The sequence below is a fragment of the Gorilla gorilla genome, chromosome 17, assembly GCF_029281585.2.
Source record: "Gorilla gorilla gorilla isolate KB3781 chromosome 17, NHGRI_mGorGor1-v2.1_pri, whole genome shotgun sequence".
In the NCBI taxonomy this organism is placed as follows: Eukaryota; Metazoa; Chordata; class Mammalia; order Primates; family Hominidae; genus Gorilla; species Gorilla gorilla.
The window spans coordinates 69,980,934-70,053,022 of NC_073241.2; positions in this window are offsets into that span (position 1 = coordinate 69,980,934).

The following is a 72,089-nucleotide window of genomic DNA, read 5'->3' on the forward strand; positions in this document are numbered from 1 at the left end:
AGAGTTGGGGAGATTTTGACTAAGAACATCTCATACAGCTGGTCACAATCAGTGTAACGTGGTTGTTTGTGCATCTTGTGTCCCAACCCCCTGACATAAAGGCCAGTCACCTCTCAACACAGATCTGAGGATCTATATCTCAATCTGACAATCGGTATCTCACCCTTGCCCCACCTGGCAAGTGGAAAATCAAAGAGAATGTTGGTTGTATATTAAGACCAAGCTCTTAGAATGAAGTCAGGTTGCAAGGGTATCTCTTCCAGTTTTATTGGTTATCAACAGCGAAGTTTGCCTTCAGAAGGACACAAGTCTGGAGGAAACCCCAAACTTCCAAGTCTCGGAAAGTGGCTAGAATGATAGACTCAGATCTCACAACACACCCGCTTATGACGAAACAGTATCTAAATGCACAGAAAACAAAGGTGAATCACCAAGCACATGAACTCCAAAGGGAACTTTCAACAAATGCAAATACTCAGGAATTAAAAAATGAATAAAACAGCAGAGGTACTCAGACAAAAAAAATAGACCCAGTGAAGAAGACTTACTGTTTTGAGCAGTTGGAGGAGCAGCTAAGGTCCAAGGGACCTAGTGGGTATAGCTCCTGCTCAGGAGCCAAGGTCAGCAGCCAGCCACAAGGAGATATGGCAGGAGCCAAGTGCGGCAAGGACAGAACCATCAAAGACAAAACTGAGTCAGAGACAAAATTAACAATGGCTATTTGTTCATAAACCTACTGCCATGGAATGGTCTTTAATTAATTTTGCTTCACAGAGGTGCAAAAGTATTAGAAAGCAAACGGAGGAAATACTGTGATGATCTAAAATGGGCCAATGTTCTATTACAGTGGGATTTTTCGAAGTGGAGGGGATTTTCTGATTGGTCTTTGGTTGCATTTGGTTGTCCTTGGTTGTCTGTAAAAGGGCAAGGAAGCAACTTGGGAACATTTCAAAAGAGGAAAGATTGTTCAATGTTATAGCAGAAGGTTTTTTGTGGCCAACTATTTCCTGAAACAAGTAGGAGTTGATGGGTACTTTTTTGTACTGTCCTAATGGTTTCTTTGGGGGGTAGTGATGCCATGTCAGACAGTTTCTTAATATCCTATTACCGTAAGATTAAATACAGTTACAGGGAAGACGTAAATATCCAGAGTCTGAGCTCTTTCACTGAGGATAATTAGAACACAGTATCTCTCCTCCTTTAGGCTCTATACGTCTTTCCATCTAGATGAACTTGGCACATCCTCTCTAATTAAAGTCTACCTTTGGATTCCTCTTTATATGAAAAGAGGATGATGATCTGGTTTTCGTGACATCTGATTAGATATTCTTTATATCTTAAGAGTTTGTACAGATTTCTCAAAAAGAGCAGTATTACCGAGTTCTGAGAAATCCTATAGCCACAGCTGCCTTGCCTGGATGCCTTCCAGCCTGCTTTCAATTAAAACCAACCAGATCATAAATAAGAGAATAAGCTTCTCTAATGTGCTCACTAAATACTCCATCTTAAAGCGATGTACTCTGGAGGCTATATTTCTTGGACAGCATATGCCTTTCCTGAATGATGGAGCCCCCAAGTATAATGTCACAGTATGATTTATTCATAATACTATTTTACATTTATTATAATTTCATAAATTTGGGGGACTTTTTTCTAAATAAACAGAGGCTTGCTTAAGTCATTTCCTCTGACAATGTTTAACATGATATCACCTGTCATGCCAAAGGACAATGTATGGGGAGAAAAATAATGGAATTTGAATTATTTTTTCTGTTACTTTTTTCTCTATCAATCTGATATAATAATTGGCTTTCCCCCCTTATTTAACCTGATAAAGTAGATGACTACAATTAAGATTTTTTTTAAAAAAACTCAACTACATCATGGTTTTTACACCTTCACTGTTGAATTCTGCTTATCTAGTCTCTCTGTATAAGAACTAAATTTTCACAACCAAGATTGGAGCAGAAACCGACTATGTAACAGGACTCTGTTGGGACTGAACAACTCAAAGTCATTATTTTTTTTTCCTCATAGAGAACCATGTATTTCTACCTGCCAGTATTTCATTCTTTTAGCTTAAAGTTTTGTTCCCTTTTCAAGTACAAATGCTACTTGCAGAAGTAATAGTTTTAGGGAAAGCATAACATAATAGTTAAGAGACACTCTGAAGCCACATCGTCTGGGGACATAGTTCATCTTCTCTTCCTGCTGGTAGAAAGTTAATAAGTTAATCAAAGTCCCCTAAGTTTCCTCATCTGCAAAGATTCTTTCCATCTCTACATGATAGAATGTGGTGATAATTTATATATATATACTTTATGTAAACTACTGAGAACCATGGCTGACATGTAATACGTGTTTTTGGCCGACATTTATGCTCCTTACTGGTGTTTCTAGAACTCCGCCTGTCAGGATATACAATGGGATGGCACTTACCACTCCTTGAATGTAGGCCGTGCTGCATAACTTCCTTTGACTAATGCAATGTGAGCTCAAGCGAAGTGTGTCTTTTAAAGAAGACGTGTCTTACAGCCAGCAAAAGAATCTCTCTTTTCATAGCAATAATTGTCATGTATCACATGCTTGCTGCATGCTGTAAGACCAAAGTGTCCTGGAATGTGGACCCATGATCTGGTTAGTTATCCCAGAGATTTACACAGTGCCACAGCAAACTCAGTTATAAATACATACATGTATATATATTTAATTATACCACAAAGATTTTAGAATTGTGTGTCACCCCAGTATTACCTAGCCTATTATAGCAATGTTTTAACAAACAGAAGCTATTATTTTTATTTACAGAGTGAGTTTTTTAAAAGAGGGCAAATAGAGAAAGATGTGACTAAAAAGTGATAAAATGAGAAATAAAAATCTGGGGACTTCAAACACGAATTTCCTTTATATCAAGATGGTTTCAAATGTTTGTTCTACTTGTTTTCTGCTCAAATTATGTTATCCAGTTAGTAATTCATCATTCTATCAGTAGAAAGTTTTGGTTATGTTACATGCACTGAGAATGATCTTCTGCTTTGCTAGGTTTTATTTTCCCTCTCCTTATGTTCACTAAAATCTCCTTCTTCTTTCAGGCTACTTCACTGCTTTCTCCCTGTCCTTTCTTCACCAAATTTATATCTTTAGGGAGAATCTACATTTAATTTTATTTCTACGTGAAGAAAATAATGTCCTATTCACAAGCCAGTAATGGTTTACTAGTAATGACAGGGCAAATTCCAAAGTCTTCAATCTGTTGTTTAAAATCTCCAATCTCTACTTTGACTTCCAAATCCTATTTCCAGTTACACCTACCCCACCTCTTCTCACTTAAATTCACGATGCTTGTTACAACAATTTTACTAATGATAGATGAGTTATAGTCCATTTTGCACTATCTCTTATTTTAATGTCATGCTGCCACATATTTAACTTTACTATCTTTCTAAGTAAACTGTCCCAATACAGTATCACTTTTCCTGTCTTATGCTTAACACAATGCCATGTATTTAAGTGTTTTTATAATTTTAAAAATACATGTCACACATTAAGTAATTGAACAAATAAATGAATAGGTTAATTAATAAACAGAAGAAATAAAGGATTTAATATTTTATAAAGTCCGCTAACCACAATCAAAATATACATATCAGTCATAGTATCATCATGTACTCTGCCTGATTTGAAGTACATATCATTCATTGAAATTTGCATCACATTCATTTTTTTAATTAGGAGAAATTTGGGCAATATTTAAATGAAGGAAACTCCTGAAATGGACTTAAGGTAAAGAATTTAATAAGAAAAATCACTGACTCTCAGAAATAGAAGGGAAGAAACAAGGGAAGATATGGTTTTTTGAGTTTCAACACCTAAAGTCAAATCAATTCAGACTGAAGTATGTTCACCGACCCTCCAGTCATATACTTGCATGTATAGCAGCATGGCAAATAGAACCTAAGGCATTTATTTCAGGCTGGTGTTCTCTGAGTGATACAATATCTTCTTCTGTAACTGTTTTTCAAGTTCATGTTGTCAATTATATTTGCCAGTCAATAATTTATTTGATTTAACTCTGTCCTGAGCAGCTAATATGGAGGAATTTTATTTCCATTTTACAGATCAGGAAATAGATACAATAGATCGAAGTCTTTGCCTGAACATCCACATGTAACATCCACCGAACATCTTAATTGTTGCACATGGTATCCTAGAACAGACGTATTATTTGTTCTACTTTGTCATTTTTACCTGACTCTTCATGACGAATTTTATCCATCTCAAGGATAAACGGGATAAATTTAGTGGGGGCAAGAACAAAACTCAGAATGGAGGCTTCCCACAATGACTATTACTCTAACATTTCAGAAATTAACTAGAGAAAGGACAAATTCGAGGTATTATATTGTGTGTTTGTATTACATGCTTGTAATTAATGTAGACCTATTAGTTTGAGTTTTGTCTGTAGAAATAAATTCCCAGCTGTTGGCTACCTAGAAGGAACCACCATGGCAGTCTTTCCATCTCACAATGAACCCATGTTAACTCAGTAGCCAAGCAAGACAGAATGAGGAAGGAAATTTCTGCTGCAGCAAATGTGAGAGAATACAATCTGAAGACAATGTGAATAATCTCTCTTTCTTTGAATCAATCATGCAACTGTTCCTATTAGCACATGTAATTAAGATCGGGATATGTATGCAAATGAGTGACTATTTCAACACTGAAATTCAGATATTCTCAAGTTACACTGTTTTGGAATAAAATAATATAACAACATAAAGTCACCAGCACATGTATAATAAAGAATAGTTAAATACCAGTTAGACAGAAAGACTTAATTGGGACTTCTAGAAACCTCTTAATACAACGCATTTACTCACAGGTTCTGAAAGCACATTGAGGAACTGGAGGTAATCTGTTCATATTGGTTTTATAGACTAACAGAAAAAAAATGACTCTCAACATGTTCTAAAAATAGGAACTTTAGACCATAGGCATTCAAAAAATATTTATGACTTTCTTTTCGAATTTTCTATTCCTCTATTTGTCCTTTTACCTTCAGTTTATAGGACTTCAAGTTCTTGTTTTTCATTGATTAAAATTAGGTTAGCATCATTTCAATCAAGAACACTGTAGGTAAGAACAATAAAAATTCTCGTTATAACACATGGACATGATTAATTATAATTTAGCCAAGAAAACTATGTTTTAAATAAATATTATTCTACACCTTTAAAATTCAGAGATTTATTTATAATTTTTGATTTAATTGGAAAGTTCCACAGGGCTTCAAAAGTTTAAAAATGAAAGAGAAAAAAAAAGAAATAGCAAAAGCTCAAGGATTATTTTGCATAACATCATACAACAAGTAGGTGTTTGCAAGATCAATTTACAATAGGGACCACAGTACCCACCTAGCTTGGATGACTTCCAACCTATTTCCAATTAAAACTTTCCTAATCATAAATAAGAGATAAAAGCTTCCTAACCATCACAATAAATAATAGATCTTAAAATAATGTACTTGAGGCTATGTTTAGAGACAGTAAATGAATTCTCTTTAGGTTAGAAAAATGTTAGAAAGGGATTCGAGGTCAGGTTCTCCAGTAAGCCATTAAAATATTGTCTTTTTCAGCATTGACTCTGACAGTTTACAATATAAACTGCTGAATCACTAAGAAATTTATAATGTGAGTTGTGCCTTGCCAGACACTGCAATGAGGCATCTATTTTTCAGCCCCTTTGAAAGATTCAATTAACATACTTGACTGGCAATAAACAGGCATGGAATGAGCAGCATGAAATAGCTTGGTCAAGTTGGACAGAAGACCTGGGCATATTGACCGCTCTAGATCAGGGGGTCTTCATATTTATTGTTCCTGATTCAAAATAGACATTCTTATTATATTATTTTCATGGAAGAATTCCAAGGAATGCTTTTGATGACAAAGACCTACAGAAGAAACATAAAGAGAAAACCTGCCTGATCCTCTGTATACTGGAAACAGTTTTTGGAAGTTGAAGAAAAAATAAGTGTATAAAGAAGAAGGAGCAGAAGGAAAAGGAAATCTTGCAACTTCCACATCCCTCCTGTTATAGGTGGAATTGTGTCCTGCAATAAAAACATGCTGAAAGTCCTATGCCCTATGTTTGTAAATGTGACATTATTTGTAAATAGGGTCTTTGCAGATGTAATCTAATTAGGAGGAGGCTTTTAAGGTAGACTCTAATACAATATTATTAGTGTCCTTGTAAGAAGAGGAAAATTTGGATGCAGACATACACACAAAGGGAAGATGGCCATGAGAAGATGGAGACAGGAATTGGAATTACAGTGCCACAAACCAAAGAATGCCTGAAGTTACCAGAGGCTCAAAGAGACAAGGAAGGATATTCCTTTAGAACCTTTTAAAAAAGTATGTCTCTGTAAATACCTTAGTTTTGGACTTCTACCTGCCAGTGTCATGATACAATCAAAGTATGCTGTTTTGAGCCACCTAGTTGTTAGCCCTAGGAAACTAATGCAGCTCATTTGAATCATCCATAGAATTTGGAAAGACTGGCATCACAGCCCACCCTGCTTGACTGAAGGAGTTTAAAGCAGCTTGATTCCACAAGACTTGGCTCAAATGGTGACACTGCTTTAGAAGTATGGAATAACAAGTCACCATCAAACAATGCTCCAGCACTGATGTCTCTACAGAGATGCTGCTCTTTCATCTTTTTTTTTTTTTAAATAGGACTTAACAATTGAAGACCAAGTGCCCAAACCCCCTGTATCAGCCAAAGTGCAATCTTAAAAACATAAACCTTAATGTAGTGCTATCTTGAAAACATAAACTTTATTAAATCAAAGGAATTTAAACAAAAGAAACATGTTGCACAAGAAATAGAAGAGCTAATGAAAATCAGATAGTAATGAGGCAATCCACAGATTGGGAACAGCACTAAACTGCTACTAACTTCAGGCCTGAAGGGACACTTTAAGCAGTGGTAGTACCAGAACTGGGGCTATTCAATTGTGACTATAGGACCACACAGGTCCTGACTGGTAGGAGCTGGAGCCACAAAGGAGGTGCAAATGGAGAGAGTTGTCCTGGCTGCTCCCTGTCTGTCAACTGTCTATCTCTGTCCAGTGCCTCATATTGGCCAAAATCTACTCAGGGAATAGTTTAGTTTGAAAAATGCAGTCCGCAGTGGCAGACATCATGATGAAAATGAAACAGGGAAAAGGCAACGAATGAATCTTAAAGCAAACAGATAATGAATGGCACATTCTTCTCTCTTCCATAATGGTCTTACTAGCCCTTTAATCTTCACATTTATTTACTCAACAAACATTCACTGAATGCATACTTTATACTAAGCATTGACAGTTTTCAGTGACACACATATATAGTATATCTGTAGATACATACAATATACACTATATTTATATCTGTGTATGTATATACAGTATATATACTATGTATGTGTGAGATATAGTATATATATATACATATATAGTATCTTTCCTCATGAATTCAAATGTCTAGGAAACAAGGTAGACATTACATAAATAAACTCAAAGATAAACACCTAATTCTAAGGTGAACATGATTAACTCTTTATAACAGAAAGGAGGCAGTACTATGGGAGTGGATAACTGGGAGAACCCAGGGAGCACTGGGGAGTTAGCGATGTTCTCACTAAGGAAGTGATTCTGAAGGAAAAATATGGGCATAGGCCATCCTCCCAACAATTTAGAAAAGAGATTTCCAGGCATAGGAAAGATTCCAACTTGAGAAAGTGGGATCGTTAATTTCATATATCAACACGATTGGACCATTGGGTGTCCATTGGTGAAACAGCATTCTGGGTGTTTCTGTGAGGATGTTTTTGGATGAGATTAACGTTTAAATCAATAGGCTGAATAAAGCAGATTGCCATTCTTAATGTGGGTGAGCCTCACCCAATAGGTTTAAAGCCTGAATAGAACAAAAGGTTGACATTGCTGTGAATAAGGGGAAATTCCTTCTGTATAAGTGCTTTGAATCTGGAAGATCAGTTTTTTCCTGCCTCCACGTTCATGTTGAAACATTGGCTGTTCCCAGGTCTGAAGCATGCCAGCCTTTGGATTAAAACTCACACCATCAGTTTTCCTGATCCTCAGGCCTTCAGACTTGTTCTAGATCTACACCATTGGCCCTCCTGTTCTCCAACTTGCCAAATGTAGATCTTGGGACTTGTCAGATTCCACAATTTTATGAGCCAAATTCTTGTAATAAATTTATCTATCTATCTATCTATCTATCTATCTATCTATCTATCTATCTATTATTTCTATTGGTTCAGTTTATCCAAAGAATGCTGAGTAATACAGAAGGTAATGGGGATGTTTGAGAATTTGAAGAAAGGCCAATTGGCTTAAGCATTGTGACCATGGGAGACAGAGGCACAAGATGATACTGAAGAAGTATGTAGGACTCAAGCATGCAGGATCATTGGGCCATGTTTTTCAGTTTGGATTTTATTCTAATGTAATGAGGAAATAATTTAATAATTGAAGCAGAGAATGAGAGACCTGAATCAAATCCAATTTTAAAGAAAATTATTTCTGGATGCATTGATGAGAAGAAATTATAGGAGAAGGAAGTAAGAGTTAAACGAAACATACCAGGTAGGAAATACTGCAATTGTCCAGGAAGGAGATGATGTTGTGTAACTAGAGCGTACGATGTGGAGAGATGTGAACAGAGTTGCAACGTATTTTTAGGTAAAATTAACAGGACTTGATGAATTCAAATGAGCTTCATAGACTCATCAATGTACAGTCAAAATGTTCATATTTCTGAAAAGATTCTAGGATTGCAAGTTCACCACAAACTCTGAAGTGAGTGCCTCTGGGAAAGATGAATACTGTTTTCATTGCACATGGTACCAGCTCCCCAGCTGATCCAGTTTATTTAATCAAATCATTAGTCTCATAAGATGCTGTTTCTGGACTAACCAACCATTTGACTGACTGCATTTAGTTTGCAAATGGTAGAGTTTTAATAAATATTTGATTGAACCAAATTAATTTCTAAAATGAATGCTTCTGTATACATCCATGCCCAAAGGTCCTTATATTGAAAACTATCATTAATCTAAGGATTAATCTCACAACAGGATTATTCAAACAGCCCAGGTTTTATATGATGGTGAAATCAAACTTGGATCTAAATGCATATTATTTCAGGTCCCTTCTGACTGTATTTAACTAGTGAGGAATTAGCTATTTTTGAGTATATCAAAACCAAATATCACAGATGCAGAAAAGTGTCGAATGTGCTAACTGGACTCAGGGCCCCTACCCTCCTCCAGCCAGTCTTCTCATTCCTTCCCTTGCTGCCATTCCCTTTTCCTGCTGGCATCCTTTTTCTTTCTCAGAATTAACTCCAAACTCAGTGATTAAAATCAGTATATACCATCTCTTCCCCGCTACACGTTTATAATTTATACACTATGTATGTGCAAAATTCATTGAGAGAATGAATGAATAAGAATGGTTCAAAATAGAACTAACAACTCCATATAATAGTAAGTTACTGACTACTAATGTCTTCAAGTAGATGCTGAATGACTGTCTATTAGAGATTGGTGGAGGGTATTAATTACTAACAAAGAGACTGGAGAAGATAATATTAACTTTTTACTTCAAAGGCTAATGTTTTATGATCGAGGAAAATTAAGCAATGTACATTTAAACACAATAAATCCAGTAGTTAAACTAACACTTTTATTTTAGCTATACCCCTTGTTAAGGAATAAAAAATAAAGTCCAAGAGGGAGAAGCATTTTTAGTGTAGTAGCCCAAAAGCTGCCTCAATTTATCTCTTTTTATAGAAATAAACTTAATTATTTACAATTAAATTAAATTTAAAAATAATTAAACTCAGCCTTAATAGGATTGTGTTGGTTCATTCCATGACTTGTATGAGACCTTTTCAGATAACTAATCTAATTCAATTTTGAAAGCAGCCCTGATAGACACATATTACAATCTCCATTTTACCTCTGAGAAAACATGCTAAAAATGGTTAAGGAGCATCTTCAATAACACACAACATGTACATTGCAAAGCTAACATATGATCTCAGATGTCACATCATGCTACAGCTGTCTCAAATACTATATTATTGTAAGAATAGTTTTTGACATGTTATATTATTTAAAGTAATATAATTTGGGTGTAGTGAAATACTGTGTTCCTAAGTTATATAAGGAATGTGCATTCCCATGTTATCGGACCTGACAGGATACAAACAATATCCACTGCCACAATTTAATGGGAAAAAAAGAGATTAGTATATTCTATACAAGAATTAACAGATAATTTCCTGCCTGGGCACCATGGCAAAATCCCATCTCTGCAAAAAATACAAAAATTAGCCGGGCATGGTGGTGACTGCCGGTAGTCCCAGCTGCTCCGGAGGCTGAGGTGGGAGAATCGCTTGAATCCCAGAGGCAAATGTTGCAGTGAGTTGAGATTGCGTCACTGCACTCCTGCCTGGGCAACAGAAGTGAAACCCTGTCCCCGCCAAAAAAAGTAAAATAAAATAAAGAAATAACAGATAAAACTTCAGAATTCCTGTGTGTTACCCTTAGAGATTTCCTTAAAACCATCTTTCTACTGATTGCCATTTTCATTTGGATATCTTTTTAAAATCTACCTTGCTAGGAATTTTTTGATTTCATGTGTTGTTTCTTTTTCACTATTTTCTCTTTTCCCCCCTAGGGCCAATTGAACATTTTTGATATTCTATTTTATTTATTGTATTGACTTATTATTTATGCCTACTTTTATTTTTTAATATTTACCCTAGGGCTTAAATATTTTTAATTAATTTAAGATTACCTTCAAATAATGTTATACTGTCTCCCATGCAGAATAAGGACTTTGCAATAGTGAATTTCAAGCTATTCTTTATATCCATGTGCTGTTGTTTTCATGTATTTTGCTTTTACATATGCTATAAATACTAATAGTTACTATTTTTGCTTAGACAATTATATATTAGAATATTCATATAACATAAATTTTATTTTATGTAAATAAAATTTAAATAAAAATTTATATAAATAAATTTTATTTTACCTTTTCTTGTACCACTTCCAGGCCTCTTTATTTATTGTATAGTTTCTTTTCTTTCTATTGTGTTCTTTCTTCCTGAAGAACTTCTTTAACCTTTCTTACAGAGTGACACTGCTGCCAACAAATTCCCTGAGTTTTTCTTTGTCTGAGCAAGTCTTTACTTCTCCCTTACTTTTGAAGAATATTTTTGCTGGTTAGACAATTCTGTGTTGACAGGGTTTTGTTTTGTCTTGTTTCCTTTCTTTTCCTTTCAGCATTTTAAGTATGTCCCTTTATTGTCTTCCTGTTTGCATAATTTCTCAAGAAAAGTCAGCTATAATTATTTCAATTGTTACTTTGTTGGTAAAGTGTCCTTTTCCTCTGTCTTCTTTCAGGATTTTCTTTTCCTGAAAAGGTATATAAGGAAGAAAGGGAAAATATTACTCTGTTTTTAGTCCTCTGAGCTTCTTGCATCTATGGGTTGGGGTTTGCCACTAATTTTGGAAAGTTCTTGGCTATTAGTTCATCTTCTCTGTTTTCTACCTCTTCTTATAGAATTCCAATTTCATGTATATTAAAGCATCTGGAATTGCTTGGATGCACAAGTCTTGGATGCTTTCTTCTGTTTGTTTTTAATTTTTTGAAAAACTATTTCCCCTTCCTCTCTGTTTTGGGTAATTTATATTGATATATCTTCAAGTTCACTGATTCTTCCATCAGCTGTGTTGAATCTACTGATAAAGTCATTGAAGATGATATGTTAATATGCTTTTCATTTTTAGCACTTTCATTTGGTTCTTTCTTATGGTGCCCACCTTTCTGCTACAGTTGCCCACCTGATTTTGAATGTTGTCTTTATTTTCCATTAGAACTTTTCGTATTTTAATAACATTTATTTAAAGTTTACTTTCTGATTATTCTAACACCTGGTGAGGGTTTTTTTTTTTGTCTCTTACAAGTGTGTTTATTTTCTGCCTCATTGTATTGTTTATGATTTTTTTTACTGAAAATAGGAAAACTTATGTAACATAGTAAATACTTACTTTTTTTTGTAATGGATACAGATGAGCACAACTTCCTATTGCTACACAGTCAGTGTGTGTGCTTATTTTAATGTAGTCAGGAATTAGGTTGTCCATGAGCTTTGCTGACCCTATTGCTACACTCAGGGCCCCACAGATTTTATACTCGTCTAATGATTCCTTATGTTAAAGGTATGTGCTGTATTCCTAGAGGTGATTTTCTCAATGTCTGCCATCACCTCGGGCTTGGCTTTGGGTCTGTCCCTTTGTGCTGTGTTCCTAAAGCACTCTGCCTCTTGTATCTCTCCCAGCTGCATTCCACAGCTTTTTTACTCTATGCTTGTTAGTCTACTAGTGAAGAGTGGGAGAAGGAAAGGATGTTCTCTGATGTTCTGATTTAGCTTCACTCTTAGGTAAATACTATATTTCTGGGTCTCAGGATAAACCTCTCTTGAATTCATCTTCTTCTCTTCTGTAGTACTGGGTCAATGCAGAAAGTTTTTTTCTCTTTTCCTCTTCTACAGCTTTGTGTGTTTCTACAAGTAGTCAAAGGCTTTTGTCCTGTAGGGGAGACAGGGACAAGGGTCCTAGCAGTTTTTCCTTAGTAGCCGCTGTTCCCCTTCCCTAGTCAGCACCATGTACCACAGGGGAGTTGCCTCAGTATTCTTCCAGATTTTCCCTGACAATTCCTGGTGAGATTTGCAGGAGAAAACATCTGAAAGAAAACAGAAACATCCCTTTCCTAAGGCACCTGTCCTCAGTAAGCAAGTGCTCAAGATCTGCTTCTTCCTGGAAGCGCCCACTTCCCTAAGAATTGGGGATAGTTACACTATCACCTTAGTTAAGTGATGAGTTCAAGAAAAGCTGTTACTTTATGGTTTGCTCAGCTTGTTTCTTGTTGTAAGGGTGGGAGTGAGGATCTTTTTCACTCTCCACATCTCTGAGGTAAAACCAGAGCATTGGGTACCTTTTACATTTCAATTTAGAGGATAAGTGAAAGTGTTTACAGAAACTCTTTTTAAATAAAGAGTTATTGGTATGAAAAAGACACACTTTTAAACTTTGTCCTGCTACCTTTCTTTTGTTCATATCTGAGCAAGCCAGAAATCACACAGCTGAATACTAAATTCTTCCAAAAACCCTTGTTTTTCCCTGTTCCCTGGTTGCTTATCTCCTTCCTCTCTATGAGATCATGCGATGCCTGTCAGTCATGGTGATGGGGAAGGGAAGAGCCAAGAGGGACTGTTTATCTGAAGAGAGCAGAGCTCCCTGTGTTTCAGCATCTTCTGTCTCCCAGATAGTGTTTGTTTTCTGTCATCGCCTGGTGACCTTGCAGTTTTCTCTGATTTTCATTCATGTGCCACACACACAATTTCAATGCAAAGGCCAAAAAGGGTCTAGAGGTCAAAAGTACTTTCAGTAACAAAAGGTTTATTTTTGCTAAGAGTTTTCTGTCTGTCATAGATAGGGACCCAAGTGATATGGTAGATTTGGCCACATAGTATAGAAACAACATTGAGGGTTATATATTATATATTTTTTCCTTTGAATATGAAGTTGAAATGACTGATCCAGTGGCAGTTGTGGGTGGGTTTGGGGACATTTATCCAGTGATGAGGACAGAACAACCCTGAGTCATCTGTACCTTAACTTATCTTCAGTGTTATCCCTGTCATTTGTAAGCTCTACGGTCAGAGGTGATATGGTTTGTGTTAGTGAAAGAGAGAAAAACTAAAATACCTCCGCAATAGGCCTCGAACTGTGACTGTTACTTCATTAGGCTCATAAAAAAGTTTATTTTTAAAATAGATACTGAAATAAATTTTTAATGCAAAATGCCAAACTGGCCACAGTGAGAGTCAACATTTCCAGATCCCATTTTTACTTTTGGTTTTAAATGGCTGTATGGTCCCAGAAATATAATTAATCACTTATTAACTATGCCTCAAAACTGATAAAATGAAATGTTTATTCTCTCTTCTATGCCTCATACATCTTAGCTCCATCATGCTGGAAATCTGGATGAAGAGCAGAATGTGAAAAACTCACATATTTCACACACACAACTTTGGTAATTTATAGATTCATATTCCTATGTCGTGAATCTTTACATTATGTAATTTCGGTATTATGGAGACAAAGTTAGAAGCTGGCTATCAGTTTAAATTTCTAGTCAGTTTATTTTCTCTCTCTCTTTTTTTTTTTTTTTTTTTTTTTTTGTCGGAGTTTCACTGTTGTTACCCAGGCTGGAGTACAATGGTGTGATCTCAGCTCACTGCAACCTCTGCCCCCCGGGTTCACGTGATTCTCCTGCCTTGGCCTCCCAGGTAGCTGGGATTACAGGCATGCACCACTGCACCCAGCTAATTTTGTATTTTATTTTATTTTTTTTTTCGTAGGGATGGGGTTTCACCATGTTGGTCAGTCTGGTCTTGAACTCCTGACCTCAGGTCATCTGCCTGTCTTGGCCTCCCAAAGTGTTAGGATTACAGGTGTGACCCACCACACCCAGTCAATCAAAATTCTAGACTGATTCCTACAAAAGGAAATGAAAATTCTTTAAAGATCTCAATCCCAGTCAAAGTAAAAGAGAGGAAAGTAATATAAAGCAACAAGAGGTAATGTCCTTATTGTCAAAAAATTATACAGTTCGGGCAAACTTCATGGAAAGTGATAGTTGGAAACTTAAAATGCTACATTGTGATATTTTACACCTGTATCCAATTTTCATAAAAATTCAGAAACAGAAGCAAATTAAACTTGTAAGTATGATCCTCCTTAATTGAATACAATCATTCCAACAGCATTATCACCAGAGTTGCTACCTTCTGGCCTCAAACCTGTTTATGCCACTTAATATTTTATTATCTTTGATGAAGCAAAACAAACAATTCACAAGAAAAAAAATGAATAATAGGTGGAAGTCATTTGTGTTGACAGTATTGAGGCATGATATTTATAGACAAACCCACCCAAAATGGTGGGTTTCCTTAAATAAGGAAACCCTTAACATTCCTTAAATGTTGGTGGTTTTCCTTAAATAAGGTGGAATCTAGTAATGAATGGGACGTAAACTAGAGAAGGCACCATAAACTACAGCGGGATCTCCCTCAAACCAACTCCACGGCCAGGCTGACACAGTATTAAGTTCCTGCGATGAAGAATCTTTTAGGATTTGTTGCTGAATATAAGACTGATTATAAATAGATGAACTATTTTCTTGGCATTTTTAAGAAATTTGATTCAGGAAGTAAGTACCCCATGACGCTTGTATATTCCACAGGACTTAATTACTTAAGAGTTCATGGCATCATTTATTATACCAAGATTAAATTAAAATGTTGGCCAGGCGCAGTGGCTCACGCCTTTAATCCCAGTACTTTGGGAGGCGGAGGCGGGTGGATCACGAGGTCAGGAGAACGAGACCATCCTGGCTAACATGGTGACACCCTGTCTCTACTAAAAATACAAAAAACTTAGCTGGGCGTGGTGGCGGACACCTGTAGTCCCAGCTACTTGGGAAGCTGAGGCAAGAGAATAGTGTGAACCAGGGAGGCGGAGCTTGCAGTGAGCCGAGATTGCACCGCTGCACTCCAGCCTGGGCAACAGAGCAAGACTGCATCTCAAAAAAAAATTAAATTAAATTAAAATGTCCATCATCCTTAGTTTTTATTGAACAACTACTAACTGCGTTGATAATTATTCTTAATATATCAGAGATTATGTCAAGTGATTTGGCATTTGAACATATGACATAATCTTTGCCTTTAAGGCATTTGCAATCCAATACTTACAAGATGTATTTAGATATATGGGATTGTTCAAGCACTTTTTTTTATTATAATTTAAGTTCTGGGGTATATGAGCAGAATGTGCAGGTTTGTTACATAGGTATACATGTCCCATGGTGGTTTGCTGCACCCACCAACCCGTCATCTCCATTAGGTATTACTCCTAATGCTATCCCTCCCCTAGCCCCCAACCCCCCGACAGGCCCCGGCGTGTGATGCCCCTCCCGCCCCCCGCCCTACCTTGTCCACGTGTTCTCATTGTTCAACTCCCACTTATGAGTGAGAACATGCGGTGTTTGGTTTTCTGTTCTTGTGTTGGTCAAACACATTTTTATGAGAATAAAGACCCATTTGTTTTTCCATGGAAATTAGAAAGGTTTCTATGATTTGTCAGTATTTGAGATGAACTGTAAAGGTTTGGAAGCCTTGCTAAATAGTACATGAGGTATATATATTTGACCTATAAAAACATCATAACTTAAAATGTGAAGGTCAAAAATTGCATGAGTGAAAAATAGTGAGTTAAGCTTATGTGAAAGGTTATATAGAATATAAATGTATATTGGCATATCTATCTAAGCTTTTCCTAGATTTAAGTGAGAAATTTTATTGTCAAGTAAAATATCATGTTGTTTTCTCAGGAAAATAAAAAAGACTTAAGGAACAAGAAAATAATAGTCAGTGAGGGAGAAAACATATTCTAGAATTGGATTGTGGATAAATTTTTACTTTAATTCCAGGATTTTCTTTGTAACAAAATTTTATAGCTAATGGGCAGGATCATTAAAGAAGAATTTTTGTGTTAATTGCCACTGTTTTCTAGTATGAACTCTCTGCTCTTGTCAGTCAATTTAAAAAGAAAAGCACCTACAGCCTCAATATCTAATGCAATAATAGCTTTCTCCATGGTTTTGATGATGGTTTTTGCTGTTTACAATGGACAAATCCTGCTCTTTTGAGATCTGCTTCTATATTCAATTCAGGCAGAAAGCTGGTTTCTTCTCCAGACCCTCCTTCCAGAATGTAGCTCCCACCACCAGCATGTGCAATGACCAAAGATTAGTGGTTTGTGCAGAGTGAGGAAGGAGCTTTAATATGTGAACTAAGGTAGTAACTTTATTTTGGCAGAAGAGGTGTCACTTGAAGTATGGTGCAGAGCCAGCAGTGCATAGAAATAAAAGACTTTAGTAGAAGATGGGCTGTTATTAGGCTCTCTCCGAGCCCAGCATCCTAAAGCAACTACAAGGACTCTGAAAATCCCAAATTCAAACTTGGCCCTCTGGGTTGTTATGAGGGCTTATACCTTTTAAATACCTACACATATTGTATGTGGCTCTCCATTTGTATGCTTGTTCTTGACCCTGCAACTGTTGTTAGTTGTTTTTGTGAATAATGAATTATGTATAACATTTATTGTTACACTGCTTTATATGATGATTTACCTGATTTTATTATAATATCTTGTTTCCTCAAGTAGAGTTTATGCTCCTTGAAGGTGGATACTATATTGTGAAGAACCCAGCAAAATATTATACGTATCATTTTTAATCTATAACTACTTTGACTGAATTGAGAAAAGAACATTATTCCACCAGCCAATATCCTAAATTGTACAATTGTAGACTATGTTGATGTTTTATTATGGTGGGGACTTTTCTCTATTGTATGAATAGATGAAAACATTCCCTATAAAGATTGCTTTCAAAAAATTCCTTATTTGCTTAAAAACAAACACAGTTTCTCTGTTATTTTAGGGCATTGGAAGAGTAGAGAGGAATCTTAATAGAATAAATCAAGGCTTCCAAATGTCAGGAGAATAGCACTTAGAATAACATTCTTTTCAGCTTGATGGAATGAACATTTAGATTAGTAAAGACATGATTTTTATTAAAATTCAGCGTCATTATTTATAACACATCCTCAGTTTCTATTAGGATCATTTTATATATAATAAGAGGAACTAGGTACCTCTTTGGGGTCACTTCAGGGACATTTTGAAGGACATTTTCTTTCAGCAAATGTCATGGTGTCTAAAATTTTACCATTTCATTCTACCGTTAATCATCATCACCTTTTCTGTGTAGTCCTTCTAAAAAATACAAACAAACTAGAGAAAAGTATAGCATGATGTTACTCTTGCCTTGGTGTTGGTGTGCTTATCTTGTGCTCCCAATACCTTGAGGAAATAAGAGAGCAGTGTATTAAGTCCCTGCCATACACAAGCATTGGCATCACAAGATGCAATCAAATGTGGTAGTAAGTCTCAGATGCCATGGTGTGTCTAATTCTAACCTTTGAGACATATGTTAACAGGTAACATATGTGCTTAACCATTAGAAAGTGATTTTTTACAGCTATGACAAATAGGCCCCCAAAAGACTACCAGGCATGGTTTATGATATTGTAGAGATTGGAAATGAGCATAGTGCCTTACAATTAATGCAACCAATGTGATCTCACCTATGTGAGCAAACTAGGAGAGTTGTTCTTCTTCTTATAGGTGTTACACTACTATTACTGCAGGCTAAAATCAGAATTCTCTTTCTTCATCTTCTTTCCTCTGTCACCATAATTACGTGGTTCTCCAATCTTTTCCTTAATGCCTCCACCTAAAAATTGGCTACACTCCAGTTATTATATTTAAGATAGTTTTTCAATGATTTCTCTGCTTCTTCTCACTTATAAAAAAAGACTTAACTGAGGCAGGAGAATGGCATGAACTCGGGAGGTGGAGCTTGCAGTGACCTCAGATCACGCCACTGCACTCCCGCCTAGGCGGCAGAGGGAGACTCTGTCTCAAAAAATAAATAAATAAATAAATAAATAAATAAATAAATAAATAAATAATGACTTAACAGGATCTCTCTTTCACAGCTGAAATCACAACTGATCATAACTAAAGGATTTTCAAGTTCTTTTCTGAGTTTTGTTACTTTCTTTTCTTTTAAATGATACAGAAACACATATATTTTATTCTCCCACATAAATATTTCACACTGTTTCTTTGAATGATGATTCTTTGACTGTTTTACTTAAAATTCTTTGTTGCATTTTCATTGGCAGTATCATGTCTAATTTTATGTGACAACTTGTTCAGGTGATAATGCCAGGGTCCCCTAAAATAGTTACACATGCTTTCTCCTGGGGATAATACAGTTTATAGAAATGTCCATAGACCTTGATACACATGTATTCATCCAGGCATCTTAGATAGTTTCAAAGACTGGAAGTCTACCACAACTACCACTGAGGGATAAGAAAACCTACCATCTTGCCTTATTCTGTCCTTCACTCTGGAATGGAGACATTTCCTTCATTCCCCTCTTAGTTGCTTGTAGAAAAGGAACATTGCATCCCCAAGGAGAGAGTTACATATTCTTAAGACTCCTAAGACCGAGCCATGGGCTGGATTTTCCTCTTCCATGACTGGAAACCCATATGTTGGTTATTTTCTGAACCATTCCTTACCTTGCCTTTCCCTTATAGTACTGGTCAACTGTACTCTCCTGCTTGGCTATGCCAACACAGTTAGTTTCTATATTTGGGTCATTTTCTATATCACTACCTTGCCCAGAAGTCAGGTACCATATCAGGTCTTGACCACCTCCTCATCATTCCCTGACAAAGTCTCTTGGAATCATGCTCAGAATTAAGCATGAGACCAAGTGCATTAATCTAAAGAGCAGCCACTTTTTAAGATGTATATTGCACATTTGGCATACATTGAGCATGTGGTGAATTAGAGGCTTTTATCTTTTTTTGACACGTTGGCTTTTAAGTCCTCCACCTTTATGATACGCTTTTGTGGTTTGTATTTTAACTAAACGTTTTTGCTGTGATTACATTTTATTTGGCCAAGCATTCCAGCCTGTAAAGAAGTTTTCTTCAACTGCACTTTTTACCATCCCTCCTAGCAAGCTCCATGCCCAGAGGAAAAAATAAAATGCTTGGACTTAGACTCAAGTTGCATGTCCACCACTGACTGACTGTGAGCCTCCAACTAGTCACTTCCTCTCTGTGAATTGGATTTTTTTTTTTTAAGAGAGCTGCCAGGCATAGTGACTAACACCTGTAGTCCCAGCACTTTTGAGAGGTTGAGGCAGGAGGACCACTTAAGCCCAAACATTTGAGATCAGCCTGGGCAACATAATGAGACCTTACCTATACAAAAAATAAAAAAATTAGCCAGGTGTGGTGGCATGCACCTTTGGTCCCAGCCACACAGAAGGCTGAGGCAGGAGGATCCCTTGGGACCAGGAAGTTGAGCCTGCAGTGAACTGTGTTCACACCCCTGCACTCCAACCTGGGTGACACAGGGAGACCCATTCTCAAAAAATAAATATTTTTAAAAAGAGAGAGGGCCGATACTATAACTCCACAAGGCTTGGATCAAGTTTCATATAATACAACATATTCATAACACTGACCAGAATACCTGCTTAATAATAGCAAAAAAAAGTAACAAACCATCAAAATTGCATACAAACAAAACAGTTTGTTTTCAAAGTCCACATAGTCCTACAAAATACACATGACTTTTCTGATTTTATTTTATTTTATATTTATTTATTTATCTATTTATTTATTTATTTATTTATTTTTGAGATGGAGTCTCGCTCTTGTCACCCAGGCTGGAGTGCAGTGGTGCGATCTCGTCTCACTGCAACCTCCGGCTCCCAGGTTCAAGCAATTCTCCTGCCTCAGCCTCTTGAGTAGCTGGGATTACAGGTGCCCACCACCACACCCAGCTAATTTTCGTACTTTTAGTAGAGACGGGGTTTCACCATGTTGGCCAGGCTTGTTTCGAACTCCTGACCTCAGGTGATCCGCCCGCTTCAGCCTCCCAGAGTGCTGTGATTATAGGCATGAGCCACCGTGCCTGGCCAACTTCTCTGATTTTAATGATGATACTATGGTCATATATCGCTTAACGATTGCGAGGAATTCTGAGAAATGTGTCCTAAGGCGATTTCATTGTGTGAACATCATGCTCCAATCTTATATCAACCTATATAGTATAGCTTAATACACCCCTGGGCTATATCGTACCGCCTATTGATCCTTGGCCCAAACCTGTAGAGCGTGTTACTGTATTAAATACCGTAGGAAATGGAAACGTAATGGTGAGTATGCATCTAAACACATCTGAACAGAAAAGGAATAGTAAAAATACAGTATTATAATCATATGGGACCAGTGCCATATTTGCAGTCCACTGTTGACTGAAAAGTTATGTGGCATATCACTGTATATCCTTTGGCAGTAGGGCTTGCTCTTCTCTTCGCATGTGTGATTTCTACCTCTTTACTAACATTCAGGCTCTATCCTTTGACATTACTGCTTGCTTTTTAATTTCCCAGCTACTATTATGCAGCAAATTCCATGGCCCTTCAGAAAAAATTGCAGGACTTGTTCACCTTGGATTCCCTCTCTCATCAATCGGGCCTTTGTTAGATATCTCTCATCTAGTATAAAAACAGAAGACTACTAGATTCTACAAGGAGAGGAAGGATCGGGGGAAAGGATGCCAAAGAAGGCTCAGATTGAGGATTTCAGGACCTTAAAGCACACATCTGATGTCTTATTTTATTACCGCCTAGTCTCACTGATAGTTTTGTTATGACTTCTCTTTCTCATATGTGAGTTTGACAAAGATCCTTTGAGCAAACTTCAATCTACCTGCCAAGTTAATTTAGCAAGAACATCTCACTCTTGATATCTGAGCACTCTTGATATCTAATTAGGTTCCTCATCCTCCTACAGCCTACAGTATTGAATATAGTAACATTCTGTACAGGTTTGTGCCTGTAAAGTTTTCCATACAGGTTTTCAGTAATGGAGGAGGATAAGTAGGTTAGGGGTGTAGTAGACTATACTATACAGGTTGATATAAATATGGAGGATCATCCTGGCTTGTCTTCAGCAACTCTTGAAGGTCAGTTTAGCCAGAATCCCACTTACCCCTGATGTTTCCTCTTAGTAATTTTCTATCCACTGACCCGTACGCTGCTCCTTGACTATCAGTTCCTACTTCCCCATGCTGTATTTGGTGCTGAGACCAATTTCTCTGCAGAATCCTATTGCAGTGGTCCCTATACCTATCACTATGGCCATGAATAAAATCTTCTTTACCATGCTTTAGCAAGTATCACTGATTTTTTTTTTCTTTAACAGTTAATAGGATCAATAATTCCAATAGTTTTACTTTCTAGTTGACACACCTGTGATTAGTCATGATTGAGAATATTGCATGAAAACTTTTAAAATGAAAAGATACAATAGCTGAATGAATTGTGAACCTCAGTCCTCCATTGTACCAGTACTCTTCCATCATTCAGAGCAATGGTCCCTACCCTTTTTGGTACCAGGGGTTGGTTTCATAGAAGACCATTTTTCCATGGATGGGGGATGGGGGGATGATTTCAGGAAGAAACTGTTCTATCTCAGATCATCAGGCATTAGATTCTCAAAAGGAGTGCACAGCCTAAATCCCTCACATACACAGTTCACAATAGGGTTCACACTTGCATGAAAATCTAATGGCAGTGCAGATCTGATGGGAGGCGAAGCTCAGGTAGTAATGCTAGTTTGCCCACCACTCACCTTCTGCTGTGTGGCCCAGTTCCTAATAGGCCACCAACCAGTACCAGTCTGCAGCCTGGGAGGTTGGGGACCCCTGATTCAGAGGGTGTGATCAAATCTGTTTAAATGACTTTGTCTATTTTTACTCATTGTACACCTTTTTAAAAGAAGAGTATACAGTGTGCTTGTTCAGCCTTTGAAGATAAGGAATTATTTTCTTAAGTGAGCATTAATGAAAGGAGAATGCATCATTCTTTATCAGTCGATGGACTCAGAATTGCTGACGGCTAATGCTAATAAAGCCACATTAAATGGAGAGTATGAATTTGTCAGTTAAATGAATGATTCTTAGTGGCAAGGAGGCCTTATTCTGTTGGATGTTTGGAGAAATTGACATTTATCATATACGGACTGGCAGTAGAAATAAACGCAAAGAGGGCTGCTTTTTTCCCCTGTATTATATGTATAGATGGAGAACAAAAATATCACCTGGGAAACAGCTAACTCGAATCTCATTTTTTTTGTCATTGTTGTAGCTATTAGTTTCAGAATGTTTTCCCCATGAGAGCCTGCAATCCCTCCCCACCCTGAACTATCAAATTTCAGACTACAAGTTTTCAATGGCAGCCAATCTGGAGACTTGCATGTATCTACCCCTAGACAGCTGCATTATGGAACTAAAAGAACTGCATCTAAATTCATCAGCCGATAAAAAGTAATCTGGCTAAAGTCTTTTTTTATACCGGAATATACAATGATAATCACACCCCCTTGAATTACAAATGTTCCATAACCATTCAAACTGGTACTGAGTTACTGACATTATTTGAAGTAATGACATAATAAAACACATTTTAACAGACAAACCCATAATTTACTTACTTCTTGCTTAAAAAATGTTTCAGAAATCTTTTGAGATCATAACTGATAGAAGTCTATGATTTCATAGACCATCAAAGGCTTGAATATATTTTAATTAACCAGGAGTATTAAAGTGGCTCTAGCTTGCTGGCTATATTTATTTTCCACCTTCCCCTGGCCTTTTTAACAATCTAAAATTATGGCTAAAAATTAATTAAAACTTATAGTGACCTGGAGGTTTTTTAATTAACCAAGCGTTTTTTTTTTTCTTTTTTTTTTTTTAGAGAGAGACAGAGAGAGGATGCAATAAATCACAAATATCTCTATTCTCTATTCAAATAGTTCTTTTAGGGTAAATTTGTAGAAGGTCTCTAGTTTAGACAAATTAAGCCTCTTAGTACACAGAAGCATGGATTCAATAAATTGAAATGCAAGAGAATTGACAAAATACATTTATAATTTATCTTAATCTTCACATTTTTCTGATTAGCAATTCAAATCTTGGTATTGAATTATTTTTGGTAATGGCAAGTCATGGTTTTGTATTACTAGCCACAGAGTATTAAGGAATCTCTCAGTGGTTGTGTTGAATTCACTGCCTGGTTGAGATAATCAATTTTGAAGAAATATATTAATACTTAATAATTATGATTCCCTGGGATTTATTTTATAGTCTTAAGCTGGAAATTTTGTCAAATACTCTTTCTTGTCATTCCAAATAAGCCCTTTTATTCTAATGGCTCCCATTAACAATAAAAAAGATAAACTCAATTTAACAAAATTAGCTTCAGCAAGGCTTCAAACCTTGAAGTACATGTACAGCTATAACGAACATGTGTCATGTTCCTGTGTCTAAATCCAAAGTAACAGAAGGTAAGAACTTGATACAGGTGAACCACAAATTGAAAACCTATAATGTGAAAGCTAAAAATCCAAGATTATTCATTATATATAATAATACATATAAACAAATGAAATATATGAGGATCTGGCATCAAAGATTTTGAGCAAGGACAATTGCAACAGAAAAGAGCAAATTTCTACTCAACTTCTTTTGAGTCATGCCAAAACAATAGCTAAGACTTAAGAATGCTCGAAGACTAAATATGATGTGGGAAAGAAAGGGAGAACAAATCAAGATAAAGAACAAAGGACTAAGACATTTGAAGTCAAAATGAAATGGATAAAAATATGAATATACTGGGCATTTAAAGAAAAGGTAATCAATAAGCAGCATAGACCTTAGAGGACACAGCCATCAACTCTGTTATTTACTTTAAGGAAAACAAACTCTCAACATCTACTAAGCTATCCTAAAAATTATAGTTTCTCCTCACTGGGCAAAGACCACTTGAAAGAGTCAAGCAGAACCCTCTTCTCCTAAGTAAGTGATTAGAAAAAATCAATTTTATCTACAAAATGGCAGACCATTTCCTGAAGAGCTCAGCCTCTGCAAATTGCAATTTATTTGAGGAACCCCAAATACTTTACCAAAAACTTCGAACATTACCTACTGTAAACTTAATATGTAATGCAGCTAAAGAGAAACAATAAAAACGGGGCCTTCAAGATGTAACAAAAATGTGAAGGCATGAACTTTAGAGGTAAACCAGTCCAGTTCCCCCATTTCACAAATAAAGTAACTAAGCATCAGCCAGTTAGGTGATTCTCAATATCAGAGACATGACTATATGTCATTTGGATCAACATTCCAATCATGGAATTTACAGTATAACAGGCCAGGTGCTGTGGCTCATGCCTGTAATCCCAGCACCTTGGGAGGCTGAGGAGGGTGGATCACCTTAGGTCAGGAGTTTGAGACCAGCCTGGCAAACATGGTGAAACCCCGTCTCTACTAAAAAAATACAAAAAATTAGCTGGGCATGGTGGCACGTATCTTTACTCCCAGCTACTTGAAAGGCTGAGGCAGAAGAATCGCTTGAACTTGGGAGGCAAAGGCTGCAGTGAGCGAAGATTGTGCCACTGCACTCCAGCCTGAGTGACATCTCAAAAACACCACTACCACCAACCGAAACATAATGTCCCACTCAAGTTTTCATGCCACAGTGCAATTGTCCTCTAGCAAATACTTTCTTTCTCCAGATAAATCGTAACATTTCTGAATTCTGTATTTGTCTCATATTTATTTTGCATTTCTGGTAGCTAGAAGCTAGTGTAGTGATGGGTATACACTGGAATTCTCAATTATTCTTCAGTGAATTATTCGAAGGAAGGTAGAGGACACTAAGAGATGAGTGAAAATGGTGCCAGGATGTAATGCACAGAAAACAAAATGTCAACTGAGAATGGAATAAAGAGAATGAATATGCTCATTGAAAATAAACGTCAGGCTTACATCTAGCATCCTGAGGTTTCAAGTAGAATTGTTAATGGTTATGTGGGTTTTAACCCAACACTTTGTATCCACAGCAGTCAACCCTCCAACCTGCCTTCTAGATCTTTATAGTGTGAGTCTGGACACTTTCTTACACTGAAGTTGTTTTCTTCTGTGAGAAGGGAAGCTTTAGGTCATTCTGATCTCCTTTCTACAGCAGCCTGAACACATGGGCTGCCTAAAGATTGTCCCTGAGAGACATTTGGAAGCAAGGGTTGAGAGTACAGGATCTGATACCTGAATCCGACTGCAAAGCACAGCTTGTGACTAACTCACTGTACACTCTGGGACATATTATTTCAAACCCAGGGCTTCCAATTTTTCACCTGTAAAATAAGGATAACAGCTATTGCCTCATAGAATCGCTGTGATAGAGTAATTAGATAAAGCAACTGTAAGTCCTCCACAAATAGTAGCTGCTATCTTCCAAGATCTCCTAACATCTTCTGGCATCCCAAATTTAACTTTCATTATTACTAGAACTCCTTGGATTGAAATGTATTAACTAACTTTTCTACCATTTTCAATGTTTTTGTCAAGTGGGAAGGTAGATTTAAATCTTCAGTCTACCATTTTGATCCATCTATCAAGAGAGAAGGAGCAGAGATCCGTTAGTCAAACATTTGCATTTGTGTTTGTTTGTCTGTTTTTGTTTGTTTTAGCCATATGAAGGAATAAGCCCAGAGATATTTATGACTTGGTTAGAAGTGCCCAGTTAATCAGTGACAGAGTTGCTTCTTTTTATAAGATGCAGTTCCATCTCAGGATCACAGTAAATTTCTGAATCCAGTATCCAGTTTTATTAAACATAAGGGATTAACAAAACAAAATTTATAAATCAAGTTTAGGTGGAAAGAATGATGGACTTTTGGGAGCTGCAAATATGGAGTTTTCATTTTATGATGTTAATATTAAAAAAAAACCTGAAACTTTAGGTATTTCTGGCAGCCAAGTGCATTGTCATAGTGATGACAATTGGCACCCTCTTATGCACTTCACCTGGCAAAGGATTATGTACTCCTGGTATAGACTTTTTCTGCATATAAGATTCGGAAAGTAAGAATTCTTCATACTTAAGCAAAAACCACTGGATGAAGATAAGTTGAAAAGGAACAGATAACCCCACCTGAATCCTAAACAGATTGAGGGTTCTGTGAGAAAATAGACCTGCTGGCGTAAACAAAAAGGTGAGGATCTGACTCCAGAAAAAGCTACAGGAAAGGAGGCATATTTTTTCAACAAACAGTGGTATCCCTGAATTTATCCATTTTTACATACAGCTAGTCTTTCTCTGTATTCCACTCTATTTTGTCTTAGGAGATTCAAGTTGTGTATAAAAGACAATTACATCATTTATATATAAATTTTAGTAGATGCTTAATAGGTATTTACTCTGTATACAGAACTTTGAGAAATACAGAAGATAAAGGGAGTTTAGGTCAGTGGACAAAGCATTGTGCTAGTAGTCAGAAAATCTGAATTGTGGCCCCGGGACTGCTAGAATTAACTCAATATATGGCATAGGCAAATATTTCACAGCCTCTCTGGGTTTCGGTTTCCCACTCTGTAAATTGAGGAGGTTGGATTACGAATCCCCATTTCAACTCTAATACATTGTGAAAGTTATAGTGGAGCACACAATGGACAGCAGGATATTTTAAGCCAGGAACTCTGTTTCTGGCCCTCTAACTAAATGATCGTTTGACCTTAAATCAGTTGTTTAACTTCTAGCAGACTCTCTTTTTCTCATTTATAAAATGAGGTGTTGGACTGTTTGAACTTTAAAGTTTCTTCAAGGTGTAAGAATCTATGATTCAATTCATGACCCTGTCCTCAAGGAGCATTCCATCCAGTTAGAGAGACAAGATATGTACATAAAAAGGTCAACAGCAATATCAGCCAAAAATAGAACAGATGTCACAAGGCAATGGATGCCTTAATGCCAGATAAATGCAGTGGATGGTAAGCAATATAAATGTGAGGCATGAGAGATTATTCTGGTTTGGATAGTAAGAAAATCCTTCATAGAAGACTCATTCTAGCAGATTCACAAAGAGTAGGTGAGGTCTACTATAGCAGAAAAGCTGATGTGGGTCTGAGCATTGTGGTGAGCAGAGTCTCAGAGGTAGGAAAATGCATCTTGGACTGCAAAAGACATCAGTATGGCATCAAAAAATAATGGTAGTATAGATAGATAATTTGAATGTTCAATTTTAGGCATTTTTGAAAATTGTGTCTAGAAGAAATCATCTTACAGTAACGTTTAGTGTAGATACTTTTTAAATTTCCTGATCAAGCAATTTCCTATTCAGTACCTATTAAAACCTGGATTTTTCAGGGGAATGCATGCAAAAGTTGGAGATCACAACTTCATTTGTCAGTATTACTGAACACATATCTAATATGCTTCCTGTATTATTTCCCCAAAATACTTAAAATTAATTTTTAACACAAGGTCTATTCAATTCAAATGTCATTTTCAGGCAACTTCAGACCAATGCAAATGACAGATTCTTTGAGGCTAGGGAAGGCTACCTTTGAAACAAATTACACTAGGAATTTATATAAAAGTATTTGTCTGGCATATGAAAGGCGGTGTAGCCCTGGGGTTTATGGTTGTTACTTCAGAGCCAGTGGCCCCGAAGCTTTACATCACATGAATGGTATAAAGCAATGCTTTATAATGTTGTTAGAAAATCACAGTATTTGCACTAATTTCTTGAGAAAGATTATCAAGCCCATCCGGGAGGAGGGCAGCGTATTTTTTGGATGCCATATGCTGAAGCATGGTTGTAGCTTGGGCAGATGCTGTAGAGGATAAAAGCATTTTATGTACTCCTCTTGAATAACTTGTGTAATACAACTCTGGCTCCAAATCAGGCCCTTGATTCAACAACCAATCTCAATCAGAGCTATCAAAAGTTTTCCTCTGCCCTAGAGTATATGTTGAACTTCCAACCTCGGAAGCTGTCCACTCTATTAACAATGTATTCAAATTACAAGCAAGCATTTAATGAATGCTGAGTTTCAGAGCGACAGCATGAAGAATGGGAAAGCCTTAGGAATTGCTGAAATGAAAGGGCTCTTCTCTTAATTTCAAATATCAGAAGACTTGAGCAGAACACGGCATCTTAGTCATCTGAGCTTTTAAAATGTGACATTGGCAGACATACAATGCTCAGCTCTGTGGTACCTGAATAATTGAGGCTTTGAAACATGAAAGTGTTGACACCTTCAAATGCTCAACTAGCTTTATTTGAAAGATTCTTCTCACAAAAGAAGACTAACTCTGCCATTTGAGATCAACGCATTTCTCAGAAACACAGTGTCCCTGCTTTATATTGAAACAAACTTTTTTACCACGTATTGACTATCTGTGTCCCATGTGCAGAAAGTATTTGATTAAATTCATTTCTTTGTGATAACAAAATACCCAGCAGAATCAACAATGACTTTTTGGAGGTGGGCAGGATGAGAACAACATTACTTATTCTCTAAACAGTGAACTTTCTGCAGGTTTCATTATTTCAAGGAGTCAGGATGAGAATTCAGATTAATCAAGGTCGTATTAAGTATTATATATGCCACAACAGCAGCAATGATGAAAACAACACAATTTCATCTATTCCTTCTTTCAGCAAAATTTAGTGAGCGCCCGCTATATTCTTTATACCATTAATATGATATACAGCTTCGGGACCACTGGCTCTGAAGTAACAACCATAAACCCCAGGTTTACACCTGGCTAATTTTTTTTTTAATTTATTCTTTTTGGAGACTGTGTCTCACTATGTTGCCCAGACTAGTCTCAAACTCGTGAGCTCAAGTGATCCACGTGCCTCGGCCTCCCAAAGTGCTGGGATTACAGGAATAAGCCACTGTACCCAGTCCACCTATCATATTTTCTATCTCAATAAATAGAACAGCGATTCAGCAAATAGCATAACTCCTCTAAGTCTCTAAATCTCTTCACCTGCACTGCTGTCTTGCTATCTTCCAGCTGCTCCTATTGTTTTCCTCGTCTTTGGGGATTGCTGAATGTGACAAAGGAAAATGTGAAGAGTGAGAAGAAAGGTGAGTCTAGGATTTAACCTTGAGGAACAGAATAGTTTTATGAATGCCCAGAGGAGGAGGAGCCTGCAAATGAGACTGGGAAGGACCAGTCACATGTAGTAAAAGAAAATAAATCAGAAATGTTACAGGAGCTGCAGGAAGAAAGTATTGGAAGAAGGAGGAGACATGCCAACAGTCCCAAAAGTAATCTAGAAATCAAGTCATGCTAGAGCTGAGATCAATACCCGTTTCATCCAGCAACAAGGAGGTACCTGGCATTCTTGGAAAGGGTAGATTTATTGGTAGAGTAGGAACAGAATGGAATTTCAATGGGATGGGTGATTATGCAATGGAAGATGAAAAAGTAGGGGTGACATTTTCTGACACCTGGAAAATTCTGACTTTCAAAGGGAGATTAAAAAATAAAGCTTTATGGGGAAATGTGTGGGTCAAGGGAGGAATTCTGTTTTGCAGTGTTTTTCAGATGTGAGACCTGAGGAAATGTAAACGCTTAAGATAAAAATTTGTTAGCAAGGAAATTACAAAAGCTACATTAAAGAATGAGACCATCTGATGCAGCCTGTATGCTGAGGAGGAAAGAGGGCAGGAGTGCAGGTAAAGCGTTAATTAAAGGAGGAAATTTATCCTAAAGTAACTCTTTTCACCAGGGCATCAAATGATACTTCACATAATGAGCCAACCTAGTAGGAGAAGAGTTTCGAAGAACTAACATTATAACATGAGGACAGTCACCAATTCTATGTGCTGGACTGGACCTGTGTTTAGAATGGGAAATGTCAAAAGGGGCCTTTAGGAGTTAGCTTTTAGAATTTATTGAGAATACTACTTAACCGTTTGCAGAGACAAGGTTCTACTCCACACTTCATAAGAAAGTTAAAATTCATTTTCGTGCTGTGAGTGGTACATGGACAAACATATACTCATACAAAAAAACTGAAGAGTATTTTTATAATCTGCAGAAAGGTCTGCCCAGGAAACTGACACCCGGACAACATTTTGCATACTCCCTCCTAGGTACCCTAGGCACCATTTGTCTACTGATACATTTCTTTCTTTCCTTCCCTTTTTCTTTTTCTTTTTTCTTTTTTTTTTTTTGTTTTTTGTTTTTTGTTGTTGTTGTTGTTGTTTTGAGACAGGGTCTTGCTCTGTTGCTCAGGCTGGAGTGCAGTGGCACAATCTCAGCTCACTGCAACCTCCATTTCCCGGGTTCATGCAATTATCCTGCCTCGGCCTCCCTAGTAGGTGGGGCTACAGGTGTGCACCACCATGCCCTGGTAATTTTTGTATTTTTAGTAGAGACGGTGTTTCACCACGTTGGCCAGGCTGGTCTCGAACTCCTGACCTTAGGTGATCTGCCCACCTCAATCTACTGATTTCAAGTTAAGAATTTTGGCCCTATTTTACGGTTGTTGCCTTTGAGCGCAGAAAAGAAAAAAAAAAGATAAATTTTAAAAGACTGAATTAGATGTAAGTATATATGAATAAGATAGAGAACTGTGAAAAATAAAAAATGCAATAGTAGAATTAAAATACATATCCAATATAATCTAAATATTGCAAGGAATTGCAAATTCAAAATTATTTTTTATCGTTCACTCTTTTCTCTTCATGAACATAGACTGTTTCTCTTTCTAATTTCCTAATTACTTTAATTAGCATTTTTATAAACTTTGCAGCTCTTACCATTGTAGGGAGATTTTTTGGTTTTGAGAAGATGCTTTCGTAGGCTGTAGTAATGCAATGAAATACTAAATTGGGAGTATATGCCAACACATTAAAAAACCTCAAATAATGTTTTTCTTGTCAGTGCAGAGATCATTTTCATTAGTGTTTAATAAGTAAGGGCATAAAAGACAAAAAAAATTGTATGCTTTACTTAAAAATTCAACTTCCCAAGATAGAGATTAATATCATTTTCTAAATCCTTATCTAAAACACAATTCTACTGTTCATCAAAAATAACATTTATCCACACAGAGTTCTAACTTTCTTATGGTTTCCTCATTCATAAATCTAATCTCTACTTATATCCTCTGCCGTTTGTTTACAATTTTTAATCTGAAATTTCTTTAGTTTTTCTTTCTTTTTTCAACATCTGTCACCAACACTTTGGTTCAAATCGCTATGATTTCATATACAGAATATTGAATTAATGCCCTGTCTTCTCTTTTTAGCCAATGTACCCATTAATCTTTCTAAAGCACTAATGAGATTAATTTTTATCAAACATGTGAGATTGCTCCCAAATAATAGGTTTTGCACCATCATTCCCAAACAAACCTTCAAGCCTCTTATGCTTCTCATGAAATGAATCCCCATGGATAAGCTTGCCTGGACTATGTATAGGTCCACAAAAGTTAGCAACAATCCTATTCCATTCTTGATTGATATAAGAGAAGCTGCTCAGAGCACATTTCTTACATTTGCCATACAAACATACGCAAGTTTCACAGACACATATTTGTCATCTCTGTTCTCTAAAACATATGTCAAATTTTACCTTTTTCATGATGCCTCTTTGAGTCTTCCCAGGCGGAATTAATCTTATTTACTTTGAAGTTCATGGTACGTAATTTCTCTATTCCTGTGCCATTTATTAAATGCTACCTTGCATTGATATATAAAACATTAATTGCTTTCTTTCTTAAATATTATTGCAGTTTTTCCACGGAGAGGATGCTTTTTATGCATATATTGATAGAAGGCCGTCTTGCTTCCATGTGAATATGCTAATGCTATGGAGATTTCTACAAAGCATTTGCTGTTCTTGGTGCTAGATCTCAGGCAGCTGTCGCAAGAAGTAAGAGCCAAGTTGCTGACTTTGGTCATTTGCACTCAACTCCATCCCCACTACATTTTAAGAGCTGAGTTCAAAGAACATTTCCTGCTGACCTACAGTAACAATGGGACCATGGAAGCTTTATGTGCTTCACTGCAATATCCTACTTCAAGGATGTTGTTGACAAACAGACGGGATACCCAGTAGACTCACCAAGAGTGTCATGGGTTGTAATTATAGCAACAGTGTGCTATTGCACAATGTCTTGAAACTAGGTTTTCTTTATATTGTGGTGGGAAATTGGGTGATGGCAACCTTTTAAAAAAATAGCTATTCCCAAGTACCCAAGTACACATTATGTTATGTTTTATAGAAAAAGTGCTGACATGAATCTACAGTTTAGATTTCCTGGCTTAAGAACTATTCACAAAAGAATTGAGTTTGGAGTATTAGAGGTTAGAGATCACTCTGAGTCACAATTAGTGATTTAGTATATCTTCATTTTGATTGATTTTGTCATGGTACTTTTTTCCATTCACAGCAAGCTGAAATAACACTTTATCAGTATTACGGTATTTTAAAAATAAGGTAACTGAACAAAGAATATTTTTACTAACTACTTCTATTGATAAATGTAAGAAATATTAGAGACAAATCCTATGCCTTGTGACTAAATTTATATAAATATAAAGTTTTAACATTTGGAAATTTTGGTGTTTTCCCTTTTCAAATTGCTCTTCTCTCCTAAACAAGGCCAGACTTGAAGTGGAAATGTACTATGGAATCCAGCCACACATGATAGACTCATGAAATCCAGAATATCTTTTACTGTAACATTTTAAGACATGACACTGCCAAACTTGAATATGAGTTTACTGTGTAGTCACGTATAGCCTTTCTTGTATGGATGTCAAGGGTATAATGTTGCTACCTGAATGACGTCAAAGTCAGCTTGAAGATGTTGATACCTTGGGAAGGCTATCTGTGCTGTAAAACTCTAAGGCTGAAAACTCACTATAAGCAAAATTTACAAAGGCCTTTCAAAGCAAAAGTCACTGAAGGGAACAAGGTTAAGGCATTAACCTTAAGACAGAGCATTTTCTTAAAAGATAGGCACTTGTGCCTATTTGTGATTTATGACCCCTACATTTTTTGAACATTTCATATCATCACTACTACCATCACCAACAACAACATGCACAAAGATTGATTCATTATATTCATAACTGAATGAAACTTTTTTTTTGCTTTATATACAGAACACTTTATTGAGTAGGTAAGGCTAGCTTAAGGTGGAAATGGGCAGATTGTAACAGTGTTAAAGTTTTTCCCCTCATCTCTGTGTTCTCTCTACCCTTTGATTTCCCCCATTTAGGCCTTCTTGACACCGTTGAGATGACCTGTCAAAGAAAGCTATAGGAAACCAAAAGTATAAAATGTCCCCTCCTAAACAACCCATTGCATTTAATAAAAGAGTCCAGCAAGAGCAAGAGTTAAATAGGATATACCTGCATAGGAGAATTGTTATCTCTGTGCATTTGAAAAGTAAAACTTTCTCTGGAAGTATTGTGTGTGTGTGTGTGTGTGCACACGAGCGCATGTGGGTGGGTGTGTGCAAGGAAAAACTTTCGGAAAATGTCTATGTAAGTCATCTAAAACCATAACCACTTTCTTCCATGATCTCCCTATTTTGTGAGGAAGGTGAAGTTGACTGACACTGACCCTGACTTTGCCTCAGTGAGGCTCACAAAAGACATGTTTAGAAGGGCTTATCTGTGGGAAACAAATGGAACACATATTTGCAAACCATCTGTTGCAAATTCCCTGGCTTAAATTATTTTGTCTATCATATTTTATAAATACATTAGGAATAAAAATCATCTTTAAGATCTGAAAAATAGGTTAAACTGACCAACAAAGACTGCTTCATTAGATATTTCTATTGGAAATAATAAAAAAGCCAAGGAACTCTCTTCCAGTCTCCATTTCCTGCCCCAACTCTGGCTGGTTCCTCTGTTGATCCCTGCAGACAACTATTACATCAAGATAACTCCTTGGTTATTTGTTAACCTTGGGGCCAAGTTTGTTAAGACAAAACATACCACCGTTATGACAAAAGCTGGAGCAATATAGGTATTAACGAGATGTTATTTGGTGCCACACTTGAGAAAGAATAAAAGATGATGACCACATTTTGATCAGTCATTATTGTTTCAGGGTCTTGAAAGCTTCAGTTAGTGACTTTTTTAAAAAAAGTGAAAATCATTTATTCAATGTATTTTCTTCTAAACAATATGTAAGCACATATATAGACAACTTGATTTATTGATTAAACACCTATGATTAGATTTATGAGGTACAGCACAGGGATCGTTGTCATGACACCAAAGTGAATGTCAGAGGAAATGAATAGGGCCCCAACATGGACAAAGTCTAAGTAAACTTATCAGTTCATATATTTAACACAAATTTTTTAATGATAAAGTTATAGCAGACCTTATGCAATTTTCATAAGTAAGAAACCAGAAGCAGAAGTATTCTTCTCCAGTCTCTGGTAAGAAGAAAGGATGCTTATTGCCTCTAAATCTAGGACATTTTAAACCTGGATAGAACTTTTAAAATTAATCAGACAAGTAGGGAATTTGACCTTAAAGTATCAGGTGATCGATTAATCAAAGATTTTAAAAATCAGTAAAACTGGTTAATGTATCAAATCAATTGAAAAGATTGATCTATAGTTTCCAAAATGGCTTATCCATCTCACCATGTGCTCAGTCTTCTAATTTTCAACTGCATCTAAATAAGGGCACGACAACCTAGAATGTACTAATTGAACTGATTGGACAATCTGAAGTATACATGTGTATGTGCATGGCATTTCATCTCCCCAAATAGAAGAGTGCCAGATAAAATAAAATACTTTATTTTTCAGTCTGTAAATTAAAAAAAAAACACTCCATTTTTATGTTTCTGAGATTTAATGGACATGTATAAAAAATAAACCAAAGGTGTTCATTTCCAACACAGTTGATATTATTGATTTGCTGATAGTCAGTCCAGAGGCATTATTTTCATTGTGCAAAATAAGCATAAAACTACTACAAGCAATTAATTGCCAGATTTTCGTATCATGCTTTGCAATGGCCTATCAGCCTTTTATTAATATTAATGAGGAGAATTAGCATGGAAGATCAGGGAGCCACGATAGTGCTGAGAACCTGTGAGGACCCTACGGCTCTCATGCTTTATTATTTTTTAATCAAAGTAGCTGACTTGAAGGCACAAAATTAAAGAACTGAGTCTTTTATGATTCCACAATGATTCAAATTAAAATGATCTATACTTGCATAATTCCCGTGAACCATTTTGTGCTTGTTAAAAATAGTTAAAAATTGCATAAATTCATGATTTAAGGTCTGTAGTTTTCTTTTCCTAATGAACAGTCCACTTTATGTGTTTCTCCCAACTCACACATGTGGACGTAAAGCAAAAGAGGGTGGGCAGAGGACGAGCAAGAGAGAATTTAAGTTTATGATTTACATTGACTAAAAAGAAATGCTAGTGTGTTGCTGTTTCCAGGCTCACTGGAAATCCTTGGCATTATGTACAGCTTCACTGAATGTCCCTGGAAAAGCCTGTGTAGAAGCAGCATGCTGGCAAGGCCCATTTTTCAGATAGAAATACAGAAGCTGTAAAATTGTAGGCAATAGTTGCCAATTGTTCTATGAAGAAACTTAGGGTTCCATGGGTGGTGCTTGAGCATGCCCATGGAGATGGTCCTTTTCTTTTCAACAATCAAAAATTAATGTCTCTAGGGAATTTATATATTTTTTTCAATATTGAGGTCCCTATTGCAATTTTATGTGAAAATTATCATGCTATACAAAGGTTTTAAAACGACTAATGTTTGTTAGATAAGTAGGTAACCAGAAACCTAAACAAAAAACATTGGTTTTTCTGAATATCATCGTAGCAATATGGATATGGAGACAGAAACAGTATAAAATATATTAGAAATATATTTGGAAATGATGTAGGCACAATCTCAATTACAGAGATACAGAATTATGTAAATATTCATAAGCAAAGCCTCTATTATATAAAAGCTACATAAACAAATAATTAACAAATCTTTATGGAGATATATTTCTCATATTGGTAAAATGGTGGAAGTTGATTTTGTTTAGCCAATAAATAAGATTTCTTATATGTTCAAGGAAGGCAAGAAGACCTGCATTAGATAAAGGAGAGCTCCAGGACATAAAATGTGTTGGAAATATTGAGAGATGAGTGTGAATCTTAATTTGAAAACATAGAGCTTCCTGAGAGGTATTTCTCCAAGTGTGGTCTGGGACCACCTTTATCAATATCAACCAAAGGGTTTATTTAAACAAAAAAAAAAAAGCAAAACAACAAAACATGTTTTTGGACACCCACTTCAGATCTCTGAACTAGAATCTCTAAGTGTGGCCTTTGCATTTTTAACAAGTTTCTAAAATAATTCTTAGATGAGAGGTGACGGTGAGAGTGTTGGCTTTTTATTTAAGTAATAGTGGTTTCGGTTTTTTTTCTTTTTTAATGCACACATAAAAGAAATTCTTATCTATACGTAAATAGAAGAAAACTGGAATGGCTCTCCTAAAAGCAGCAGGTAAATGGGATTAATCACCACAGTCTTGGCCTCCTCCTCTATCAGTTGAACCTCAAAGCCCTGATACACTTCCTAGGGTCCTAATCATTTTTCACCTCAAGAATTTTCTCCCTTCTCTTCCCTGAAGTCTCAAGAATTGTCTCCCTTCTCTTCCTTGAAACCTCAAGAATTTTATCCCTTCTCTTCCCTGAAACCTGTCCAGACTTCTTAACTCTGCAGTGATGGGTCATAGGGGATATCCTTACAATGTCTGATTTATCTTGACTTGGTTTTAATTACTTTAATCATACCATTACTTGCACTGACATTGTGGATGCCTCTCAAAACATTCTTGAGTGAAAGCTCCGTATATGGACGCTATACTGAGAAAGATGTTGGTGCCATCTAAGACACACAATTCATTTGTAGGACAGTTCCAAGGATGGCCTTTCTTTCCACCGGAGGGAGGGGGCCTTCTCTGCATTCTGTCAAAATTGCATTTGCTTTTCTAGAAGCTCATTTTTCTTGGTGAGCTCTACACAAAATAGAACAATTATATTTTTGCATTTTACATTTATATAAGAAAAGTAAAGAACATGTATGATATCCTATTTGAAGAGAACGAGGTTTGCAGTTAATTTAACCCCACTGGAAAAATCCCTTGCCCTTAACTTGAGTCGTTGCCTGGTTCTTCTTCATCCAACAGATTTCATAAATGTGTTCTATTTTTTCTTGTTCCAAATGCCAGCACAAGCTTTCTGGTTTAGATTGTTCTTCAATGTGTTGATTGGGAAGTGAGATGCAATTTCTAATTCTTCAGTGTCTTGTCCACTGAAATTATAAAAGAAATGTAAAGCAAACAAACAAAAATAAGATTTTTCACTATTAACCAGAAAAATGTTTGCAAGTGGATGTAAATAAGTTTATGTGCGTTTTAGTGAATGGTGTCTAGACCAAGAGCAGTTATTGGGAATGCAATGTGAATATCAAACTGCCAAGAGTTAGCTCCATGAATATAAAAAGTCTTTGGATGTGTAAAAGTCTTAGCACAGCACCTAATACATAATATATGCTCTTTATTATTATTATTATTATTATTATTACCCGTTTTACTATATTAGGCTCTTTCGGAAGTGACTTCTACCTTCCAAATTAACTGATGCTTCTCATTCCCCATCAAACTGTGGACTAATGCTCACACAATGGCTGAGGCCAGTGGGTTTCTCTCTAAACCGTCTGCTTTTCTGCTTCTACCAGGTGAATTTTACACTTACCAAAATTAAATTGGGCTGGATCCCAAAAGTGTTTATGGCAGCATTAATTTAATTGAATGTTATGTAATTTGTGCTTGAAAATAATCTCTGAGCAGGATCTTTAGAAGAATTGGATCAAATTTAGAGAATAAAAAAATATGGAATTGGCAGAAACATCCCTAAAAGCCTTAAAAAATTATAAATATATGATTATATATATTTAAAATAGATTTCCAGCTATAATTGTCTTTCACAGTTAGCTGACAAACAATCGTAGTGAGAGGACTTCCACACTATTATTATCATTATGAGGACACTGAAAACACCTGAACTCACATCACAAGGGATGTGGGAACTGGATGAAATGGAGGCTAGAAACAAATGCAGCCTGCTTCAGAGTCGTGTGCAGGACCCACGTGGAGACTGAAAAATACCTGCTCAGAAAAAACTGATTTTGACTATTCTCAGAATATTACTATTGTTTACTTATACTACATAGATACTTTACTCACGGTTCACTACCCTAAGAAACATTTACATTATAGAAATGTAAGATTTTAAAAAACAGATTTCTTGTCAAACACTTTTTTCGCAACCAAGAAAAAGTGTATTGCATTGTATTGTATTGTATTGTGCTGCTTTGTATTGTATTACACTGTATGGTACCATATTGGATTTTATCATGAGAGGTTCTCATTAAAGTTACAGCTGAATACATATCCCAGGACTGTGTCTGAGATGGGACTTATCTGCTTCATGGTCTCTCTCCTCTAAAACATGGTGGGTGAATTGGGAGGCTGAAATAACTACCAGCTTGTCTGATGGGCAAACTTTTAATGTGGGGTTGTTATTATACTTAAGATTTGAAACCAACTAAAGTATTAGTCATGAGTGCGAGACAGTGATGTGTATTCATGGAGCTTCCCATGTAGGTAGACTGCTGGCACACTCGTGTTGACTCTCAAGGTGGTGGGTGATGTATAAACACTGAGGAATCTGCTCAGACTAGGCCAACTGCCTAATGCATCTGAGAGCTGACAATACAAATACAGTTCATGATAAACACTCAGGGCCTAGCTTATTTTTCAAACAGTATTTTGCATATTGATGAGGAATAAAAAAACCTGAACTGAGGTTGCAGCAAGAGAGCAATGGTGGTGTGCAGGCTATATTTTTCATCTTAAAAACCGTGATTTACTCTAGCCGTTTCTCGAGTAACAAATCCTGTAACTGAAATTCATGCTTGGAATGCCTTAAAGGGATGCAAAGGCAAGTTGATTTTTCAACTTATAAAGTTATTCTGCTTAATTTGGTCTTGTTAAGGGTGAAGGGAAGGTGGGACATCAAGGGTGGATAAAGTATCTCATCTCTCTATTTGAGCTTCCAGACTGGAATCTCATTGTAGGATAAAGGTATGTGAAAAATACGTGTTTCTTGAAGTATTCTCTTAGGTAGTGATATGGTTTGGATGTGTTTCCACACAAATCTCATCTTGAATTTTAACTCCCACAATTCCCATGTGTTCTGAGAGAAACCCAGTGGGAAGTAATTGAATCATGGAGGTGGATCTTTTCCATGCTTTTCTCATGATGGTGAATAAGTCTCAGAAGATCTGATGGTTTTAAAAATGGCCATTTCCCTTCACAAGTTCTCTCTGCCTTCTGCTATCCATGTAAAATGTGACTTGCTCCTCCTTCCCTTCCACCATGACTGTGAGGTCTCCTCCCCTAGCCATGTGGAACTGTAAGTCCATTAAACCTCTTTATTTTGTAAATTGCCCAGTTACAGTTACATCTTTATCAGCACTGTGAAAATTGACTAATATAGGAAGCACAGATTTTTACTTTTACTCACTCTTCAGAGCAAGGACTTATTAAGTAACACATTACATTGTAGGAAATACTGCACTAAAATCAGAAACTCATTTGTACCACATCAGCAGATTAGTGGGATTTTATTTACTTTCAATTTTTATTATTTAATAATATAGGGAACAAGATACATGGGAAAACAACTTAAAATCATACCATCCTGAGACTGCCACTGTGAACATTTCATAACAGTCTTTTCACACATCCTCATAAACCCCATAAAAGAACAAATACTAAACCACACTGTTATTATCTGGATTTTTTGGCTTTGTTGTTTTGCTTACTTTCACAATCATTAACTTCATTCACCAGGTTAACATTGTTTACTATCTATTAGATGTTCTTCTAACCCTCATATAATCTTAAATATGCATTTATCTATGTATATAGATAGATCTATAAACCACACACATATGCATAATTGTTTATTTGCTATTGTTTCTTTCTTTTTGTTTTGTTTTGTTTTGTTTTGAGACAGGACCTCTCGCTGTCACCCAGGCTGGAGTGCAGTGGTGCAGTAGTGGCTTACTGCAACCTCTGCCTCCTAGGTTTAAGTGATTCCCCTGCATCTGCCTCCTGAGTAGCTGGGATTACAGGAGTGAGACTCCACGCTAAGTTTTGTATTTTTAGTAGAAATGGGATTCCACCATGTTTGACAGGCTGTTCTCGAACTCCTAACCTCAAGTGATCTGCCTGCCTTGACTGTTTCTTCCATCAAAAGAACAGAATATTCTACCTCTGTCTTTATTACTTTTCTTAATTAGAAAAGGTGAATTTTTTTTTTCAAGTCAAAAGGTAGAAATCTAATTCATTCACTTGAATGATTGAATAGTACTCCTTAGAAAGAACTTGCCACAGTTTCTTCAGTCTTTATATTTTTTGTATAGACATAATAGTGTTTGCTATTTTGTCACTAATGGAACTTTTTGTTTGTGGGAAATAGATTTCCAGGAGTGGATATCTATTAATAGGTTGAAGCAAATCTATATATTAATTTTAAGAAATGTTTGCAAGATTGGTTTTCTTGTTTTGGTTTTCACCATAGCACTTATCATATCTTATATCTTCTGTTCTTTATTTATTTTCTGTTTTTTTCACTAGAAGAAATAGTTTTATAAGAACTCAAGATTGGATCATTTATTCACTGCAGTATTCTGTGTCTGGTACATACCAAATCTGCAATTGGTATTTGTTGAATGAAAAAATGATTGGTTTAGAATTGCTAAAACCATAATGATTAAATATCATAGTTAATGGAGGGCTTCTCCTTTTTATTGCTGATTTAACGAAAATTGCATCATTCCTCCATGAAGAAGAATGTTTAATCATATAAGAAAAATTATTTATAAAAATTAACATGCTGTACTTACATTTCTGTTTACCTGGAGACTTTTGCTTTGTTTTGTGAGCCTGTGTGTGTGTGCATGTGTTTTGTTTATTTTGTGGGTTTTTGTTCAGCGATAGATGCCACGAATAATTACTTTTCAATATTTGCTATTTAATTAATGTTTCACCTCCAATTTCCTTACGTATTGCGTGCATAAATTTTGCTTTCTTTCTTTCTTTCTTTCTTTTTCCTTCCTTCTTTCCTTCTTTCTTTCTTTCTTTCTTTCTTTCTTTCTTTCTTTCTTTCTTTCTCTTTTTCCTTCCTTCCTTCTTTCTTTTCTTTCTTTCTTTCTTTCTTTCTTTCTTTCTTTCTTTCTTTCTTTCTTTCTTCCTTTTTCTTTCTCTTTTTTAAAATTACACTTTAAGTTCTGGGGTACATGTGCAGAACATGCAGATTTGTAACATAGGTGTACACGTGCCATGGTGGTTTGCTGCACCCATCAACCCGTCATCTACATTAAGTGTTTCTCCTAATGCTATTCCTCCCCTAGCCCCGGATCCACGACAGGCCCAGGTATGTGATGTTCCCCTTTCTGTGTCCATGTGTTCTCATTGTTCAGCTCCCACTTATGAGTGAGAACATGCGGTGTTTGGTTTTCTTTCTTTCTTTCTCTTTCTTTCTTTCTTTCTCTCTCTTTCTTTCTTTCTCTTTCTTTCTTTCTTTCTTTCTTTCTCTTTCTTTCCTTCTTCCTTCTCTCTTTCTTTCCTTCTTTCTTTCGTTCTTTCCCTCCCTCCCTCCCCTCCCCTTCCTTCACTTCCCTTCTCCTTCCTTCCTTCCTTCCTTCCTTCATTTTCCTTCTTTCTTGGGACAGGATCTCACTCTGTCTCCCACACTGCAGTTAAATGACGTGATCATAGCTCAGTGTGCCTGTAACTCCTGGGTTCAAGTGAATTTCCTGTCTCAGCCTCCCAATAGCATAACAGTGGGGACTATGTGGTTATACTACCACACCTGGCTAATTTTGTTTGTTTGTTTGTTTGTTTATTTATTTATTTATTTTTGAGACAGAGTCTCGCTCTGTCGCCCAGGCTGGAGTGCAGTGGCGTGATCTCAGCTTACTGCAAGCTCCACCTCCTGGGTTCATGCTATTCTTCTGCCTCAGCCTCCCAAGTAGCTGGGACTGCAGGGAACCACCACCATGCCTGGCTAATTTTTTTGTATTTTTAGTAGGGACGGGGTTTCACCTAATGCTGAATGACTAGCTAATGGGTGCAGCACACCAATGTGGCACATGTATACATATGTAACAAACCTGCACGTTGTGCACACGTACCCTAAAACTTAAAGTATAATAAAAAAAATTTATGCACACACTCACATATACACACTTGTAGGTATAGATTTCTCTATGTCCCTACATCTGAAGCCTATAGGGAGAACAAGAAGTCTGGACCTTAAGAAGTTTAAATATTTCATATTAATGTTTCTTTGTACATATTTGGTTTGCATTCTTAGTTAAAATATTCTGAACTCATGTGGACAACTTTTAATTGAAGGGGAAACAATCTGTTTCTATATAGCATAATACTATAATAGTATATAGAAATATACTATTATACTATAATATATACTACATATATAATATATAGCATATTACATACTATTAACATAATATATAATTATTGTATAATACTATATAGTTTCTATATAGTATTATATATTATATATGGTGTTATAACTATATGTAGTATAGCATTGTATTATATATAGTATTATAACTATATAGTATTATATATATATATAAAATACCATATAGAAATAGATATCTGACAAATTTTCCTATTTCACAAACTCACCTTCCGGACTTTTTCTACCAAGAATGCTGAAGAAGATGAGACACAGGTACATAAACCCACTTAAAGCTGGATTAAAACATCGTAGGTGTTTTTATTCTACATAATTGCCCCCCAAAATTACCATGCTTCTACCTACTCCATTAAATACAAAGGTAACACCACATATCCCCATAAAAAATTATCATCTCCCTGGAGGTGTGAATCTTGAGTAGGTGGCTTTCAGGGTCATTGTGACAACATCTTTAAGTGACGGGACTGGCAAAGTTCGTCACGATATATTACTTCTTGTCTATTTTTAATTTTGCTGCAAAATGAGGATATTGGACAAATAATCTTCAGAGTTTATTTTGGGGTAAAAAACATTTATTTGACAGATAAGAAGGGTGAAGAAAGGGTAATTTCATTTTGCATCAGAAGTAAGGTTTTATTGTTGAGAATTAAATTAACAGCATATGAAATTGGCTTTTCCTAAGTTCATATTTTTGAACAAAAAAGATGAAAAGGGGAAGCAACCCCTAACTAAAGTGGAGCTATAAAGTGCCCACCAAAGAATACAGTTATTGCATTTTCTTTATTTATTAAAAAGAAAAACAATAAAACTTATCTAATCCCATGTGCACATAAGATTTCTTTCTTGGAGTCTGGTTACTCTCTACTTCTGTGATTCTATGAGATTCTGTCTGTGAATGCAGCTTGATTTGTGGTTTCCGCTGGTTATCAGCCTTGCCCCTTCCTTAGTTAAAGCAAGGTGCTCATTCTGTGCTATGGCTTTTTATACAAGTAATTTGTTTATACCTTGTTTGAGAAGGGGGACATCTCTTTGGCTCTGCAAAAGTCCGTGAGAATATCAATGGGTGGTTATTGCCATCTAATAATTACCACCAAAAAAAATCAGAAACTAAGACAATTTAACCAATGAGGAGCATCATGCATTAAAAATATTAATAAAAGATTACATTTTGGACAGTTTATATTTTTGATTTTTAATTACAGAAATAAAATCAGCAACCTTTCCCAGATAGATTTTGAAAAGAAATGTTTTTATAATCCCAATTTTTACATACAAAACAGTCTTCAATTAATATTGAAGTTAAGATGAATATTTATTAAAAATAAAGCAAGAGGTCTCAGCAGTGATTTTTTTGTTTTGGATATGACAGCAAATCACAGGCAACAAAAGAAAAAATTAACAAGTGGGACTACATCAAATGAAAAAGCTTCTGCGCAGAAAAGGAAACAATCAATGAAATGAAAATTCAACCTACAGAATAGAAGAAAATATCTGCAAACCTTATATGTGATAAGATAAAAGGTTTTAATATATCCAAAATATATTTAAAAACATAACTCAATAATACAAAAACTAATAATTTGATTATAATATGGGCAAAGGACTTGAATAGACATTCTTCCAAAGAGTACATAAAAAATGGTTAATAGGTGTATGAAAAGTCCCTCAGCATCAGTAATCTTCAGGGAGGTGCAAATCAAAACCACTATGAAATATTCCTTCACATCTGTTAAGATGACTATTATCAATAAGACAAGAGACAACAAATGTTGGCTGGGGTATGGAGAAAAGTGAACCATTGCACGCTGTTGGTGGTAATTTAAATTGTTACAGCCTTTATGAAAACACTATCGAGGTTCCTCAAACGTTAAAAATGGAACTGACATATGATTCGACAATCTTGCTTCTGGTTATATATCCAAAGGAAAGAAAGTCCTGACCTCTTTTCCTTTAGATATACATCTCTTGTATATCGAAAGGGTATATTGTAGATACATCTTTGCTCCCATGTTCTTTGCCACATTATTTACAATAGTCAAGGTATGGAAACAATCTAAGTGTTTCTTATAGACAAATAGATAAAGAAACAGTGATACACACACACACACAAACACACACACACACACACACACACACGGGAATATTATTCAGCCATAAAAAAGAAAAGAATCTTGCCATTTGCATCAACATGGATAAACATGTACAACATTATACTAAATGAAATAAGCCAAACGTAGAAAAACAAATGGTCTCATTTACATGTGGAATCTAAAAAACTCAAACTCATAGAAGCAGAGAATAAAGTAGGGGTTGCCAGGGCCCAGGTGTGGGTGAAATTGGGGAGATGTTGGTCAAAGGGTGAAAACTTCCAGTTATAAGATGAATGAATTCCAGGGATCTAAGCCACAGCTTAGCGACTATAGTTAATGATGGCCTATTGCTTACTTGAAATTTGCTAAGAGAGATCTCAAGTTTCCTCATCATAGACACACACACACATACACACCCACACACACAGCTAATCATGTGTGGTGATAGATGTGCTAAATAATTTGATTATAGTAATCATTTCAAAATGTACAAATATATCAGATCATCACATTGTACATTGTGAATACGTAAAATGTTTGTCAATTATACTTAAATAAAAGTAGGAAAAATTAAATAAAAAATAATAAAAAGTAAAGCAAAATGTGTGGTCAGCAAGAAAGATCAATTAAAGACCTCCAAAAATTTTCTTATCCATAAAAACAAGAAAACTGGCAAGATTATTCAGATCAACTTTTTCAGAACTCTGGAAATTAACCAGAGGCTTGCAACAATTGAAGAAGCAGTAATTCAAGGAAAACAGTTGATTCTTTTAAGAAGAGTGAGATTCACCACACCGTCTTCCACAATGGTTGAACTAATGTACACTCCCACCAACAGTGTAAAAGCGACCACCAAGGCACATGTATAGCTATATAACGAAACTGCATGATCTGCACATGTAACCCAGAACTTAAAGCATAATAATAAAAAAAGAAGAGTGAGATTAATAGCATCTTAATGTTCCCTATTTCTTTCCACACCACCCACCCCCATTCAGCTCATGGTAGTCTTGAAAATCAGCCTGCAATTACAGTAAAATCAACAGCCTGACAGCCACTAGAGATGACAAAATGAGTGCAAAGTTATTTCTGGGTGTATTTGTGTGGTTGTTTCCAAATGAGATTAGCATTTAAATCTTGCATAGACTTAGTAGATCGCCCCTCCAGATGTGGTTGTGAGTGGGCATCATCCAATCCTCAGGCCTTTAAACTCGGACTGAATGGCACCACTGGCTTTCCTGAGTTTTCAGCTTGCAGAGGGAAATTCACGGAATTTTTCAGTTTCCATAATCATACGAGCTAATTTTTCATAGTAAATCTCTTCTTACATATTGGCTCTGTTTTCTGGAGAACACTAACACAGTTCTGATTTGTTTTTTTCAGTCTTTCTGATCATCTACATTTTCTACAATAAATAATATATTCATTTTTATCAGGAGAAATCATATATTACTTTTCAATTAAAATTGTAAATGAAATTTATAGGAACAAGTAAAATAAGAACATTAAGTATAGGTTCAAGAAATTTTTACATTTTGTTTGCAAAGTTTTGACAGGATTTTTAGTGATATAGATGTAAACTTCTAAAGTGATGTTAAAGAATTTTTAAACATGTTTCCAACTCCTTAATCATACTCTTAAGTCTGATGCTTAAATACTTATTTGTAACATTTTATGACTAGACATGCACATATGAAAGAAGCATTATTAAGGATAAATAATGTTTGTTGGATTAGTTTAACAAAATGAATACAAGATGTAGAATTCATATGGTTGGATATAGATTTGGAAATAAAAAATGTTATACACTGGTTTTTAATTGTGTTATATTTCCTCAAGTAGTATCTATGCTGCTTTTATCATTACTATTATAATATTACTATTGGTAATGTCTGTACAAATGTTTGCACCTTTAATACACATTTCAATGGTGATTATTCTCAATATTGTTTCATTCAAGATGACTTCAGAGATTATTAAGGTGCATTGTCTTTCTTAGAAAAGTAGTGAACAGTTGAAGGTTGGTAGTCATTATTTATTTTTAAAAAAAGAAGAATAAATTGTCAGAACTATTAGCTTATGATGCAGTGATCGCCTCTGAGTAACAGAGACAGAGTGAAATGCTACATAGGGTCCTTGCTATCTAACTTGAATGTTTAGATTGGCAGTCAACTAAAGTACTTTCCTAAATATCTTTTTCCAGAAGTAGAAACTCTTCCAGATGAGGCACTGAAGGTAACATGATGTTTATTTTTTCCTAATCCAAAATTACTCTGGTATATTAATAAGCGATTTTGTGTTATTATTTTTACCATTATTTGAATGCTATTTGAATGTATAAATCTTACATATGAGACTTATAGAACAATTTTTAAAGCTAGCAATGGAATCCAATAAGTTCAGACGCTGTAAACCATTCATATTCAGAATGTGGTTGAAGACATATAGCAAGTTCAGAAGTGGGAGGAGCAAATGTTTTAATTACTGCTGAGGAAACATCTGATTTACCCAGGGTGAATCACAAGTGAGTGAATGAGTGGTGAGATGGACCTATAACTGTATGGACCATTTTATCTTCATTTATGTCTGTCTGTCTACCAATTTGAAAAACCAAAGTTCTCTTTTAAAATGAAAATTACCTTCTTTGATAGAGAGTTATGAATTCCCTGAGGGATTACTTTTGCCTTGATTGCTGAAGTTGGAAGGAGCATCCTTAAAAGCAGAGAGAGAGAGAGAGAGAGGAACAGGCACACTGAAGTTCCTTAGTGGAACTTTCCAATCCATTTGCAGTTGTTTTTACCCATAAACTATCTGGCAGAATGTTGATTTTTATTGTCATTGATATTTATTTCATTTTGTCCCCTGATTCTTGTAAACTGCATATGAAATAAAAAGCAAGCAAACAAATAGCTTTTGGTGGATGGCCTATTCTTCGGTCAAAATGATTCACACTGGAAAATTCCAGATGAGTCCATGGTTCTAATCAGTAATTAACTAACACACATATATAGCTCCAACTTCCTTATTTTCTGAGTTGTGTCTTATTCTCACTACGCCTGACTCAGGTAGGGGTAATTTTCAAAGGTATGGCCTTTTCTTCTTGATTGGATTTCAGACATGGAATAGATTTCTAGGATGGAGAAGATGAATTCCAAGGGAGCCAGAACATCTTTGAGGGTCACCTGTGTTGTAACTAGAGAAAAGAGAAAGCATACCTCATATACTGGTATACATATTTTCAATTGTTTATATATTTAACTTGAGGGCCCTACATTTTTAATGTGGCAATTGAAGAAATACACAGAAAGTCTATAGTTAGACTATTAAATTATCCAGAATGAAGGTGCTATTAAAAATCATGAATCAGATCATTAAATTCCATCTTGATTACTTTTCATGAGGTCTTCTTGAGACACCATATGAATATTATATAAGCAATTAAAATATAGCTAATATAAGCATGAAATAGCTGATGAAATATTAAAATATATTATTCACATATTATATATTATATTAACATTTGATACTAATATAGTAAAATATGGCATACTCTACATGGTAGATTTTATAAACACAGTACTTTGTATGGTTAGGCTACACTAAGTTTATTTTAAATATTTATGTTTCCTCAATTGGCAATTAAGCTTGGCTTATTACATTTTTTTACTTTAAAAACTTTTAAAACTTTTTGACTCTTTTATAATAACACTTAGCTTAAAATACAAATACCTTGTAAAGTTGTACAAAAATATTTTCTTTCTTTAAATAGTTATTCAAAAACTTCTGTTTCTTTTTCAAATTTTTTGGACTATTTATTTAAAAACTAGCACGCAAACAAACATTTGGCCTCAGCCTATGCAGGGTCAGGATCATCAGTATCACTGTCTTCCACCTCCACATCTTGTCCCACTTGGAAGGTCTTCAGGGGCAATTAGCATGCATGGAGCTGTCATCTCCTGTGACAGCAATTCTTTCTTCCGGAATACCTCCTAAAGGACCTGTCTAAAGCTGTTTTACAGTTAACTTTTTAAATCTATACACACACACACACACACACACACACACACACACACACACACACACAGAAGGAGTATACTTTAAAATAATGACTAAAAGTATAGTATAGTAAAAACATAAACCAATGACATAGTCGCTTACAATCTTTATCAGGTATTCTGTATTTTACATGATTGTATGTGCTAGGCTTTTATACAACTGGCAACGTGGTAGATGTGTTAACATCAGCATCACCACAAACATGTGAGTAACACATTGTGTTACCATATTATGACAGCTACCGTGTCACTAGGTGATAGGAATCCTTCTGCTCCATTATAATCTTACCGGACCAGCTTTGTATATGCAGTCTGACATTGACTGAAAAGTTGTTACGAGGCACATGACTGTCTACATAAAATGATATTCAGTCTTAGAACATGCAACAACATGGGTGAAACCTGAGGACATTGTGCTAAGTGAAATAAGCCAGTGACAAAACGGCAAATACTGTATGATTCCATGTATAGGACATAACTTGAAGTAGTCCAATTCATACAGACAGTAAGTAGAGTGCCAGTTTCACGTGGCTAGGAGGAGGAGGAGGCAATAAGGAGTTGTCTAATTATTGTGAAGTTTGAGTTTGGGAAGTTTAAAACGTGTTGGAGATAGAGCGTGGTGATGGTTATGTAACAATATGAATGTACTTAAGGCCACTGAATGGTGTACTTAAAGATGTTTAAATGGTAAATTTAATGGTAAGTATATTTTACTAACATTAAAAAATCAAACAAAACGTAAAAGAAAGGGGGTTGCATTGAAGTATAAACACTTTGAAGAGCTGTATTGCAAGAAACTTGGTGAAAAAAAAAAAAAAAAAAGAGAGAGAGATCAAAAGACAGAGTGTACTTTCGCCGCAAGGAGTGCAAATTCTTTACTACAACGTAGTGGTTATTAGCCCATGGAGGAGGCCTGGGTGATCATACTTCAGACATGCCAGAGCTCCCTCATTTTGCAAAAACAGGAGTAGGGGAAGAGGTGGTCAGATCTGCAGTTGTCAACCAACCCCTAGGAGACAAATCATAAAATTGGGAAGAGCAGGGGAATTATCGCTGTTTATTTTCATTCAGATATTGAACAAGAACAGGTAAAAGAAACTATTTTAAAGCCTTCTGTGTTTCAAGGGGTTTCATGGTTACATTATGTAATTCCAGTATTTCTAATATGCATTGAAGCCTATCTGGTATTTTCAGGAATGAAACAGATGATATTTCAGAAATAAAAATTTAACAACAAATTTCTACCCTAATACACAAGCTAAAAATCCACCATTAGAATTTGATGTGTCTGTGAGTATGTGTGTGCACATGTGTGTCGAATTATCTTCTAGAAGGACAATCTATAATTTCTGATTATTTATAGACAATGACAACTGATAAACATTAAATTTCTGAAAGAGTAAAAAATAATTACTTAAATGTTTTCAAGAAGTCTAGGATATTACATTTAAGAGTTACTTAAATGTTTTCAGAAAGTCTAGGAAATATTAACATTTCTTTTCTTATGCTTTTAGATTGACAGTCCTCAAAACTAAACAGGTTATATGTAAGAAGACACAGTTCTGAAAATCAGACAGGTTCACTTTCGTAATCCACAGTCCCAGGCAGAGATGAAACGAGAAGTGTGGATTGTGAGGAGTAGGCCAACCAGAGATAACTCAAAGAGGGACAGAACAGAGGAGAATTTCTGAGCAGATCTGAGATTTACCATTTATTCTCTAACCTTGCACGATGTACTTATTTCTTTTATGCTTTAGTTTCCTCATATCTAAAACGAAGGTTTTAAAGGTATTTAACTCATAGAGTTCAGAGGAGAATTAACTAGGATAATACTAAAGTCAGTAATGCACAGTAAATTCCTACTGTGTGCAAATATAATTATAATAGTAATATTGATAATTGTTAATTATATTTTCATATTATCTTTGTTTCAGGAACAATGCTAAATGTTTCATAAATATCACTTTAGTGGATATTCTCAATAATCCTGTGAGGTCTATATTATTTTTACTCCTTCTTTCCACATTGTAAATGGAACGTAAGACACAGAGAAGATGAATAACTGAAGGCCACTATGTGGCAGACTGAGGATTCCAAAAAAGTGCTCTGGCTTCAGAGCTCATGCTCCTAACACACAGTAAATGTTCAATGAATGAGAATCAGTGGTACTTTGTGCATTATCATATCAGCAAGGCATTAATTTAAAGGGGAAATAGCATACAAAACATTTCCATGGGCTAAATATCATCAATGGATTGATTTATTTCTTTAATTCTTATTTTTTTTAAAAAAATGCTCATTTTATTTTTATTAGTCTTCTCATAAGAAGAATAGTCAGCTTTCTTTTACTACTACTAAAATTAGACCTGTTTTCACACATAAAAACAGGAGGTGATGGCTTGATATAATATTTTCTCTTAAATACCTACCATACATATTATCCATATAAATTTGGATATTAAGATTGGAAAGAATTGAGGAACTGGAAAAAGAAACAATGTAGAGGAAAAGTTATAAGCACAAAAGAATGAGTATTCAGGGGGAATAAGAAAATTTTACTTGCTCCGGACTCATCTACATTGTTGAAATAGGTAGGTTTATTTCAATCACCCAATCTAAAAACCAAACAGATTCCTAGCCTGAAGACACAATAGGCGGCAAATTATTTCTAGGGTGGAGAAAGAAGGGCTGTAGCACAGTTTTCAGGCTAGAAAACATCCTTAATATTTCATATGATTAGAACTTTGCTTCTCCAGCCCAAAATTCTGTCCCTGCTGTGGGACTGAGGCACAGTTCAAGGAAGGCCTTCAGACTTTACGTGACATCCCAGCAACAGGTGGGATAGTCTCAGAAATAAAAATCTTAATGCTGGAAGAGATCATCATGATTCATTGTATTTCAAACCACTTACAGTGTGAGACCTAGATCATTTAAAGAACCCGTCCCAATTTACAGAGTCCATGAGCTTGATCAATAGTTGTCCCCTGTGCTCATCCTTCTCTATATATATCCAAGTTTATTGGATGTTCTCTTGTTTCCACTTTTACCACTTAACTAGGCAGCCAAACTTTTATCATGGAAAGGAGCCTCCTGCTTAATTTTCTATTTTAGAAGACTTATTAAACTATAATAAACTGAGCTGGCTGCATTTTTGTTTCCCAAAGACAATTACATTTTTAAGTATGAAAACTACAGCTGCATTATGGCTGTCCCCTGTTCCTTTTCCTGAAATCAAAGTGTTGGCAACTAGAAAGCTGGATATTGTACTGTCAACGGGCAGCCTTTGGTTGTCAGATGCCTTTATTTTATCCTAATTTAAAGATGCCTCAAATACGGCCACCTCACAAACTACAGCAATGTCCTCTGGCACCTTCTGTTATGTAATTGTTTCCCCACCAATAATAATTTGGGGTCTTCTCTTTATTTTTATTAATTGATTGATTGATTGGTTTTTCTCTCTATGCAGGAGTTTCATGCAAAGGTGGTTGAATCACATTCCATCTGTTTTATCTAGCAAATGTTTCTATCAACTTGCAAATGATTATGTTAAAAAAGTGGAATCTATTCATCTATGAAAGCACAAGATAGTTTTAAGACTCTCAGTCGTACAGAGGATAACAAAGGGAAAATAAAGATACTCTGCAAACTCCTAGCAAAACCTATCTGTAAGTAAAACTGAAATGACTACAAAGAGTTATTATGAAACAGAAAAACCACATCATCTTCCTCTGGAAAACATTGCTCTCATTGTTAATTTGCTTTACATTTTAATGTGTAAATTTGTTCTTGGGATTTCACCTGAAAGACTCAACCATTTGGCATTCTGTGTAAGACGTAAATGTTATTAGAAACATGCAACAACATTTATTAAAATATATACGGAAACAAAGGCTAAGATTACTTTTCCACGTTTTTATTTCAGGGGTACCACTAGGGCATTTAAATATGGGTTAAACCAGATTCAAAAAGCTTTCACTAGACAGTTAACACAAATGACTAAGAGCTTAATCAGCACATAATCTTTAAATATATTCTATAGAGGAATTGAACTGTTCATTGCGTTATAATTTATAGGGTTTTTGTTTTTGATTACATAAGGGAAATGCTTTTTTTATGCCTTAAAAGCATTCTTTTGTGATGTCAAAAAGACATTACACTATTGTTTAGAAAACGTTGTTTCAATTTGTTGGGGAAGTCTAAAATCACCGGAGTGGAAAAGATAACAAGTAGATTCTTCAAAGTCTTGCATTTGTGGCTTTTCTTTTTTTCTTCTCAACTTCTTTTCTTTGGTTAGATAATGAACACAGCTTTTCTCAATGGCATCTTCTAATTCTGTCTAAGTGTTTAAATTTTATATTTAGTATATTTGTGGAAAGGCAGTGTAAACAGGATTAAAATCAGTAATTACTATTCCAAACAAGCATAAGGAAAGAAAATGGTAGTGAAAATAAAGTTTATGAATTTTTATTTTTTAATTTTTTTTTACATTTGGTACTAGTATAAAAGTAATTCGATCTCCACTTAGATAATACCTGAGGTGACTATGTGGTTCAGCTGTTCCATCAAAGATAATTACAGAAAATTAAAGTGCTAAAGAGGCAAAGCTGCTCTTCTTATTTTGAAGTTTTTCAACATACTAAAGGAGGATGATTTTCAGAAGAGAAGACCCTTTGTTAGCATCTGTTTTATCCTCTTCCTCAAACGACAGCCCAGTTCTCTCCTAAGCAAGTCCCTGTGGCCGGTCTCCTCTGTTTATCCCGATTCTTATTGCCCCACGCACATTCATCATACTAACACAGACAATAAAAAATTGCTGCTTATTCTGAAAATACAACTCTTATCAGTCAAAAGGAAAAGGACACAATTCCTTTCACTGGGAGTTTGTTGTAGTGATTGTTTCTGTAGGTCAGCCGAGGAGGGAAAAGCTGGTTTTGAGATAGTATCCGTCATTGTTCAGAGGAGAACTCAAATGGAGATAGAGATATCAGTCTGAGAAAGAAGAGACACCCAAGCCATACAGATCCCCTCCCTCTCTCTCTTCTCCAAAGAAAAGGATTTGCATACACAAGTTTCCTTCTGAGCTTTGTCCAAGGCAGCTTTTGACAGATGCTATCTGAAAAAGTGTCTGGAGAGGGAAAACTAGTACATTAATCAGTATTTCAGATGCAGGTTGGGGCAAAGCAGAACTTTCCATTTCTGATGGGAAGATGCCCCTGGGGGTGTCTGTCCCTTTCCACGTCCCTAGGACTTCTCTAGAAAGTAATTTGCTCTGTGAGCTCTGGTAAACTATGTCTTTTTCCTATGGTTCCACTTACTCATTCAAAATTAGTTTAATTATAAATATTCTCCATCTTGTAGGGCTCTTTTGAGAAACAGAAAAATATAAGATATGTGAAATTGTTTTGAAATATTATGAATACACAAATATAAGCAATTATTGTCCTTAGGAAATTAACAGAACTAAAGACCAAAGTACTATCCTAAGCAGTCCTAAACTTGCAATTGTTTTTTAAACAATATGCTTATAAATAGCGTATTTTTCATATATAAAATACTTTTGATAATCTCTCTCAATTCACATTTGGTCAACCTGATGTGTGTAAAAAGAGAGGTAGATGTTCTCTAATTTTTTATTTAAACTATGCAAAAGAAATCTATCTCTTCTTGCCTTTTTCTAATATCACATCCTGTGTCCATCTACTTTTAGTACAGTAATTGTCTTGTCAGAAATACAATATACTAGTCTTTAGACCAGACTAGTGTATTATATACACTAGTATGAAAAACGGTTTTTTTAATGTTTTAACTGAAACAAATGTTTTTCTTTTAATTTTTCAAATATCTAATGCAAAACTTCAAGAAGTATGGTAATCTCATTACCAAAAATAGATTTTATATATTAAAACATGGCATTTTTCTTTAAAGATTCAACCACTGAAAAGGCAATATTGCTTAGATGGGGATAACAACTACAAGAGTTTTAAATCAGTTCATATTTTTTATCCCATCTCTTAAACAAACAATTTCCAGACATATCTACCTAAAATCAACAATTTATTTGCCTGATTCTTTGCTCTCCAGAGGCTGGTCTTTTACCTCTGTTGCACTCCAGCATGAATCATTTGGGATATACATGGATCCATTTGATGGATCCATATATGAAGCATACTCACTTCTCTCTCAGTCTCTCTGCTTATCATTTCCCCTAACGCAGAGAAAGCAGAACATGATATTTGCCCTTTCTAACATGGCTATCATGGTACCTCATCATTTTAATGAAACAAAATAACAAACATTCACTGGCGCTTTCTCTGTGCAAAAAACTATGCTGGTCGGGCACAGTGGCTCACGCCTGTTATTCCAGCATTTTGGGAGGCAGAGGCAGACGGATCACCTGAGGTCGGGAGTTTGAGACCATCCTAGTCAACACGGTGAAACGCTGTCCCTACTAAAAATACAAAAATTAGATTGGCATGGTGATGTGAGCCTGTAATTCCACCTACTAGGGAGTCTGAGGCAGGAGAATCACTTGAGCCCAGGAGGTGGAGTTGCAGTGAGCTGAGATGGCACCATTGCACTCCAGCCTGGGCAATAAGAGTGAGACTCCATCTCAAAAAAAAAAAAACTATGCCACTATGCCAAATAATTTACATATAATGGAACCTTTAATTTTACAAAAAAATCTGTATCAAAATATAAAATGCTTATTTATTATAAACCTTTTTACTTTCCTTATTCTATTAATAAATGAGCACTAGATATTAAGATGCATTTGTAAATAATCTGAGATATGAACTGAGAAGTCATATTCACTAGGTAAATCAAAAACCACTCTTGCCTATAAGAAGAGCCATTTGTTGGGTGGAGAAGTAACTATGTGTTATTGGGCAAGATTCATCAATTTTTTCAAAGAACCGGTTAACTTAGGGAACTGTCAATCAATGCATTTGTCAATCTTATGAACCTAGCCATAATTTAAGGTACTAGAAATTACACTGATTCCTTGTTATTTGCCTACTTTGCATCGATTAATTTGTGCTTAAAAAAAGGTAGAGAGACATTGAAGTGGAAATCTATCTAAAACCTCCAGATAAATCATATAATTAGGGCATTAAATGTCATGTTACTTAACAAAACAGTATTTTTGTATAGGTTACAGAGTACATACATATCTTTATATGCCTGAATACACATACCATATGAATACATGTGTGTTTTTACGTATGTATTTATATATACATATATAAATACATGTGTGTGTTTTTATATATGTACACATACAAACACACACACACACATATATATGTGTGTGTGTGTGTGTACATATATAAAATTGGATATATAAATATATAAATATATATTTATATATAATATCTAATAATGATATATAATATATTATATATAATTATATATTATATATAATATATTATATATAATATATAATGATATATAATAATAATTATAATATATCCTATTATAATATAATAGGATTTATTTATATTTATATAAATATATATAAATTTATATATGTAAATACATATATATAAAATAGAATATGTATATATATAATAGGATATATATATATATAAAATATATATCCTATTACTTGTTTGGATGCCTTAGGGCACATTTTGCTAAATGATTAAATTCTATGTACATTAATATTTAAAACATATGAATATAAGGAGTTATCCTCAAAATATAACATAGAATTTGAAATAGCAACAAATAAGTTAAATAAATGAATACCTAGAATCCATTCATATCAAAATGTGAATTTCTGTAAATTTGTATTCTTTCTGTGAGCAAAAATAGGGGAAATTTTTATGGGACATAACTGTAATTTTAAAAATATCTAGCTGCCATCATGTTTGGAAAATGAAGATGACCTTTATTCAGGGTGGTGAATGTTCCTCAAAGCATGCAGCCTAGATGACTCAGTCTTGCCGTTGAAATCTCATGGAAAGAGTCCCCAGAGGCAAGGTCATTATCTGATAAAAGGTACTTCCTACCTGGGCTGCCCTCTTTATGAGCAGAAGTGGAGGGGAAAGTGAAACATAGTCCTTATGAGAAGATCAGCTCTCAGATAAACTTTTCTTTGTAAGAAGTGACTTTTCCAAGCTATTTCAAACCACTGGCGTGTGGTGCATTTTGAAGATGGATAGTCAGCTGTGCCCCCACAGCTGTGAGAGTCTGGCACACTAGCTCTCCAGCCAGCTAGCAGGAAGACAGATACCGTCATCTGGGGGGAATGGATCACCCACAGATGTTTAGAAGAGGAGGATTGTCTATGTCCTTTGGCAAGCTCATGAACACCAACCTTTTGCACACAGGCAGAGAAAGAACTGAAATCAATGCCCAGCCTATCGTCATATTACCCAGCATACTTTTACCACCACATCTTCATTCATTCTTAGGTGGAAGATAAATTGTTTGAGATGAAATTATTTGGACCTGGGGCAGATGCTGCAACATGTCTCCCTGTAAAGGTAACCAAACATACCTGGATTTTTTAATATCAAAGTTGCTTAAGAGCAAATTTCTTCTACAGAAAATGAAGACCCAATTTTTTCTTCTAGAAGTATTCCAAATCTAGAGGTAATGTTGACTTTTGAGTAAGTTTTTGTTTCCTCTGCATCCTACAAAAACTATTTGACACCACCATATGCTTGACCTCTGTCATTCTGCTTGCCAAAGACAACTGTGTCACCTAGAAGAAATGAACTTGTGAATGAAGAGATTCAGTCCTATAGAGATATTGTTCGAAATTCTTGATTCAGTGAAAAAAACCCAGAGAGCATATTTCCATAGTCCACTTTAGTCCATGTAATGATCATGGATAATAACAACACTATAGTAAAATGTCCAATTGCTAGGTTTCGGTTGTTTGTTTGTTTTTCCTACTGACTCCAGATTTCACTATTTCTTTACATGCCTCAGCTGACCAATGCCTTAGTGGCCATGGACCATTTTCCATTTTGACTAGCAGAAATATGACTTCTAGAAACATGCCTCCCCAATCTCCTCCATGTCAGTGTTCTCTGTTCCTGCAGATTACTTGCTACTGTATTTCAGCATAACTCAAACACAACCACTCTATCTCCAACACTAAATATTCTTATAAGTTTATTTTCTATAGCAACTGAGGTATTTTGGGGGGCCCAACAGAAATTTCCAGAAGAGAAAATCTGATTGGCTAAGCCTATGTAATGGAGTTGCTTTTCCTACATCAGGTGTCCTCCTTCAATCTAATCAGAGTGGTCAAGTAAGGGTACAGTCATATTTACAATACAGCTATAGGAGCCTATTTTATGAGTTGAAATGGGTAATTTACAAAGAAAAAAATGGGAGGATTGGGTAAGAAACCTAAAGATGTCATTGTCAGCTACTTCCTTCTCAACCTAGATCAGTAAGCAGAAGATAAGCAGAAAATAATATTGCAAATGCTTATTTCTCTAGATTAATGACAAAAGTGTCAGTATTATTCATGTATCCAGTATATTCATACTTCATTTCATTAATTTCAAAATCTAGGCACTTCTTCCCATAGGGTTTAATTATTCAGAGTTTTCACACTTGTCAAAGTTCAGATAAATGGTATTATATCCTTGTATCCCCACACTTTGTACAATGCCTGACATATAATGAATGTGTAATGAATGTTTGAATAAAGGAATTAATAAAGTTTTTGAATGAATTTTGCACACATTCTTGAATGTGTTTATACAGGCATTGAGCCATAATATTCTAGAAAACTGGAAGAAATTCTCTCACAAAGAGTTCATTGGAAACTTTTTATTGCAGTTATTTCATCAAGCAATAACCACGTATTTTTTACTTTGTCTCCTCTTAATCACAATTTACTTTTATTTTATTTCATAAGAAGGTATGTGTTATTCTTTTATTTTTACTTTTTGAATTTGGGATGTTAAAAGAGGCATCATCCACACATCTGGATAAATAGAATTATGGATTTTTACCTTAAATTTTCATTTACATGTTGAATATGTGGAGATGTAATTTTATTTGAGTTCTGTTACTTTTACTACTATAATAGTATCTAAGGTTCAAGCTTGACTTGTTGCATTCTAATGACAACTGGTGATTTGGGCTTCAGTGGGGGTATTTAATTGAAATTTCAAATGTGTTTGAATGTGCTTTTTCTGTAAAAGATTATGACTTGGCTCTGTGTTGTCTGCTATGTATTATACTATCCAACGTTAAGAACACATCGTTTCCTGTGATATATCAGAATATACTCTAATGCTTTAAGGTGTTCAACTTTGCCAAAATACTGCAACAAAATTAATGAAATGAAAATGTATCATGAATGGAGCCATTTTTCCAAAACTGAGACATGTATTGAGTAAAAAACTATCATCCAAGGATAAAATCATGGCCAAAGGAGTTTGTTTTATCAGCACTGGCTCTTCTTAAATAATTTTAAAGAATAACAATGAGAAGAATTTTTCTGATTTGAGAAATAAGCAGTGCATTAAACTAGCCTGAGAGTAAATGCCACTCCTATGATGTCACTTCACGTACAATTCATGTACTTTCTTATTACCCAGAAGATAAATTCCAAACTATTCAGATTGATGTGACTTTCCTCAATCTGCTCCTATTCTATCATTTCAACTTTGTAAAGAATATTTTATTTAGAGAAGACAGTCTTTTCACTTCCCACATATGAATCTCATTCTAAATTTAGGACCTTGATCATCACTCCTCATCTTTCTTTTCCTCTCTTGCTCATGATTTAGAACCTAACTAAATTGCTTCATTTCAAGGTTTGCCCTTTCTATCTCTGTCTCTCTTTATGTCCCTGTCTCTGTCTGTTTCTCTTTATACTTTTTTCTTCTTCTTCTTCTTCTTTTATTATACTCTAAGCTCTGGAATACGTGTGCAGAACGTGTAGGTTTTTTACATAGGTATACATGTGCCATGGTGGTTTGCTGCACCCATCAACCCACCATCTACATTAGGTACTCCTCCTAATGCTATCCCTCCCCTAGCCCCCCACCTGCTGACAGGCCACAGTGTGTGATGTTCCCCTCCCTGTGTCCGGGTGTTCTCATTGTTCAACTCCCACTTATGAGTGAGAATATGCACTGTTTGATTTTCTCTTTCTTTGTTAGTTTGCTGAGAATGATGGTTTTCAGCTTCATCCATGTCCCTGCAAAAGGACATGAACTTTTTTTATAGCTGCATAGTATTCCATGGTGTATATGTGCCACATTTTCTTTATCCAGTCTGTTATTGATGGGCATTTGGGTTGGCTCCAAGTCTTTGCTATGGTGAACAGTATCACAATAAACATACGTGTGTGTGTGTGTCTTTATAGTAGAATGATTTATAATCCTTTGTGTATATACCCAGTAATGGGATTGCTGGGTCAGATGGTATTTCTGGTTCTAGATCCTTGAGGAATTGCCACACTGTCTTTCACAATGGTTGAACTTATTTACACTCCCAACAGTGTAAAAGTGTTCCTATTTCTCCACATCCTTGCCAGCGTCTGTTGTTTCCTGACTTTTTAATGTTCGCCATTCTAACTGGCATGAGATGGTATCTCATTGTGGTTTTGATTTACATTTCTCTAATGACCAGTGATGATGAGCTTTTTTTCATATGTTTGTTGGCTGCATAAATGTCTTCTTTAGAGAAGTGTCTGCTCATATCCTTCACCAGTTTTTGATGGGATTGTTTGTGTTTTTGTTGTTGTTGTTGTTTGTAAATTTGTTTAAGTTCCTTGGAGATTCTGGGTATTAGCCCTTTGTCAAACAGATGGATTGCAAAAATTTTCTCCCATTCTGTAGGTTGCCTATTCACTCTGATGATAGTTTCTTTTGCTGTGCAGAAGCTCTTTGGTTTAATTACATCCCATTTGTTAATTTTGGCTTTTGTTGCCATTGCTTTTGGTGTTTTAGTCATGAAGTCTTTGCCCATGCCTATGTCCTGAGTGGTGTTGCCTAGGTTTTCTTCTAGGGTTTTTATCATTTTAGGTCTTATGTTTAAGTCTTTAATCCACCTTGAGTTAATTTTTAAATAAGGTATAAGGAAGGGGTTCAGTTTCAGTTTTCTGCATATGGCTAGTTTTCTCAACACCATTTATTAAATAGAGAATCCTTTCCCCATTGCTTCTAAAGGACCTCTTCAAGGAGAACTACTAAGAACTGCTCAAGGAAATAAGAGAGGACACATATAAGTGGAAAAACATTCCGTGCTCATGGATACGAAGATTCAATATCTTTATACGTTTTGAAAAAGTAACTGGGTACCATTGTTTCACAGAAACAGTAAAGGAATGACTTGTCCATGTACCAGTGAAATTTTTGTTATGACTGTTATCAAAGTCTTTTTTAGATAAAAACATGAACTTGAACAATGGTGTACTAGAAGAATTAACTTTTTGAAACTGACATAATAATAAAAGGCAAGTTTCCACTTCCCACATCTCCCACCAGCATCAAAAGCTATTTATTATTTATTGTCTACATAGATAAAGGCTTTGAATGATATGTGATCTAAACCAAAATAAGTTTTAAAACAAGCGACCATTTCCCTTAAACTCATAACTTGTGTTTATAAAATCTTTGGCAAATGTAAACTGCTCAGTTTTTAATACAGAGAAAAATTATTTAAGGCCTACCAATAAAGTTCTTTTAAAATAGTTTTTTCCATGCTTGAGGTGTTTCCTACAAAGACTTTAGCTCAATTGTTTCATTTCTGTGCCTTGTTGAGTTCCCTATTGTTCATTTTCTGGGAATTACCTCCTTTTTCCATTCACATCGACCAAATACACCTGTCTTTCAAAGTCATCTTTGCTTCACAGATCCTCAATGAACATTTTCATGAGTATTGAAATTGCTTCCTGATTTCGCTAGTAATTGTAGACTGTACAAAGGCTTATTTGGAATTATCATTACAGAATTTTAAAAATGGAGATGTTAAGATTTTCTAGTCTCGTTTGTAATTCTACAATGAAAAAATTGAGAGCCCTCCCAATCCCCTATTTTTCTATGCCTGCTTTGCATAGGCCAATTATTTTAATGTGATACCTCAGCTTTACTTTTAAAAATGATTCCCTATTTACTACATTGGTTTCTAAAATAGTTTTGTATGAATATTTTTCTGATCTCTCGTGTATAGAACATATGTAAATCGTTCATATCTATGTTCGTATATCGATATATATTATATATGTACGTATGTATATTAACCATTACAAGGATTTTCCCATCAAGTTAGGGTTAGGGTTCCCATGGGGTTATATAGCAGTGAAAAGCCCATGTCTCAAGGAACTCCTTAGTCCCAGGCAAACTGAAATACATAGTCACCCTATATCAGGTTATTTTGTCTTCTTTGTAAACATAATTTTAATGTTGTTAGGGTATTGTACAATGTTTTACATAAGATTCCTAATGCTAAACATTAAGATTGTTTTTAACTCTCCAACATTCCCTGGTTTCTACATTTCCCTAAATTTTACACCTCTAAATTGGATAACATGGAAGACTTAGGGCAAAAATCCATCTCCTAGATCTGAGCTAAATACAGTAACCATAAGACACATGTAGCCATTGAGCACTCAAATTATCATTAATCTAAATTGATATGTGTTATAAAAATACAGCTCAGTTTTAAAGACTTGGTGTTATATAAAGGCTATAAAATGTCTTAATATTTCTATACTGATACATGTTAAAATGGTATAGTTTGGATATACTAGGTTAAATAAATTGTGTTATTAAAATTAATTAACTTTACCAGGCAAAGTTATAGGCATGAAGTACTGGTTAGTGGTTGCCAGAGGTTAGGAATGTGAGACAGGAGAGGTAGTAGGAAGTGGTTGTGGTTATAATAGTGTAGCAGGAAGGATGCTTCTGGTGAAGGAACTTTTGTGTATTGACTGCAGTGGTGGACTCATGAACCAGTATGTGATGAAACTGCATAAAACTAATTCACACATACACACACACACACACTCACACATAAATCAGTAAAAGTAAAACAGGGGAAATAAGAATAAAATTGATGGATTTTATCAATATTAATATCCTGGTGGTGATATTGTACTCTATTTTTGTAAGATATTACCTGTGGGGGAAGCTGGATATAGGGTACAGGGATCTTAATACATTATTTCTTAAAACTGCATATGAATTTGCTATTATCTCTAAGTCAAATATTTAACTAAAATTTGTACCTGTTTCTTTTTTCATTTTTGATGTTACTACTAGAAAACTTAAAATTTCATATGGGCCATGTGTTATATTTCTATGAGATAGTGCTACTTTAGAAAAACTAGATTTTTTTTACATCCAGTAATAGCCCATGTATTTTGTAGAAATAAGGCACTCATTTTTATTCTTTACCACTCAACCCACTTTATGAAGAGACATATAATAATCTCCTCCTTATCAATGGATTGCTATACAATGTGAAGGGGAATTTCATAAATATTATATTCAGAGGGTATGTGACACTGTTTGTCTCTGGTGTTATGTCAATAAATCAAGAAATATTTTTTTTGCTTGCTTTTCTCCTAAAACTTCTAGAAAAGAGATACCCTGAAATCATCCCAGTAGCTTTACACCTAAACTCCTACATAGTCCACCTGATACCCTTTCAATTTCAGAGGCTCACTCCTGCTGAAAAATCTCATCTTGGCCCCAGCCAGGAGTTCAGGAGATTTTGCGGGTTCTCTGAGTCAATGTGCAACTCCGGAGACACTGCATTAAACTTTCAATGGAAAAAACAACAGAGTAATACTCTCAGAAGGCTCAAGCCCTGCTTGTAAGATGACTAGGGCTCCATGCTGATTTATCCAACTTGATGATATTCCTACCTAAGAGCTTCCTCTTCATTTTATTCTGAGAGTCCCATCACCATGAGAGGCTGGTTTCTTTGGTGTACAGTCCAATAGGCTTCCTCATTAAATACCCATATGTCTTACTATTATCTTACAATATAATTATTTTTTACTTTTTCTTCTAGTAGGGATTTAGATTCTCTGAATGTTTCTTACCATGTATCCATCGAAACTGAACAAGCCTACTTCTGTAGGTAAACTAGTTCATCTCTCCTATCAAAAGAAGTTCTGGGACCTCCTTCATATATTTTGATTTAAATTGAGTAGCCCAGCTCTGTGACTATTTCTCAAGCATTACTCAGGTTTTTACATAGTCCTAAATGTTTAACAATTACCTCTTCTCAGACTTGGCATATTCCCAGAAACATAGCTACCAATCAGCGAATTTACATTATTTTAACAATGAGACAGTAACATTCTAAATGCAAACATCCTGATACATTATGTTATTTGATTAAGAGACAACATAAATTATTTATTGATGCATTTTCAAGAATATTTTAACCTCTTCTGTTTGTAACCATCGTATGGCAAAACCAAATAATACAAAATAATATAAAACACATCAAAACAAACAACAACAACAACAGAAAAAAAAAAAACCTTGGCAAGGGAAAGAAAAGGTAGGTTATATTTGCATCGTTTAATGAGAGTCAAGGCTTATTGAGATCCAATTAGTATCAACTCTATAATAAGATGGAAATGATGTAAAGTTTATATTACTTCTGCCAATGTGTATACAAAATTTCAAGGTATACACAAATTGTCAAGGCTGTCTTAACTTGGCAGCCTTCTGTTTTTTAAATTCTACAGGTACCCAATAACTGATTAATTCTAGATATTCAACCATCTGGTTGGTAATGACACCCTTGATTAAACAGAGAGATTGTTTTTCCCCATGAGCCATTAGAGGAATACACCTGGCCATCCTTGAGTAAAACAATACCCAATAGCATGTGTTGTGCTTGAAGGTAAGATGCCATGGAGGACCACAAAGATAGAGTACATTAACCGGCAGAAGGTGAGTCCCATGAAACCCTATGTAAGAGAAGGGCAAAGATGATATAGGGTGGGGTGAAGGAAATTCACACTTGTTGAGTGTCAGCCAGTGAGCTAGAGATTTTAAATGTTTTATTTCTCATTTAATTATCTCAATAGCATCCTAAGATAGACAATACTATATCCATTCACAGATAAGGAACTGAGCCTTATGTAAAACACAGAACCCAAATAACATTTATGTAATTGAAATTTAATTTCTGCCGGACTCTAAAACTTGTGCTTTCTCTACTGTACCACAAGGTCCCCTGGGAAGATTGTTATGAAATTCAGTCTTCAGGAAAGACAGAAGATCCCTCTGCACCCTGGCTGTGAAGGAAGTGGTAACAAGGTAATATACAGGTGACTGGAAGAAGTAATTGCACGACACATGGGACTGTCTAGTTTAGCAGACAAGAAGTCCCATCAGCAGAAAGAAGCAGAGGCAATGACCTATATCAAATGTGGTAGTGTGTTCTGTCAACTACCGCCTTTCCCATCCTGCTAGTTTTACCCATGGATGCTTTTTCCATCTCAACTAGATGGGAAATGGGCAAAAAGATATCAACAGGCTCAGTTCTCTAGACAGCGAACCTATCACCATTCCATTGTGCCAGAGGGTAAAATCTTAGCATCTGTGAGTACGTAAGGTCACAAACTTTATATACTCCTCTGTCATGTGGCCCAGTTATTTTGATTCAGCTATCATCCTCATTTATTGCTCTATTCAAAGGGTAGAGTTTTGACATTGTACTCATTTTTTATCCTCTAGTTGTATTTTATCATCCCCTGCTCTCTAACCTAAGCCATTGTTTCCACTCATAATAAAACGTGTAGCATCCCACTGATTTGAGTTTGAGCATAATTTACTGGTTGGACCTCACTCTGCATTGGACATTCTCAGACATTAATTCTTCATCTAATCAAGCAGAATTTACAAAGTTTGCACAGTAGTTGACTACTTTAAAGGTGCTGCTTTACAGTTAGTCCAATTTTTCTATCCATCCTCCTGCCTGATTCAACTTCTATCTTTTCCCTTCCCTGTTCATGTGGCTGAGGTCTTAATGCTCTATGTAGTCAAGCCTGAACAGATAAAGCAATGTCAAAATGGTTTGGCTTGAAGTATTGTGTTCAAGGGAGACATGAAAGAAGACTGCCAGCAGTTAGCTATAACCTCCCTTCAGTGTGCCCTGACAAGACACAGAAAATAGATTGCCATTGGCAAAGCCACAGGCAGTGTTGTTAAATTTTTGCCCTTAAGGTTTTAGGTGAATTGATCTTAAACACTTTCAAGTGGGAGCTCCTCAGTAGTCTAATAGTTTATTTTTTTTTCTTCAAATATTTAGGTGAAGACCTCAGCCAAAAGACATTCCATCATCTTTCTCAATGTAACGAGTCCTTATAGTACAGGTCTCAATGACAGAATTTTGGGGGCAAACACTGTCTCTTGGTGGCATGTAGCATTCCTTATGAATCTCATGGATGCTCCCTGATTTAATTTTTATCCGTTCCGTTTCCACTTCCTTCTCCTATTTTGTTTCTCATGCTATTCTCTTCCAGTTACTCACCACTGTTTCTCCTGATTTCCTGTCTGTAATCTGTCTTCTTTACACTCCTTGGCAATTTTGTCTTAATCCTCTTGCTTAATCCAAGTAAAAGTGATGAGGTTGTAATTATCCCAGTTTATCTACCCTATCACATCATCACACAGTTCCTCCTTTTGGGGTGGATGGGCTGAGGCAAAGTATGGCAAAGAATGACTGGAAGCAAAAGCTCCTCCATGACCTACATTCTTTCCACCCCAGTCTGTGCTTTTCACTGTTGTCTTTGACTATGCTTTTCCCCACTTTGAAATAAAGATAGTTATATACATTTCTCAGTGCTGAATTTCTTTTTTCTTTTCTTTTCTTTCTTTTTTTTTTTTTTTTTTTTTGCTTACATTCAAGATAGTCTTTCTATCCTGAGCAAACAGATAGTCTTTTTTCCTTGGCTCTATAAAATGAATTATTTGATCTGAGAGTCCATAATGAATTTTTCTTGGTCTTAATAAGATCTTTAAACCAGGGGTTGAGATCATAACATACCATCCTAATGATATCCATTTAATCAAAACGTCCATTTGTTTTCATTATAGCAAGTTTAGAAAGCAATTCCAAAGTGCTTTCCATGGTGTTAATTAGTCTTTCAGGTTTCTCCTCCTCCTCTTCCTTCTCTTCCTTCTCCTCTTCCTCTTCCACTTCTCCTTCTCCTCCTCTTCCACTTCTCATTCTCCTCCTCTTCCTCCTCTTCCTCCTCCTCCTCCTCCTGCTCCTCCTTCTCCTTCTCTTTCTCCTTCTTTTTAATCTGGAGGTCAAGAATGTTCTGCAATGGACAACAAAAGAGTGATCTTATTAGGTCACTCACTTTATCTCCATTTCTGTCTCTCAAAATTATTCTTATTCTTTAATGTTCATCCTAAATTTAACTATTTGTTAAAGCTCGGACAAGGGTTGCCTGTAATTTTTCTACACTCCATTCATTTACTCATCAGGAATATGGCTAATAAAGAAAACCCCTCTAGCCAATGAAGCCTTAATGTCTCTTTCAGAAATAGACCTAGCTGGCATGTATAGGTAGTTCTTTCAGCAGACAGAAGGAAGTCTGCCAGTTTGACTGAAAAATGAGCTCACATTACAGATAGGAGGTGAGTCCTGGTTATCTTTGTACAGTAAGACCTGGTATATGCTAGAAACATGGGTTACTCGAAGTTTTGTCACAAACCAGCAGCAAGAGCATTACCTGAAAACTTGTTATACACGTAAAACTGTCAGTCCCCACACCAGATCTACTGAATCAGAAACTCTGTAGATGGTTCTAGGTGATTCTGAAGATAGGCTACAGTTTGAGAATAAATGCTTTAAAAGAATGGACCTATTGGGGTGGGGTCAAGATGGCTGACTAGAAACAGCAGTGATCAAAGAACCATCATTAGGGTGTGAATTCTTCACCAGCAACCAGGCTATCAAGGTTCTTTCATTGGAACTGACTAGGTGGCTGGTGTGATCCACGGAGAGGAAAAAAGAGCAGAGTGGTGCAGCGGCCCACCTGAGAGCAACATGGGGAAGGGGGGTGGAGAGTGAGTGTGCTACCCAGCCAGGGAAATCATGCTTTTTCACGGAACTGTGCAACCCACAGATCGGAAGATCCTACTGGCGATCCCACACCACTGGGGCCTAGGGTTCCAACCTCGGAGCTGCGCACATTCTCATCAGCCTCTCAGCTAGAATCTGCTTAAGCCTGCAGAGCTCCCAAGGGGAGGGCGATCAGCAACGTAGCTGTGACTGCCTGCTGTCTAAGCCATTTGAGATTCTTGGGGGAGGGGCAGCAGCCAGCACTGGGACTCACAACTGCCTAACATGCTAAGCTCCCTGGGCAGGGGAAGGGTGTCATCCATCTTTATAGCTCCAGGCCACACTTTTCCCCTGCTGGAGCTGGGGAGGCAGGACGGCTTGGTTCCAAAAGGTGTCCCTCACAACTCAACACACTGGCTGTGGCAGACTGTGGCCAGAATGCCTCTTCAGGCCTGACCCAGACTCATCCTTCCTCACTGGGAGGGGCTTCCCCACAGGAACTGCAACAACTCCAGCCAGAAGCTCAGGGACAGAACCCTGAGCCTGAGCCTGGGCCTGAGCCCCTAGTGGGAGAAGAGGCCACAGTATCTGTGGACCAGCAGCCCTAGACTTTCCTCCTGGTAATTCTGAGGAATCTAGGCAACCCAGACAAGTGGGTTTCCCCAAAGTGAACCACACCTCCTCCACCAAAGAACAAAATGCTTCATTAAATGGGTTCTGTTCCCTGTGTTACTCAACTGGGTGAGACCCTCTGACAGCAGTTGTCAGATACCCTATACAGGAGCGATCCTACTGGCATCAGGTTTGTGCCACTCGAGGTCAGAGATCCCAGAAGAAGCAGAAGGCACAGATATTTGCTTTTCTCCATCCTCCTTGAGTGACATCTCCAGGTGTGGAAGCTAACCAGATGAATAGGGCCTGAAGTTAACCCCTAGCAAACCTCGATAGCCCTACAGAAAAGGGACCTGACCATTGAAAGAAAAACAAACAAACAGAAAGCAACAACAACAGCATTGACAACAACAACAAAAAGTCCCCACAACAACCCCTTCCAAGGATCAGCAGCCTCAAAGATTGAAACTAGACAAACTCACAAAGATGAGAAAGAATCAATGAGAAAAACACTGAAAACCCAAGAGGACAGAGTGCCTCTTCTCCAGATCATCACAACATCTATCCAGCAAGGGCTCAGAAGTGGATGGAGGATGAGTTGGATGAATTGACAGAAGTAGGCTTCAGAAGATGGGTAATAAAAAACTATGCTGAGATAAAGGAGCATGTTCTAACCCAATGCAAAGAAGCTAAGAACCTTGATAAAAAGTTAGAGGAGCTGCTAACTAGAATAACCAGTTTAGAGAGGAACATAAATGACCTGAAGAAGCTGAAAAACACAGCAGGAGAACTTTGTGAAACATACACAAGTATTAATAGCTGAATTGACCAAGTGGAAGAAAGAATATGAGTTTGAAGACCACCTTGCTGAAATAAGACATGCAGACAAGATTAGAGGAAAAAAATGAAAAGGAATGAACAAAGCCTCCAAGAAATATAGGACTTAGTAAAAATACCAAACCGATGATTGATTCAAGTACCTGAAGGAGACGGGGAGAATGGAAACAAGCTGAAAAACACACTTCAGGATATTTTCCAGGAGAAGTTCCCTAACCTAGCAAGACAGGCCAACATGCAAATTCAGGAAATACAGAGAACACCACTAAGATACTCCACAAGAAGTTCAACCCCAAGACACATAATCATCAGATTCTCTAAGATTGAAATGAAGGAAAAAAATGTTGGGGACAGCCAGACAGAAAAGCCAGGTTACCTACAAAGAGAAGCCCAACAGACTAACAGTGAACCTCTCAGCAGAAACTCTGCAAGCCGGAAGACATTGGGGGCCAATATGCAATGTTCTGAAAGAAAAGAATTTCAACCCAGAATTTCACATCCAGCCAAACTAAGCTTCATAAGCAAAGGAGAAATAAAATCCTTTCCAGACAAGCAAATGCTGAGGGATTTCATTACTACCAGTCTTGCCTTGAAAGAGCTCCTGAAAGAAGTGCTAAATATGGAAAGGAAAAGCTGGTACCAGCCACAGCAAAAATGCACCAAATTATAAAGACCAATGACACTATGAAGAAACTCCATCAATGAGCGTGCAAAAAAAAAAAAAAAAAAAAAACAGATAGCATCATGATGACGGAACAAATTTACACCTAACAATGCTCACTTTGAATATAAATAGGCTAAATGCTCCTATTAAAAGACACAGACTGGCAAATTAGATAAAGAGTCAAGACCCATAGGTGTGCCATATTCAGGAGACCCATCTCACATTCCAAGACACACATAGGCTCAAGATAGAAGGATTGAGGAAAATTTACCAAGCAAATGAGGAAAAAATAAAGCAGGGGTTGCACACCCAGTCTCTGACAAAACAGACTTTAAGCTTACAAAGATCAAAAAAGATGAAGAAAGGCATTACATAATGGTAAAGGGATAAATTAAACAAGAAGAGCTACATGATTATCTCAACAGACGCAGAAAAGGCCTTCAATAAAATTCATCATCCCTTCATGTTAAAAACTCTCAATAAATTAGGTATTGACAGAATATATATCAAAATAATAAGAGCTGTTTATGACAAACCCATAGCAAATATCATATTGAATGGGCAAAAGCTGGAAGCATTCCCTTTAGAAACCAGTAAGGGACAAAGATACCCTCTCTCACTACACTTATTCAACATAGTATTGGATGTTATGGCCAGGGCAATCAGGCAAGAGAAAGAAATAAAGGGTATTCAAATAGGAAGAGAGAAAATCAAATTGTTTCTGTTTTCAGATGACATGATTTTATGTTTAGTAAACCCTGTCAACTCAGCCCAAAAACCCCTTAAGCTGATAAGCAACCTCAGCAAAATCTCGGGGTACAAAATCAATATGCAAAAATCACAAGCATTCCTTTACACCAAAAATAGGCAAGCAGAGAGCCAAACCATGAGTGAACTCCCTATCACAATTGCTATAAAGGAAATAAAATCCCAAGGAATACAGCTAACAAGGGAAGTGAAGAACCTCTTCAAGGAGAACTACAAATCACTGCTCAAGGAAATAAAAGAGGACACAAACAAATGGAAAAACATTCCAACCTTATGGATAGGAAGAATCAATATCATGAAAATGGCCGTACTGCACAAAGTAACTTATAGATTCAGTGTTATTCCCATCAAACTATCATTGACATTCTTCACAGAATTAGAAAAGACTACTTTAAATTTCATATGGAATCAAAGAACCCATATAGCCAAGACAATCCTAAGCAAAAAGAACAAAGCTGAAGGTATCACGCTACCTGACTTCAAACTATACTATAAGGCTACAGTAAGCAAAACAGCATGGTACTGGTACCAAAACATACATATAGACCAATCGAACAGAACAGAGGCCTCTTAAATAACCCCACACTTCTACAACCATCTGATCTTTGACAAACCTGACAAAAATAAGCAATGGGGAAAGGATCCCTTATTTAATAAATGTACTGGGAAAACTGTCTAGCCATACACAGAAAACTGAAGCTGGACCCCTTCCT